The sequence below is a fragment of the Aotus nancymaae genome, unplaced genomic scaffold (assembly GCF_030222135.1).
Source record: "Aotus nancymaae isolate 86718 unplaced genomic scaffold, 86718_ANA_hifiasm-v0.15.2.pri h1tg000073l, whole genome shotgun sequence".
Taxonomy (NCBI): domain Eukaryota; kingdom Metazoa; phylum Chordata; class Mammalia; order Primates; family Aotidae; genus Aotus; species Aotus nancymaae.
Genome location: NW_026988488.1, coordinates 4,609,259 through 4,681,347, shown reverse-complemented (window position 1 = coordinate 4,681,347; position 72,089 = coordinate 4,609,259).

The window sequence follows — 72,089 nt, the reverse complement described above, 5'->3', positions numbered from 1 at the left end:
CACAATGTTGGCCCACCTCTGTAATCACGGACTTTCTCTGTAATGGCGCATTGCCGCAGCAATGGCAGGTTGCCTCAGTAATGGTGGACGCCCCTCCCCCACAGAGCTGGACCATACTGGGTTCAGCTGTGTTTGCTGTGAAACTCTCAAAAGAGAGCATTTCCAATTGCTGTTTTTTTGTCCTGGCTCCCTGTTTCAGCTCCCCTTGCTGGCTAAGTGGGAACACAATCCCGTTTACTCTGCACCGGGAGTGGCTGTGCTGGCTGAAACCACGGCTTTGAGATTCGTGGTGCTTTTTTTGCCCGGGAATCTCCTGGTCTGGCTCGCTGTTTCAGCTCCCCTTGCTGGCTAAGTGGGAACACAGTCCTGTTTACACTGCACCCAGAGCTGCTGCGCTGCTGGCCACACCAGCCATGCTGGCGACCCATGGGGCTCCTCTGCCTGCGAATCTCCTGGTCTGTGGGCAATAAAAATCCGTCTGGAAATGCGGCGTCCACTCACCCTCTGCACTTTCATTTGGAGCTGCAATCCTGAGCTGGATCTAACTGGCCTTATTGGAACTCCTCCTCAGTAGCATTTCTGTATGCTAACAGTGAACAATGTGAAGAAGAAATTAAAAATGTAATTCCACAATAGCCACAGATTAACTTACCCAAAAAAGTAAACTCTCTCTATAATAAAAACTATAAATTACAGATAAAATAAATTAAAAACAACATAATTGAAATTATTTTACAATTTCCAAAATAATGGAAAAAGCATTCTACCTTCATGAATTAAAAAATATTAATATTGGTATAATGTCTCTAACCACACAAAGCAATCTATGCATTCAATGCAATCCCTGTCAAAGTACCAATGACATTCATCACAGTAATAAAAATATCTTAAAATGTAAATGAATCCAAAGAAAACTCAGAATAGCCAAAGCCATCCTAAGGGGTTTGGGGAAGAAAACAAAACAAGACACATCAGGAAGAATCAGATTACCTGACTGCAAATTATACTACAGTGTTATAGTAACAAAAACAGGGTGGTACTGGCATATAAACTAATATATAGACCAGTGGAACAGAATAGAAAACCCAGAAACACACACCTGTAATCCCAGCACTTTGGGAGGCTGAGGTGGGTGGATCATGAGGTCAAGAGATCGAGACCATCCTGGTCAACATGGTGAAACCCCATCTCTACTAAAAATACAAAAAATTAGCTGGGCATAGTGGCACATGCCACATGCCTCCGCCCAGGAGGTGGAGGTTGCGGTGAGCCGAGATCATGCCATTGCACTCCAGCCTGGGTAACAAGAGCGAAACTCGGTCTTGGAAAAAAAAAAAGAAAAAGAAAACCCAGAAACAAATCCACAAACCTACAGTGAACTCATTTTTGACAAAGGTGTGAAGAACATACACTGGAAGAAAGAGTCTCTTCAAAAAATTATATTGGAAAAACTAGATATCTATATGCAGAAAAATGAAACTGGACTCCTATCTCTCACCAAGTCAAAATGGATTAAACACAAGTATGAGACCTCAAACTATAAAACTACTACAAGAAAATATTTGAGAAACTCTTCAAGACATTAGACTGGGCGAGGATTTCTCAAGTAATACTCTACAAGCACAGGCAACCAAAACACAAATGGACAAATGTGATCATATCCAGTTGAAAAATGTCAGCACAGAAAAGGATAAAATTTAAAAAGTGAAGGGATAACCCATGGAATGGGAGAAAATGTTTCTAGACTACCCATCTGACAAAGATTTAATAGCCAGAATGTATAAGGAGTTCAAACAACTCTACAGAAATAAAAATCATTATTCAATCAAAAGATGGGCACGAGATTTGAATAGATATTTCTCAAAAGAAGACATACAAAAGGCAAATGTACCTATGAAAAGGTGCTCAACATCCTTGATCATCTTGATCATCAGAGAAATGCAAATTGAAACTGCAATATAATATTATGTCACCCAAGTTAAATGGTTTATATTCAAAGGACAACTAATAACAAATGTTCGGCAAGGATGTGGAGAAAAGGGAACCCTTATACACTTTTAGTGCAAATGTAAATTTGTACAGCCACTATAGAGAATAGTTTCGAGGTTCCTTAAGAAAATAAAATAGAGCTACTATATGATCTATCAATCCCACTGCAGAGTATATACCCAAAAGAAAGAAAATTAGTAAATTGAAGATATATCTGTGCTTTTATGTTTGTTGCAGCACTGTTTACAGTAGCTAAGATTTGGAAGAAACCTAAGTGTTCATCAATAGATGAGTGGATAAAGAATATGTGGTACACATACATAATGGAGTACTATTAAGTCATAAGAATGAATGAGATCCAGTCATTTGCAACAACCTGAATAGAACTAGAGATTATTATGTTATGTGAAGTAAGCCAGACACAGAAAGACAAACATCACATATTCTATCTTATTTGGGAAACCTAAAAATCAAAACAATTGAACTCATGGACATAAAGAGTAGAAGAATGGTTAGAAGAGGTTGTTAAAGATAGTGTGTGGCTTGGGGGGAGGCAGTGAGAATGGTTAATGGGTACAAAAATTAGAAAATAATATGACTTAGTATTTGATAGTGCAACAGGGTGACTATATTCAATAATAACTGAATTGTACATTTTAAAATAACTTGAAAAGTGTGACTGCTTTTTTGTAACACAAAGGATAAATGCTTGAGGGGATGGATAACACATTCTTCATGATGTGCTTCGTTTGTATTGCATACCTGTATCAAAACATCAGGTACTTTATAAGAATATACACCTAGTATGTACCAACAAAAATATTAAAAAATTCAAAAGACACAACAGATCTACAAATAGTAAAAAACAAGGAATCAAAATGTACCATCTGAAAATATCACCTTCACCAAATGAAAGACAGGAAAAATGGAAAAAAGGAAAAGAAGACCACAAAAGAACATGAAAACAAACAACAACAACCAAAAAATGGCAGGAGGAAATCCTTTCTTATGAATAATAACATTGAATGTAAGAGGATATAACTCTCCAATTAGAAGATATAGAGTGGGTGAATTAAAAATAATAAAAATAATCCAATGACCTGCTGCCTACAAGAAACACACTTTACCTATAAAGACACACATAGACTGGAAATAAATGGATAGAGAAACATATTCTATGCAAATGAAAAGCAAAAGAGAGGGGGAAGTAGCTATAGACATATTAAATTTCAAAATAAAAATTATAAAATAGATTTTAAAAGTTTTTAAATATTGTAGAGGAATCAAATCAGCAAATAAATATAACAATTTGAAAAATGTATGCACCCAACACTGGAGAACTCAGATATGTAAAGTAGATATTATTAGAGTCAAAGAAAGAAATAGATCCCAATACAACAAAAGATAAATACTTGAACATGGCAGTGTCAGTATTGGACAGATTATCTAGACAAAAAAAAAATCAGCAAAAACACATTGCATTTAATCTGCACTATAGACCAAGTGGACCTAATAGATATTTACAGAATATTGTATCCAATATCTGCAGAACACACATAGATCATTCTCATGGATAGATAGTATGTTAGGTTGCAAAGCAAGTCTCCAAAAATATAAACAATTGAGGAGAGAAGATCCAAGATGGCTGATTAGGAGCAGCTCAGGACTGCAGCTCCCAGTTAAAGCACAGAGGGTGAGTGGATGCCGCATTTCCAGATGGATTTTTATTGTCCACAGACCAGGAGATTCCCAGGAGGAGGAGCTCCATGGGTCACCAGCACAGCTGTTTTTGCTGGCGTGGCTGTTTTGCTGGTGCCCTGGCGTGGCAGTTCTCTGTACAAAATACTCTGGTCTGGGTGCCATTTTAGCTGGCCAGAGGAGCTCTGGGAAGGCACAGTCACCCATTCAGCTGATTAAAAAAGGGGACTGAAACAGGGAGCTAGGCAAGGAGATTCCTGGGCAAAAAAGTGCCATGAATCTCAGCATCGCTGTTTCAGCCGGTTCAGTGGGTCACCGCACGGGAAATCACACAGATACTGCTGCCTTTTCAACAAGTGACTGGAACACATAAGAGAGTGTCAACCATTCAACTAAAAAAAAAAAAAAAAGAAGGCTCTGAGGCCGGGAGCCAGGTGATCAGGCCTGGCTGGTCCCATCCCCCCACACACAACAAAACAGCAATTGGAAACACTCTGGGTTGAGAGTTTCAGCGAACACAGCTGAACCCAGGATGATCCAGCTCTGTGGGGGAGGGGCGTCCGCCATTACCGAGGCACTCCACCACTACGGAGGTAGTCCACCATTGCTGAGGCAGCTTGCCGTTAGCAAGGCAACGTGCTGTTGCCGAGGCAACCCACCATTACAGAGAGAGTCCACCATTACAGAGGTGGGCCACCACTGCTGAGGCAGTTCTAACTACACCCATATAAACAAGACTGCAGGGAAATTCACATGGCAGCTGGGTGGAGCCCACAGCAGCTCAGCAAAGCCTCTGCAGGCAGACAGTGACTAGGCTGCCTCCTTGCTGGGCAGGGCAAGCCCTGAAAAAAAAGGCAGCAGCACAATGGAAACTCATAAATAAAGACCTAACTCCCTGGGAAGTTAGGGACAGAACACCTCGGAAAAAAAAGGGGTTTATGAGTTCTGCTGTAGCAGACTTAAACGTACCTGCCCAGCAGCTCTGAATGAACAACAGAGCTCACAGCTCAGCACTTGAGCTCTTATAAAGGACAGACTATCTCCTCAAGAAGCTCCCTGACCCCCGTATATCCAAAGAGTCACCTCATAAAGGAGAGATCAGACTCACATCTGGAGGGTATCCTTCTGGGACAAAGATAGCAGAAGAAACTGGTAGCAACCCTTTACTGTTCTGCAGCTGCTGTGGGTGATCCCCAGGCAAGCAGGGCCTGGAGTGGACCTCAGCAGTCCTACAGCAGAGGGGCCAGACTGTTAGAAGGAAAACTAAGAAACAGAAAGAAATTCATCATCAACAAACCAGACGTCCACTCAGAGACCCAATCTGAAAGTCAGCAACTACAAAGACGACAGGTGGATAAATCCACAAAGATGGGAAGAAATCAGCGCAAAAAGGATGAAAACACCCGAAACCAGAATGCCTCTCCTCCTACAAGGGATCACAACTCCTCACCAGCAAGGGAACAAGGCTGGATGGAGAATGAATGTGATGAAATGACAGAATCAGGCTTCAGAAGGTGGGTAATAAAAAACAATTGAAATTGTAACACGTATCTTCTATGACCACAATGGGATGAAACTAGAAATCAATAATGAAGAATTTAGGAACTTAAGAAACACATGGAAATTAAACAATGCACTCCTGAATAACCAATAGGCCAATGTGGAAATCAAGAAGGAAATTGAAAAATGTCTTGAAACAAATAAAAATAGAAATACAACATACCAAAGCCAGTGGGATACAGTGAAAGTAGTACTCACAAGAATTTTTATAGCAATAACTGTTTAAATCAATAAAGCAGAAAAACTTCAAATAAAAAAACCTGATGATGCATGCTAAAAAAGTATAATATATTGATGCAAGAAATTTAAGAGGACACAAAAAATGGAAAGATATTTCATGTTCATGGAATGGAAGAATCAATGTAGTTAAAATGTCTATACTACACAAAGTAATCTACAGATTCAATGCATTCTCTATCAAAATACCAGTGACTTTTTTTTACCAAAATAGAAATAAAATTCTAAAATATATACAGTACCACAAAAGACCCAGAATAGCCAAAGCTATCCCAAGCAAAAAGAACAAAACTTGTGAAATCACATTACCTGACTTCAAATTATACTACAGAGCTACAATAACCAAAATAACATGGTACTGGCATAAAAAAAGACACAAATATCACTGAAATATATTAGAGGACCCCAAAACAAATCCTTCCATGTACAGTGAACTCATTTTTGATAAAGATTTTAAAAACATACATTAGGGAATAGACCATTTTTTCAAAAAGTGGTGCTGAGAAAGCTGAATATGAATATGCAAAAGAATAAAACTAGATCCCTATGTCACATCATATACAAAAATCAAATAAAAATCAATGAAAGACTTAAATCTAAGACCTTATTCTATTAAGCTACTGGAAGAATATGGGGAAACTCTTCAGAACATTAAACTGGGCAAGGATTTCTTGAGCAATACTACAGGAGCACAGGAAACCAAAGCAGAAATGGACAAATGGGATCACAAACAGTTAAGAAAAAAAAAAAAAAGTCTGCATGGTAAAGACATAATCAAAAGGTAAAGGAAAAACCTAAAGAATGGGACAAAATGTTTGCAACCTATTCATATGACAAGAGATTAATAAAAAAAAAATAAAAGAAACTCAACTCCATAGGAAATAATCTAATAATTTGATTAAAAAATGGGCAAAATATTTGAATATACATTTCTCAAAGGGAGACATACAAATAGCAAACAGATATATAAAAAGATGCTCAACATTGTTGAGCATCAGAGAAATGAAAATCTAAACTAAATGAGATATTATCTTACTTCAGTTGAAATGGTTGTTATTCAAAAGACAGGCAATAATGAATGCTGGCAAGGATGTGGAGAAAAGGGAATTCTTATATACTGTTGGTGGAAAGGTAAATTAGTACAACCACTGTGAAGAACAGTTTGGAGGTTCCTCAAAAAGCTAGAAGTAGATCTACCATTAGATCCAGCAGTTTTATTGCTCAGTATTTAACCAAAAGAATGGAAATCAGTATATCAAAGCGACTTTCTGCTCTCCCATGTTTGTTGAAGCACTGTTCACAATAGTCATTATTTGGAATAACCTAAGTGTACTTCAACATATGAATAGATAAAGCAAACGTGGTCCATATACATGATGTAGTACTATTAATTCACAAAAAAGAATAAAGTTCAGTCATTTGTAACAATGTAGATGGAACTGAGGGTCATTATGTTAAGTGAAATAAGCCAGGCACAGAAGTTGGCATGTTTTTATTTTGTCAGTTGAGCTCATGGAGATAGACAGTAGAATATTGGTTACCAGAGTCTGAGAAGGGTATTGGTAGCAAGGAGTACAGATAAATAATAAATACAAAAATATAACTGGAATAAATAAGCCCTAATCTTTTATACCACAATAGGGTGAGTATGATCAATGATAATTTACTGAAAATTTTAAGGAATCTGTTAGAGTATAATTGGATTCTTTGTAAAACTAGGAAAGAATAAATGCTGAAGAGATGTATACCCCCATTTACTCCAATATGTTTATAATGCATTGTATGATTGTATCAGAATAGCTCATGTACCCTGTAACAGCATACACTTAACTATGTACCCACAGAAAAGAAAAATAGTAAAATTTAAATAAATCTCATATCTTGAACAACAATTTCTCAGTGGAGTTTCCTTCTCCCCCAAGGTACATGAAAAGCTTCTGTGTGTTTCAGTTTCATTCATAGTTTCTTCTCATGAACTTTTTTCTCCCAGATTTTTTCATCTTTGAAACTCATGAACACATGTACATCATAGCTAGGTGGCCTTTAAAGAATACCTATTTAAACTTTCATTTTAATAGATGAAAAGAGAGGCCAAGGAATTTGACCTCTTGTCAAATGATGTTCAGTTTCCAACCATCAGTTTCCAACCATCTTTAATAATGAAAAGTATTTTCTGTTTACCTGTGGTACTTTATTAAAGTTAGATCTTACCAATGAATTTAGGTTCCAAAGATCTAAGAGTAAAATCGGAAATTATTTGAGCCAGCAGAACAAACCCAAATCACATAAGTAGATAAGTTTATCTAACTTGTTCTTTAACATTTTCAAAGATAACACTTTTTTTAAAATTTTATTTTAATTTCTGGGGTACATGTGAAGATCTTGCAGGTTTGTTCCATATGTATACACATGCCATGATGGTTTGTTGCATCTGCCACCCTGTCACCTACATTAGGTATTTCTCCTAATGTAATCCCTCCCCAATCATTCCACCCCCTGCTATCCCTCCCCAGCCTCCCACCCCCTAACAGACCCCAGTGTGTGATGTTCCCCCAAGTGTCCATGTGTTCTCATTGTTCAACACACACTTATGAGTGAGAACATGCAATGTTTGGTTTTCTGTTCTTGTGTCAGTTTGCTGAGAATGATAGTTTCCAGCTTCATCCATGCCCCTGCAAAGGACATGAACTCATCCTATTTATGCTGCATATTATTCCATGGTGTATATGTGTCACATTTTCTTTATCTGGTCTATCATTGATGGGCATTTGGGTTGGTTCCAAGTCTTTGCTATTGTAAACAGTGCCGCAATGAACATACGTGTGCATGTGTATTTATAATAGAACAATTCATAATCCTTTGGCTACATAACAAGTAAAGAGATTGCTGGGTCAAATGGTATTCCTATTTCTAGATTTTTGAGAAATTGCCACACTGTCTTCCATAACAGTTGAACTAATTTACACTCCCACCAACAGTATAAAAGAGTTCCTATTTCTCCACATCCTCTCCAGCATCTGTTGTCTACCTTCTTTAATGATTGTCATTCTAACTGGTGTGAGATGATATCTCAATGCGGTTTTGATTTACCTTTCTCAACTGACCATTGATGATGGCATTCTTTCACATGTTTATTGGCCACATAAATGTCTTCTTTTGAAAAGTGTCTATTCGTATTCTTCACCCACTTTTTGATGGGGTTGTTTTACTCTTGTAAATTTGTTTTAGTTGTTTTTAGATTCTGGATATTAGTCCTTTGTCAGATGGGTAGCTTGCAAAATTTTTTTTCCATTCTGTTGGTTGCTGATTCCCTCTAATGATTGTTTCCTTTACTGTGCAGAAGCTCTTAAGTTTAATTAGATCTCATTGGTCAATTTTGGCTTTTGTTGCCATTGCTTTTGGTGTTTTAGTCATGAAGTCCCTACCTATGCCTATGTCCTGAATGGTATTGCCTAGGTTTTCTTCTAGGGTTTTTATGGTATTAGATCTTATGTTTAAATTTTTATTCATCTGGAGTTAATTTTAGTGTAAGGTGTCAGAAAAGGGTCCAGTTTTAGCTTTCTGGGCATGGTCAGCCAGTTTTCTGAGTACCATTTATTAAACAGGGAATCCTTTCCCCATTGCTTGTTTTTGTGAGGTTTGTCAAAGATCAGATGGTTGTAGATGTGTGGCATTATTTCCTAGGCCTCTGTTCTGTTCCATAAGTCTATATCTCTGTTTTGGTACCAGTACCATGTTGTTTTGATTACTGTAGCCTTGTAATATAGTTTGAAGTCAGGTAGCATGACATCTCCAACTTTGTTCTTTTTGCTTAGGATTGTCTTGGCTATGAAGGCTCTTTTGGTTCCATATGAAGTTTAAGGTGTTTTTTTCCTTTCCTGTGAAGAAAGTCAGTGGTACTTCGATAGTGATAGCATTGAATCTATAAATTACTTTGGGCATTGTGACCATTTTCACAATACTGATTTTTTCTAACTGTGAGCATGGAATGTTTTTCCATCTGTTTGTGTCATCTCCTATTTTCTTGAGCAGTGGTTTGTAGTTCTCCTTGAAGAAGTTCCTCATGTCTTTTGTTAGTTTTATTCCTAGGTATTTTATTCTCTGTGTAGCAATTGTGAATGGGAGTTCGCTCATGATTTGGCTCTCTGTTTGTCTGTTATTGATGTATAGGAATGCTTGTGATTTTTGCATGTTGACTTTGTATCCTGAAACTTTTCTGAAGTTGCTTATTATCTTAAGAAGATTTTTGGTTGAGACAATAGGGTGTTCTAAATATACAATCATGTCATCTACATATAGAGACAATTTTACTTCTCTTTTCCTGACTGAATATGCTTTACTTCTCTTTCTTGCCTGATTGCTCTGGCTAGAACTTCCAATACTATGTTGGATAGGAGTGGTGAGAGAGGGCATCCTTGTCTAGTGCCAGATTTCAAAGGGAATGCTTCCAGTTTTTGCCCATTCAGTATGATATTGACTGTGGGTTTGTCATAAATAACTTTTATTATTTTGAGATATGTTTCACCTAGTTTATTAAGAGTTTTAACATAAATGGCTGTTGAATTTTGAGAAGGCCTTCCCTGAATCTATTGAGATAATCATGTTTGTTTTATCTTTGGTTCTGTTTATGTGATAGATTATGTTTATGGATTTGCATATATTGAACCAGCCTTGCATTCCAGGATAAAGTGTACTTGCTCATGATGGATAAACTTTTTGAAGTGCTGTTGCATTTAGTTTGCCAGTATTTTATTGAAGGCTTTTGCATTAATGTTCATCATGGATATTGGCCTAAAATTTTCTTCTTTAGTTGTATCTGTGCCATGTTTGGTATCAGGATGATGTTGGTCTCATAAAATGAGTTAGGGAGGATTCCCTCTATTTGTATTGTTTGGAATAATTTCAGAAGGAATGATACCAGTTCTTCTTGGTACATCTGGTAGAATTCGGCTGTGAACCCATCTGAACCTGGAAATTTTTTTTTGTTGGTAGGCTATTAATTGCTTCCTCAACTTCAGACCTTGTTATTGTTCTATTCAGGGATTCAACTTCTTTCTGGTTTAGTCTTGGGAGGGTGTAAGTTTCCAGGAATTTATCAATTTCTTCTGGATTTACTGGATTATGTGCATAGAGTTGTTTGTTGTAATCTCTGATAGTAGTTTGTGTTTCTGTGGAATTGGTGGTGATATCGTCTTTATCATTTTTTACTACGTCTATTTGATTCTTCTCTCTTTTCTTTTTTATTAGTCTGGTTAGTGGTCAAAAAATCAACAAATCTGGGAGATGTTTTTTTGTGATGACCCTTTTTTACTTATCTTGACAGATTATTCTTGCATTTCCTCTTTCTTGTGCTCTGGTGCCTAGTAGTAGAGTTCTTGACTTATCATAGATGGTATTTGTTGAGTACGTTTTTGGAGGGGTACTTATCTCCTTGTCTTTTTTTTTAATTCACAAATTCTGCATGTATTTATCACTAGAATAGTACAAAAACTATTTGAAATTGGATAAAAAGAGAAAAATATGTATATTCACTCAGAGTTTCCCTATTGTAACATTAATGTTGTTGAGATTTTGGTGTATTGTTATCCAGGGTTTTAAAACACATTTATATGTGTACATTATTTAAAATGCAAATAAACTTTTTCATTTATCTTCTTACCCTGTTTTCTCATTTTAACTTACTTTATAGATATTTTTCTATTATTATATACTCTTTCACAACCATTATTTTTATGGCTTTGTCATACTATTAATGTCCTTACTTGTGGGCATTGCTATGAATTCCTCATGTCCTGTATTTTCTTGCATTTTTTTCTTCAATATTACAAACAAGCACTAATTGATACCAGGCCACCTGAACTTTATGATCAGCACAATCGCTCCCTTCCAAACATTTTTCTGACTATATTCATAAGGTATCATACACAGTGAAACCCATTTCTCCTTATTCTTAAAGACTCATATACATAAGCAAAGTGAGTTCTCACTGTTGTTCTACAAAGACTATTATATAGGTTAAATTTCTGTCCTTAGAGTTTAGGTAAAACTAATGGAAACCCTGAAGTAGGAGATACTTAGGTGAATTCAAACATGAATAAAATTCAAAAATAGGAAGGTCTTTAAATCATAAAAAATAAAAGAAGATCTTAAGGGTGGTGGTATATGTGTGTTATGGCAGCACTGTATAACGAGTAGAGGACTGAGAAGAAAAGCTAATTGCAGTTCACTTCCAGGCAACACAAGATGAAGAGAAATGGTCAGGTCTTTTCTGGTCAATTTGGTACTATTTCCTTGAATCATTACCAGTGTCCACCATCATATATTATTTTTGGCTTCAGACATGTGAACATGTGGTTCTCTATGGGACTGAGTAATAGGGTGTGTGTGAGGATGAGTTTTTCTTATATTAGATATGGTTTTGCAATATGATAAGGTAACTGAAAGAAGTCAATGTTATTTCCAGGAGTGTTCTGAGAGACACTGTGTCATGGAACATGACTTTGTTGAAATGGCACCTAGGATGTCTGAGTCAGTGTGGGGCCATCAGAGCATCCAAGTGATGAGGACACAGAGAAACAAGTCAGAGAGCAGCCGTAGACTTGATTGATGAAGTGGGAAGACATAATTGGCAGTGAAATATTAAAGAAGCTATGTTACTCACTTAATGAGGAGGTATAGAGGATAGGACACATATTCCTCTACATATATCTGAAAGATATTAAGACTATTAGAGGAAAATGTTTTTTTCTGGAGTGGAGTAGGATGGGATAGTTAGGATTCATAGATGAGAGTAAAGGAAGATATTTAAAAGGACTGGTTTCCCCTGAGGCTGCTAAAAAGTGATTTTTAAATGTTGGCAACATATATAGCAAGGACAATAATAAACGACAAGGGACACTGCCCCATGGTTCTGGTTCAAGGTTTTTAAGGTTTGCTTCTGTTCCAGGCAATACTTGTTGTTGGGGAAATCTGTGAGTGGTACTGGGAAAGCCACAGCAATGAATGATAAACTTGAGAGGCATGAGGTAGCTAATTACCAACTAGTAAAAAATTGTTTTAATGTTTTAAAACAATTAAACAGAGGCTATACAACAGAGGTTCTCAACTGAGGGTGGTTTTGCTCTCTGGGTTATATTTAGAAATATCTGCAGTTTCCCTAATTTTATTTCTTTAAAATTTTTCTGGGTACATTGTAAGTGAATATATTTGTGGGGTACATAAAATGTTTTTATACAGGCATGCAATGCATAATAATCACATCACGGAGAATGGGTAATCCATTTCCTAAGCATTTATATTCTAAATTTAAAGCAACCCAATTACACTTTTAGTTCTTTTTAAATGTACAATTAAATTATTATTGACTATAGTCACTCTTTTGTGTTATAAAATAGTAATTTTTATTATTTCTATATTTTGTACCTAATAGCCATCCCCACCTCCCCCCAAACCCCCATTACACTTCCCAGCCTCTATTAACTATCCTTTCACTCTCTATCTCCATGAGTTTTTAGATCCCACAAATACATGAGAACATGCAATGTTTGTCATTTTGTGGCTGGCTTATTTTACCTAACAATGATCATTAGTTCTATTCATGTTGTTGAAAATGACAGGATCTCTTTTTATCATGGCTGAACAGTACTCCATTGTGTGCAAGTACCACATTTTCTTTATTCATCCATTTGTTGGAGGTATTGCTGTTATTGGACACTAAGAATGCTGCTAAATTTTAGCTACTGTGAACGGTACTGCAACAAACATAGGAGTTCAGATATGTTTTTAGGATACTGATTTTCTTTCTTTGGGGTATACACCTACCAGTGGGATTCCTGGATCATATGACAGAACAATTTTTAGGTTTTTTTTTTTTTTTGGAAAACCTTTAAACTGTTCTCCATAGCGTTTGTACTAATTTACATAAATTTACATGCACACCAACAGTGTACGAGTGTTCCCTTTATTCGACAGCCTCACAAGCATTTGTTATTGGCCGTAATTTAGACAAAAACCATTTTTAACTGGCATGAGATGATATCTCATTTTAGTTTTGATTTACACTTCTTTGATGATCAGTGATGTTGATCACCTTTTCATATGCCTGTTTACCATCAGTATGTCTTCTCATGAAAAAATATCTCTTAAAATCTTGTACCCATCTTTTGAACAGATTATAAGATGTTTTTCATATACAGTTGTTTGAGCTCCTAATATATTCTAGTTATTAATCGCTTGTCAGATGGGTAGTTTGGAAAACCTTTTCTCCCATTATATAGGCTCTCTTTACTTTGTCGATTGTTACTTTTATTGTGCAAGAGGTTTTTAATTTAATGTAATCCCATTTGTCCATTTTATTGCTTTGGTTGCCTGTGCTTGTGGTTTATTGCTCAAGAAATTTTTGCCCAGAAAAATGCCCTGAAGTTTTTCCCCAATACTTTCATGTAGTAGTTTCATAATTTGAGGTCTTAGATTCAAATATTTTATGTATATATATTTTTTTATATGCTGAGACAGAGGGGTCTATTTTCATTCTTCTACCTATGGATATTTAGGTTCCCCAGCACCATTTTTTTTTTTTTTTTTTTTTGAGGAGACTCTTTTTTTCCAACATGTGTTTTTGGCACCTTTGTCATAAAAGAGTTCACTTTAGGTACGTGGAATTTTTTCTGGGTTCCATATTTTTTCTTTTTAACATGTCATCTCACTCTGTTGCACAGGCTGTAGTGTAGTGGCACCATCTCAGCTCACTGCAACCTCCACCTCCCAGGTTCAAGTGATTCTCCTGTCTCAGCTTCCTGAGTACCTGAGATTACAGGTATGCACCATCATGCCTGGCTAATTTTTGTAATTTTAGTAATGATAATTTCACCTTTTTGGCCAGGTTGGTCTCAAATTCCTGACCTCAAGTAATCTGCCTGGCTTAGTCTCCCAAAGTGCTTGCATGAGCCACCACACTAGCCCTGGGTTTTGTATTATATTCCATTCCTTCAAGTCTCTATTTTTATGCTAGTACTATGCTGTTTTATATACTATACTGTTTTATATTCTGTAGTATAATCTGAAATCAGGTAATGTGATTTCTCCAGTTTTGTTATATCTGCTCAGGTTAGCTTTGGCAACTCTGTTTTTTTTTTTTATTCCATGTTAGTTTTAGTATATCTTTTCTGTTTTTGTGAAAAATGTCATTGTTATTTTGATAGAAAATGCACTGAATTTGTAGATTGCTTTGAGCAAATGGACATTTTAACATTACCGATTCTTCAAATTTATGAACATGGATTTTTTTTTCATTTTGAGGGTCTTCTTCCCTCAAATTCCTTTCATTAGTGTTTTGTATTTTCATTATAGAGATCTTTTGCTTCTTTGATTGAGTTAATTTCTAGATATTTATTTTTATTTATGGCTATTGTAAATGAAATAACCTGTTTGACTTCTTTTTCAGATTGTTCATTGTTGGCATGTAGAAATGTAACTAATTTTTGTATGTGAATATGGTATCCTACAACTTTACTGAGTTTGTTCATCAGTTCTAAAAGTTTCGTGGTGGTGTCTTTAGGTTTTTCCAAATATAAGATTATATCACCTGCAAACAAGAATAATGTGAATTCTTCCATTTCAATTTTGATTCCTTCAATTTTGTTTTCTTGTCTGATGACTGCAGCTAAGATTTCAAGTACTGTGTTGAATAACAATGGTCATAGTAGGCATTTATGTCATGTTCCAGCTCTTACAAAAACGGCTTTCTCTTATTCCCCATTCAATATGATACCAGTAGTGGGTCTGTCATAGAGGGCTTTTATTACATTGTGTTATATTCCTTCTCTTCCTTGTTTTTCTAGGGATTTATCATGAAGAGATGTTGAATGTTATCACAGGCTTTTTCAGGATTAATTAAAATGATAATATGGTTTTTATTTATCATTCTGTTTATATGAGATATCACGTTGATTGCTTTTCATATGCTGAACCACCCTGGCATCCAAGGATAAATCCTGATTGGTCATAATGAATAATTTTCTAAATTAATTTTTATTTAAACTGTTTTGGGGAAACAGGTGGTGGATGGTTGCATAAAACTGTTCTTTAATAGTTATTTGTTAGATTTTGGTGCACTAATCACTTGAGCAGTGTACACTGCAACCAGTGTGTATTTTTTTCATCCCTTACCACCCTCCCAACTTTCCCCTTGAGTCCCCAAAGTCATTGTATTATTCTTATGCCATGGTATCATTATAGCTTAGCTTCCACTTACAAGTGAGAACTTGCAATATTTGGTTTTCCCTTCCTAAATTGCTTCACTTAGAATAATGGTCTACAACTCCATCCAGGTTCCTGCAAATGCCAAACTTTATTTCTTTTTATGGCTGAGTAGTATTCCATGGTCTATTTATCTATCTGTCCTACATTTTCATTACTCACTCATTGGTTGATGGGCATTTAGTCTGATTTCATATTTTTGCAATTGCAAATTATGCTGCTATAAGCATGCATATGCAAGTGTCTTTTTCACATAATGACTTATTTTTCTCTGGGTAGATATCCAGTAGTTGAATTGCAAGATCAAACTGTAGTTCTACTTTCAGTTCTTTAAAGAATCTCCATACTGTTTTTCATAGTGCTTTTACTCATTTATATTCCCAACAGCAGTGTAAAAGTGTTCCCTTTTCACCACATCCATGCAAACAGTTGTTATTTATTTATTTGCAAATTATGGACATTCTTGCAGGAGTAAGGAGGTATCTCATTGTAGCCTTGATTTGCATTTTCCTGATCAGTAGTGATGTTGAGCATTTTCTCATGTGTTGGTTGGCCATTTGTATATCTTCTTTTGAGAATTGTCTATTTATGTTCTTTGCCCAGTTTTTGATGTAATTATTTGTGTTATTGTTTTTATTGATGATTTGTTTAGTTCATTTTAGATTCTGGATATTAGTCCTTTGTCAGATGCATAGTTTGTGAACATTTTCTCCAAGTCCATGGGTTATCTGCTTACTCTGATGATTATTTGTTTTGCTGTGCAGAAGGTTTTTTACTTAATTAGGTCCCATCTATGTATCTTTGTTTTTGTTGCATTTGCTTTGGGTTTTTGGTCATCAAGTCTTTGCCTAAGCCAATGTGTAGGAGAGTTTTTTTGATGTTATCGTCTATAATTTTTATGTTTTCAGGTCTTATACTTAAGTCTTTGATTTATCTTGAGTTGACTTTTGGTTCTGGGGCTTTTAATTTGTTTATTTCATTAGGTTTTTGGGGAACAGGTGGTGTTTGGTTAAATGAATAAGCTCTTTAGTTTTGATTTCTGAGATTTTGATTTTTTTTTTTTATAAGGGAAGACATGGTAATACAGCTTCATTCTTCCACATGTGGCTTGCCAGTCATTCCAACATCATTTATTGAAAAGGGTGTCTTTTCCCTACTTTGTGCTTTTGTTTGCTTTGTTGAAGATCAGTTGGCTATAAGTATTTGGCTTTATTTCTGGGTTCTCTATTCTGTTCCATTGGTCTATATATACCAGTACCATGTTCTACAGGTAACTATAGCTTTGTGTAGTTTGAAATCAGGCAATGTGATGCCTCCAGATTTCTTCTTTTTGTTTAGTCCTGCTATGACTATTTAGGCTCTTTTTTTGATTTCCTCTAAATTTCAGAATTTTTCTAGTTCCATGAAGAATGATAATGGTATGCTTATGGGAATTTCATTGAAATTTTTTATTGCTTCTGGTGGTATGGTCATTATTACAATATTGATTCTACCCACACATGAGCATGGGATGTGTTTCCATTTGTTTCCGTCATCTATGATTTCTTTCAGCAGTGTTTTGTAATTGTCCTTGTAGAGATCTTTTACCTCTTTAATTAGGTGTATTAAATATTTTACTTTATTTTATTTTTTTTGCAGCTGTTATAAAATTGGTTGAGTTTTTTATTTGATTCTCAGCTTGGTCGTGGTTGGTGTGTAGAAGTTCTACTGATCTGTGTACATTGATATTACATTCTGAAAATTTACTTAATGAATTCATCAGACCTATGAGCTTTTTGGATGTGTCTTGTGGATTTTCCAGGTATACAATCATATCATCAGTGAACAGCAATATTTTGACTTCCTCTTTACTGACTTGGATGACATTTATTTCTTTCTCTTGCATGATTGCTCTGGCTAAGATTTCCAGTATTGTGTTGAACAGTAGTAGTAAAAGTGGGCATTGTTGCATTGTTCGACTTCTCAGGGGGAATGTTTTAATTTTTCCCTGTTCAGTATAATGTTGGCTGTGGGTTTGTTATTGATGGCTTCTATTAACTTGAGGAATGTCCCATCTTTGCTGAGTTTTCTAAGGGTTTTAATCATAAAGGAATGCTGGATTTTGTCAAATGCTTTTTCAGCATCTGCTGAGATAACCATATAATTTTTGTTTTTAATTCTGTTTATCTGATGTATCATTTTTATTGAGTTGCATATGTTAAACCACCCCTGCATCCCTGGTATGAAACCCACCTGATTGTGGTGTATTATCTTTTTAATATGCTGTTAGATTTGTTTAGCTATCGTTTTGTTGAGGATTTTTGCATCTATGTTCATCAAGGATATTGATCTGCAGGGTTTTTTCGTTGTTTTTCTAATGTCCTTTCCTGCTTTTTGCATTAGAATGATACTGACTTCATGGAGTGATTTAGGGAAGATTGCTTCTTTCTGTATATTTTAGAGTACTTTCAGTAAGATTGGCACCAATTTTTCCTTGAATGTCTGATAGAATTCAGCTGTAAATCCATCTGGTTCTAAATATTTTTGGCAATTATTTATTACTGTTTTAATCTCACTACTTTTTATTGATCTGTTCAGTGTTCTGATTTATTTTTGATTTAATCTAGGTGGGTTGTATATTTCCAGGAATTTATCCATCTCCTCTAGATTTTCTAGTTTGTTTGCATAAAGGTGTTCATAGTAGCCTTGAATAATCTTTTGTATTTCTGTAGTAGCAGTTGTAGTATCTCCCATTTTGTTTCTAATTGAGCTTATTTGGGTCTTCTCTCTTCTTTTTGTGGTTAATATTGCTAGTGGTCTATCAATGGTGTTTATATTTTCTAAGAACCAGCTTTTTACAATCTTTGGTAGATTTTTGCTTTCATTTTTCTTAGTTCTGCTCTGATCTTTCTCCTCCTCCTCCTCCTCCTTCTTCTTCTTTTTCTTCTGTTGAGTGTGAGTTTGGTTTGTTGGTTCTTTTTGCTCTAGTTCCTTGATGTGTGATCTTATATTATTTGTTTTTCCTCCTTCAGACTTTTTGATGTAGGCAGTTAGTGCTATAAACTTTCCTCTTAGCAATGTTTTTGCTTTGTCCCAGAGGTTTTGATACTTTGTGTCATTACTATTGTTCAGTTCATAGAATATTTTAATTTCCATTGTGCTTTCACTGTTGACACAAAGATAATTCAGGAGCAGATTAATTAAATTCCATTTACTTCTATAGTTTTGAGGATTTCTTATAGAGTTAATTTCCAATTTTTTTCTGCTGTGATCTGAGAGGTACTTTATATAATTTTGATTTTCTTCAATTTATTGAGACTTGCTTTCTGGCTTATAAAATGATCTATCTTGAAGAGTATTGTATGTACTGATGAAAAAAATGTATACTCAGCAGTTGTTGAGTAGAATATTCTGAGTATCTGTTAAGTTTCTTTGTTCTAGGTTATAGATTAAGGCTATTGTTTCATTTTGATTTCTGTTCTGATAACCTGTCAAGTGCTGCCGGTGGAGTAATGATTTCCACACTATATCGTATTGTCATCGATCTCACTTCTTACATCTAGTAATAATTTTTTCTATTATACTTTAAGTTCTGGAATACATGTGCAGAACTTACAGGTTTGTTACATAGATATACACGTGCCGTGGTGGTTTGTTGCACCCATCAAACCGTCATTTATATTAGATGTTTCTTCTAATGATATCCCTCCCTAGATCCCCTCCCCAAACAGACCCCAGTATGTGATGTTTTCCTCCCTGTGTCCATGGGTTCTTATTGTTCAACTCCCACTTATGAATTAGAATATGAGGTATTTGGTATTCTGTTCCTGTGTCACTTTGCTGAGAATGATGGTTTCTAGCTTCATCCATGTCCCTGCAAAGGACATAAACTCATCCTTTTTTATGTCTGCATAGTATTCCATGGTGTATATGTGTCACATTTTCTTTATCTAGTCTATTATGGAGGGGCATTTAGATTTATTTCAAGTCTTGCTACTGTGAACAGTGCTGCAATAAACATACATATGCATGTGTCTTTGTAATAGAATGACTTATAATTTTGGGGGTATATACCTAGTAATGAGATTGCTGTGTCAAATGGTATTTCTGGTTATAGACCCTTGAGAAATCATCAAACCATTTCTCACAATGGTTGAACTAATTTACACTCCCACCAACAGTGTCAAAGTGTTCCTATTTCTCCACATTCTCTCCAGCATGTGTTGTTTCCCGACTTTTGAATGATTGCCATTCTAACTGGTGTGACATTGTATCTCATTGTGGTTTTGATTTGCATTTCTCTAATGACCAATGATGATGAGCTCTTTTTCACATGCTTGTTGGCTGCATAAATGTCGTCTTTTGAGAAGTGTTTATTCATATCCTTTGCCCATTTATTGATGGGGTTGTTTGTTTTTTCTTGTAAGCTTGTCTTAGTTCTTTGTAGATTCTGGATATTAGCCCTTGTCAGATGAATGAATTGCAAAATTTTCTCCCATTCTGTAGGTTGCCTGCTAACTCTGATGATAATTTCTTTTGCTGTGCAGAAGCTCTTTAGTTTAAATAGATCCCATTTGACAATTTTAGCTTTTGTCATCATTGCTTTTGGTGTTTTAGTCATGAAGTCTTTGCCGATGGCTATGTCCTGAATGGTATTGCCTAGGTTTTCTTTTTTCTTTTTTCTTTTTTTAGGGTTTTAAGTCTTAGGTTTAAATCTGTAAGCCATCTTGCACATTGATTTTGTATCCTGAGACTTTACAGAAGTTGCTTATTAGCTTAAGGAGATTTTGGGCTGAGATGATGGGGTTTTGAAAAATATACAATCATGTCATCTGCAAACAGAGACAATTTCACTTCCTCTCTTTCTATTTGAATAAACTTTATTTCTTTCTGTTGTCTGATTACCCTGGCCAGAAAGTCCAATACTATGTTGAATAGGAATTATGAGAGAGGACATCCTTGTCTTCTGCTGGGTTTCAAAGGGAATGCTTTCAGCTTTTGCCCATTCAGTATGATACTGACTATGGGCTTGTCATAAATAGCTCTTATTATTTTGATATATGTTCTATCAATACCTAATTTATTGAGAGGTTTTAGCATGAAGGGGAGTTAAATTTTATCAAAGGACTTTTCTGCATCTATTGAGATAATCATGTGGTTTTTGTCATTGGTTCTGTTTATGTGATGAATTACATTTATTGATTTCTGTATGTTGAAACAGCCTTGCATCCCAGGGATAAAGCCGACTTAATTATGGGGGATACTCTTTTTGATTTGCTACAGGATTCGGTTTGCCAATATTTTCTTGAGAATTTTTGCATTGATGTTCATCAGGGATATTGGCCTGAAATTTTCTTTTTTTGTTGTATCGCTGCCAAGATAGTATCAGGATGGTGCTGGCATCATAAAATGAGTTACGGAGAGGTTCCTCTTTTTCTGTTGTTTGGAATAGTTTCAGAAGAAATGGTACCAGCTCCTCATTGTACCTGTGATAGAACTCAGCTGTAAATCCGTCTGGTCCTAGACTTTTTTTTTTTTTTTTGGTTGGTAGGCTATTAATTACTGCCTTAATTTCTTTTTTCTTTTCACTTATCTGCAGTTTAATGCTTATGATGCAATTTTTTAAAGAGAAAGATATTTGTTAGATATCTTTGTTTAGATATCTAAATATTTAGAAATATCATATTTCTAACAAATATCTAAGATATTTGTTAGGTATTTTTTAGAAATATGACTCTTTCAATGGAAAGAGTCATATTTGCAAGTAGCACAGAAAAATTTTTGGTAGAATGAAGATGATACAATAAAATTATGTAGACCATGACATCAAATCATTCAAACAAATGAACAAACTTCATTACACATGAACACAAGATTACATACTCCAAATGTTCCAGAGTAATTCCATGCATGACTAAAAATTTTATTCTGTCATAGTTAAGATAATCTCTGAGTCTAAGCCCAGATGAAGTCAACTGATGCATGTAAATTTGTCTGTTTAGACAACACTTGGAATATGGAATTCATAAGCAATTTTTGTCTTTTGTTTTAAATACTATTACACTTTAACTTCTGGGGTACATGTGTAGATCGTACAGGATTGTTTCATAGGTATACACATGCCAAGATAGTTTGCTGCCTCTATCTCCCCATCAGTTACGTTAGGTATTTCTCCTAATGCTATCCCTCCCCAATCTTTTACCCCCTGCTATCCTCCCCAGCCCCCCACCCCCAAAAGACCCCAGTGTGTGATGTTCCCCCATGTGTCCATGTGTTCTCATTGTTCAACACACACTTATGAGTGAGAACATGCAATGTTTGGTTTTCTGCTCTTGTGTCAGTTTGCTGAGAATGATGGTTTCCAGCTTCATCCACGTCCCTGCAAAGGACATGAACTCATTCTTTTTTATGACTGCATAGTATTCCATGGTGTGTACGTGCCACATTTTCTTTATCCAGTCTATCATTGATGGGCGTTTGGGTTGGTTCCAAGTCTTTGCTATTGTAAACAGTGCCACAATGAACATACATGTGCATGTGTCTTTATAATAGAACAATTTATAATCCTTTGGCTATGTAACTAGTAAATGGATTGCTGGGTCAAATGGTATTTCTATTTCTAGATCCTTGAGGAATTGCCACACTGTCTTCCACAATGGTTGAACTAATTTACACTCCCACCAACAGTATAAAAGAGTTCCTATTTCTCCACATTCTCTCCAACATCTGTCTCCACATTTTTTAATGGTTGCCATTCTAACAAGTGTGAGATGATGTATCAATGTGGTTTTGATTTGCATTTCTCAAATGACCAGTGATGGTAAACATTTTTTCAAATGTTTCTTGGCTGCATAAATGTCTTCTTTTGAAAAGTGTCTGTTCATATCCTTCATTCCCTTTTTGATAAGGTTTTTTTTTTTTTTTTCTTGTAAATTTGTTTTAGTTGTTTGTAGATTCTGGATATTAGCCCTTTGTTAGATGGGTAGCTTGCAAAAATTTTTTTTCCATTCTATTGGTTGCTGGTTCACTCTAATGATTGTTTCTTTTGCTATGCAGAAGCTCTGGAGTTTAACTATATCTCTTTTGTCAATTTTGCCTTTTGTCGCCAATGTTTTTGGTGTTTTAGTCATGAAGTCATTGCCAATGCCTATGTCCTGAAATGTATTGCCTACATATTTTCTCGAATTTTTATGCTGTTAGGTCTTACATTTAAATCTTAAATCCATCTGGAGTTAATTTTTGTTTATAGTGTAAGGAAGGGGTCCAATTTCAGCTTTTTGCACATGGCTAGCCGGTTTTCCCAACACCATTTATTAAACAGGGAATCATTTCCCCGTTACTTGTTTTTGTGAGGTTTGTTAAATATCAGATTGTTGTAGAAGTGTGGCATTACTTCCAAGGCCTCTGTTCTCTTCCATTGATCTGTATCTCTGCTTTGGTACCAGTACTATGCTGTTTTGATTACTGTAGCCTTGTAGTATAGTTTGAAGTCATGTAGTATGATGCCTCCAGCTTTGTTCTTTTTACTTAGGATTGTCTTAGCTATGTGGGATCTTTTCTGGTTCCATATAAAGTTTAAGGTGTTTTTTTCCAGTTCTGTGAATAAGGTCAATGGTAGCTTGATGGAGATAGTATGACCATTTTCATGATATTGATTATTCCTAACTATGAGCATGGAATGTTCTTACGTCTGTTTGTGTCTTCCTCTTATTTCCTTGAGCAGTGGTTTGTAGTTTTCCTTGAAGAGGTCCTTTACATCCTTTTTTTAGTTGTATTCCTAGATATTTTATTCTCTTTGTAGCAATTGTGCATGGAAGTCCGCTCATGATTTGGCTCTCTGTTTGCTTGTTTTTGGTGTTTAGAAATCCTTGTGATTTTTGGACATTGATTTTGTACCCTAGAGTTTGCTGAAGTTGCTTATCATCTTAAGGAGATTTTTGATTGAGATGATGGGGTCTTCCAAATATACAAACACGTCTGCAAATAGAGACAATTTGGCTTCTTCTTTTCCTAATTGAATACGCTTTATTTCTTTTTCTTGCCTGATTGCTCTGGCTAGAACTTCCAATACCATCATGAATAGGAATGGTAAGAGGGGTCATCCTTGTCTAGTGCCAGTTTTCATAAGGATTGCTTCCATTTTTCCTCATTCAGCATGATATTGGTTGTGGGTTTGTCATAATAGCTTTTATTATTTTACTTCTTGTCTTCTGCTAGCTTTTGAATTTATTTGATCTTGCTCCTCTAGCTCTTTTAATTTTGACAATATGGTGTTGATTTCAGATCTTTCCTCACTTCTTATCTGGACATTTAGTGCTATAAATTTGTCTCTAGACATTGCTTTAAATGTGTCTCAGTGATTTTGGTACATTGTGTCTTCATTCTCATTGGTTTTGAAGAACATCTTTATTTTTGCCTTGATTTTACTATTGATCCAATAATCATTCAGGAACAGGTTGTTCAGTTTCCATGTAGTTGTACAGTTTTGATTGAGTTTCTTAATCTTGTGTTTTAATTTGATTAAACGGTGGTCTGAGAGACTGTTATGATTTCTGTTCTTTGCCTTTTCTGAGGAGTGATTTACTTCCAATTATGTGGTCAATCTTTTGTTATGATTTCTGTTCTTTTGCATTGGCTGAGGAGTGATTTACGTCCAATTATGTGGCCAGTTTTAGAGGAAGTGTTATGTGGTGCTGAGAAGCATGTATATTCTGTGGATTTGGGGTGGAGAGTTCTGTAGATGTCTATTAGGTCTGCTTGGTTCCAATCTGAGTTCAAATCCTTTGTATCCTGGTTAATTTTCTGTCTCATTGATCTGTCTAATATTTACAGTGGGGTGTTAAAATCTCCCACTATTATTGTGTAGAAGTCTACATCTCTTTGTAGGTCATTTAGAAACTTACTTTTTGTATCTGGGTGCTCCTGTATTGGGTGCATATATATTTAAAATAGTTAGCTCTTCTTGTTGCATTGATACCTTTACCATTATGTAATGTCCTTCTTTGTCTCTTTTGATGTTTGTTGGTTAAAGTCCATTTTATCAGAGACTAGGATTGCAACACCTGCTTTTTTTAGCTCTCTGTTTGCTTCAGAAATCTTCCCCCATTTCTTTATATTGAGTCTACCTGTGTCTTTGCACATGAGATGGGTCTCCTGAATGCAGCACACCAATGGGTCTTGACTTTTATCCAATTTGTCAGTCTGTGTCTTTTGATTGGGGAATTTAGCCTGATTATGTTTAAGGTTAATATTGTTATGTGTGAAATTGATTCTTCCATTTTGATACCAGGTGGTTATTTTGTCCACTAGTTAATGCAGTTTCTTCATTGTGTCCATGGTCTTTATCATTTGGTACATTTTTGCAGTGGCTAGTACTGGTTGTTCCTTTCCATGTTTAGTGCTTTCTTCAGGAGCTCTCATAGGGTAGGCCTGGTGATGATGAAATCTCTGAGTACTTGATTGTTCACAAAGGATTTTATTTTTCCTTCACTTATGAAGCTTAGTTTGGCTGGATATGAAATTCTGGGCTGAAATTTCTTTTCTTTAAGAATATTAAACATTGCCCTCCATTCCCTTCTTGCTTGTAGGTTTTCTGCCAAGACATCTGCAGTGAGTCTGATGGGCTTCCCTTTGGGGTAACCCTATCTTTCTCTCTGGCTGCCCTCAGCATTTTTCTTTCATTTCAACTCTGGTGAATCTGACAATTTTGTGCCTTGGGGTTGTCCTTCTTGAGGAATATCTCTGTGGTGTTCTCTGTATTTCCTGGATTTGAATGTTGGCCTGCCTTGCTGGGTTGGGGAAGTTTTCCTGGATAGTATCCTGAAGAGTGTTTTCCAGCTTGGATTCATTCTCCCCATCACATTCAGGTACACCTATCAGATGTAGATTAGGTCTTTTCACATAATCCCATATTTCTTGGAGGCTTTGTTCATTTCTTTTTACTCTTTTTTCTCTAATTTTGCCTTCTCATTTTATTTCATTGAGTTGATCTTCAATCTCTGATATCCTTTCTTCTGCTTAATCAATTTGGCTGTTGACTCTTTCGTAAGCTTCACGAAGTTCTCGTACTGTGTTTTTCAGCTCCATCAAATCGTTGATGTTCTTCTCTAAATTTGGTATTCTAGTTAGCATTTTGTCTGACTTTGTTTCAAGGTTCTTAGTTTCTTTGCATTGGTTTAGAACATACTTCTTTAGCTCAGAGAAGTTTGAAGTTTGTTATTACCCATCTTCTGAAGCCTGGTTCTGTCAATTCATCAAACTCCTTCTCCACCCAGTTTTGTTCCCTTGCTGGTAAGTAGTTGTGATACTTTGGAGGAGACAACTCATTCTGGTTTTGAGAATATTCAGCCATTTTTGCACTATTTTTTTCTCATCTTCATGGATTTATCTACCTTTGGCCTTTTATGTTGGTGACGTTTGAATGGGGTTTCTGTGTGGACCTCCTTTTAGGTAATGTTGATGCTCTTTTTTTCTGTTAGTTTTCCTTCTAACAATCAGGCCCCTTTGCTGCAGGTCAGCTGGAGTTTGCTGGAGGTGCACTCCAGACCCTGTTTGTCTGGATATCATCAGCAGAGGCAGCAGAACAGCAAAGTATGCTGCCTGCTTCTGTCTCTGGAAGCTTCATTTCAGAGGGACACCCACAAGATGTCAGCCAGAGCTCTTCTGTATGAGGTGTCTATTGACACCTGTTGGGAGGTGTCCCCCAGTCAGGGGGCATGGGGGCAGGGACCCACTTGAGGAGGCAATATGTCCCTTAGCAGAGCTCCAGCACTGTTCTGGGAGATCCACTGCTCTCTTCAGAGCTAACAGGTGGAAATGTTTCAGTCTGTGAAAGCTGCACCCATGGCCACCCCAGGTGCTCTATCCTAGAGATATGGGAGTTTTATCTATAAGCCCCTTACTGGGACTTTTTTCTTTCTTTCAGAGATGCCCTGCCCAGATAGGAGGAATCTAGAGTCAGTCAGACTACATCAGCTTTGCTGCACTGGGATGGGCTCAGGCCAGTTCAGACTTCTCAGAAGATTTGTTTATACTGTAAGGAAAAAATGCTGGTCGACTTCAGAGTGCAGTGCTGGCAGCGATAATTTTAAGCCAGTGGATCTGAGCTTGCCGGGCTCAGTGAGAGTGGGATCTGCTGGCTGAACTAGACCACTTGGCTCCCTGAATTCATCCTCCTTTCCAGGGGAGTGAACAGCTCTCTCATTGGCATTCCAGGTGCCACTGAGGTGTAAAAAATACTCCTGTAGCAAGCTTGGTGTCTGCCCAATTGGCTGCCTAGTTTTGTGCTTGAAACCCAGGGCCCTGGTGGCATAGGCACCTAAGGGAATCTCCTGGTCTGTGGGATGCAAAGAGGATGTGAAGAGCATAGTATCTGGGATAGAGTGCACTGTTTCTCATGGCACAGTCCCTCAGGGCTTCCCTTAGGTAGGGGAGGGAGTTCCCCCACCCACTACACTTCCCAGGTGTGGAGACACCCCATCCTGTTTGGCTCACCCTCCATAGGCTGCTCCCACTGCCTAACTAGTCCCAATGAGATGAACAGGGTACCTCAGTTGAAAATGCAGAAATCACCCATCTTCTGCATTGATCTCACTTGGAGATGCAGACCAGAGCTGTTCCTATTAGGTCACCTTGACAGCTACTGATTATAATAATTGTTTTATATATTTGGGAGCTTCTGTGATAGGTGCATATATATTTAGAATCATGATATTTTTATCCTGGACTGATTATTCTATTTTTTAAATATATATTTTATTGTGTTTTAGGTTTTGGGGTACATGTGAAGAACATGCAAGATTGTTGCATAGGTACATACATGGCAATGTGGTTTGCTGCCTTCCTCCCCATCACCTATATCTGACATTTCTCCCCATGTTATCCCTCCCAAACTCCCCACTCCCTGTTGTCCCTCCCCTAGTTCTCCCCCACAGACCCCAGTGTGTGATGTTCCCCTCCCTGTGTCCGTGTGTTCTCACTGTTCAACACCTGTCTATGAGTGAGAATACGCAGTGTTTGATTTTCTGTTCTTGTGTCATTTTGCTGAGAATGATGGTTTCCAGGTTCATCCATGTCCCTACAAAGGACACGAACTCATCGTTTTTGATGGCTGCATAATATTCCATGGTGTATATGTGCCACATTTTTCCTGTACAATCTATCATTGATGGGCATTTGAGTTGGTTCCAAGTCTTTGCTATAGTAAACAGTGCTGCAATGAACATTCGTGTGCATGTGTCCTTATAATAGATTGATTTATAATTCTCTGGATATATACCCAGTAATGGGATTGCTGGGTCAATTGGAAGTTCTATTTCTGGTCCTTGAGGAATTGCCACACTGTCTTCCACAATGGTTGAACTAATTTACACTCCCACCAACAGTGTAAAAATGATCCTATTTCTCCACATCCTCTCCAGCATCTGTCTCCAGATTTTTTAATGATCAGCATTCTAACTGTTGTGAGATTGTATCTCAATGTAGTTTTGATTTGCATTTCTCTAATGACCAGTGACGATGAGCATTTTTTCATATGTTTGTTGACCTCATGTATGTCTTCTTTTGTAAAGTGTCTGTTCATATCCTTTGCCCACTTTTGAATGGGCTTGTTTGTTTTTTTCTCATAAATCTATTTTAGTTCTTTGTAGATTCTGGATATTAGCCCTTTGTCAGATGGGTAGATTGCAAAAATTTTTTTCCATTCTGTTGGTTGCAGATTCACTCTAATGACTGTTTCTTTTGATGTGCAGAAGCTCTGGTGTTTAATTAGATTCCATTTGTCTATTTTGGCTTTTTGTTGCCAATGTTTTTGGTGTTTTAGTCATGAAGTCCTTGCATATGCCTATGTCTTGGATGGTTTTGCCTAGGTTTTCTTCTAGGGTTTTTATGGTGTTAGGTCTTATGTTTAAGTCTTTAATCCATCTGGAGTTAATTTTAGTGTAAGGTGTCAGGAAGGGGTTCAGTTTCTGCTTTCTGTACATGGCTAGTCAGTTTCCCCAACACCATTTATTAAACAGGGAATCCTTTCCCCATTGCTTGTTTTTGTGAGGTTTGTCAAAGATTAGATGGTTGTAGATGTGTGGTGTTTCCTCTGAGGCCTCTGTTCTGTTACATTGTTCTATATCTCTGTTTTGGTACCAGTACCATGCTGTTTTGATTACTGTAGCCTTGTAGTATAGTTTGAAGTCAGGTAGTCTGATGCCTCTCGCTTTATTCTTTTTGCTTAGAATTGACTTGGCTATGTGGGCTCTCTTTTGGTTCCATATGAAGTTTAAGGTGTTTTTTTCCAGTCCTGTGAAGAAGGTCATTGGTAGCTTGATGGGGATAACATTGAATATATAAATTACTTTGGGCAGTATGACCATTTTCAGGATATTGATTCTTCCTAACAATGAGCATGAAATGTTCCTCCATCTGTTTGTGTCCTCTCTTATTTCGTTGGACAGTTGGTTGTAGTTCTCCTTGAAAAGATCCTTTACATTTTTTGTTAGCTGTATTCCTAGGCATTTTATTCTCTTTGTAGCAATTGCAAATGACAGTTCATTCTTGATTTGGCTCTCTTTAAGTCTGTTACTGGTGTATGGGAATGCTTGTGATTTTTGCATGTTGATTTTGTATCCTGAGACTTTGCTGAAGTTGCTTATCAGTTTCAGGAAATTTTGGGCTGAGACGATGGAGTCTTATAAACATACTATCATGTCATCTGCAAATAGAGACAATTTGACTTCCTCCTTTCCTAATTGAATACCCTTTATTTCTTTTTCTTGCCTGATTGCTCTGGCTAGAACTTCCAATACTACATCGAATGGGCGTGGTGATTCTTTTTTCATTGTATAATGGCTCACTTTGTCTTTTCAAACTGTTTTTCCTTTAATGTCTATTTTGTCTAATATAAGAATAGCTATTCCTGATTGCTTTTGTTTTTTATTTGCATGTAATGTGTTTTCCCACCCCTTTGCCTCAAGTTTATGTGAGCCCTTATGTATTAGTTGAGTCCCTTAAAGAAAGCAAGATACTTGTTTGGTGGATTTTTATTCATTGAACCATTTTGTATCTCTTAAGAGGAGCATTTGGGCCATTTGCATTCAACGTTATTATTGAGATGCGAGGTACCATTTTATCCTTCGTGCTACTTATTGTTTGAGTATCATGTGAGTGTGTGTTTTTGTGTGTGTGTTTGTGTGCATGTGTGTGTGTTTCATTTGGTTATGGTTAAAAAGGTCCCATAAGATTCATGCTTTAAGGAACCTCTATTTTGGTGTAAATTGAAGTTTTGTTTCAAGATTTAGAAGTCTTTGGGCATTTTTTTTTTTTTTTTTTGGTAGTGCTGTCATGGTAGTGGTGAATTCTCTCAGCATTTGTTTTTCTGAAAAAGACTTTATCACTCCTTCATTTACAAATCTTAGTTTTGCTGGATACAAAATTCTTGGTTGGCAATTATTTTGCTTAAGGAGGCTAAAGATAGAACCCCAGTCCCTTTTGGGTTGTAAGATTTCTCCTGAGAAATCTGCTGTTAATATGATAGGTTTTTCTTTATAGGGTACCTGATATTTTTTGCCTCACAGCTGTTAGAATTTATACCTTTTCTTTTACTTTAGATAATCCAATGACTGTGTGCTTAGGTGATGATGTTTTTGTGAAGAATTTCTCAGGTATTCCTTGAGCTTCTTGTATTTGAATGTTTAGATCTGTAGTGAGGTCTGAGATGTTTTCCTCAAGTTTTACCTCAAATGTGGTTTCCAAACTTTTAGATTACTCTTCCTCCTCAGGAATGTCATTTATTCTTAGGTTTTTCTGATTAACATAATTTCAGATTTTTTTGATGCTTTGTTCAATTTGTGTGATACTTTCTTGTTTGTTTTTGCTTGATTGGGTTAATTTGAAAGCCTTGTTTTTGAGCTCTGAAGTTCTTTTTTCCACTTGTTTAATTTTATTGTTGAAACTCTCCAGTGCATTTTATATTTCTCTAAGTGTGTCCCTCATTTATGGAAGTTGCGATTGTGTTTTCTTTATGATATCTAATTCTCTGGAGCATTTTTCATACATATCCTGTTTTTTTATTTTTCAAATTTCTTAAAGTTGATTTTCACCTCTCTCTGATATCTCCTTTAGTAACATTATAATCAACCTTCTGAATTCTTTATCTGGAAATTCAGATTTCTCCTTGTTTTGAGTCCATTGCTGTATAACTAGTGTGGTTTTTGAGGTGTGTTATACAATCTTGTTCTGTCATATTATCAGAATTACTTTTCTGATTTTTGCTTATTTGGGTAGACTATTTTAGTTGAAAAATCTGGAACTCAAGACCTGCTGTTTAGATATTTTTGTTCCAAAGCGTGATCACTTGATGTGGTGCACTCCACCTTCCCCTAGGGATGGGATTTCCTGATAGCCAGAATGCAGTGATTGTTATTGTTCTTCTAGGTCTATTCACCCAGTAGGGCTACCAGGCTCTGGGCTTGTGCTGGGGAATGTCTGCAAATAGTCTTGTGACTTGATCTATCTTCAGGTCTCCCAGGTGTGCATACCAGCTCCTGCTCTGGTGGAGGTGGCAGGGCAGTGAAGTAGATTCTGTGAGAGTCTTTGGTTGTAGATATGTTTAGTGTGCTGACTTTCTCGAATGCTGGTTATGCTAGCAGTGAATTGTCATGTGGACAGATTCAGGACCATTGGTTAGCCAAGACATTTCAAGCAGTAAAATTAGCTGTTGTTTTATCCTTCTTGGGAGCAAGGTTATTTTGTCACGAGTTGCTGTAGTATCTTGAACTGGTTAGCCTTCAGCCAGAGGTAGCACTTTCAAGAGAGCAGAAGGTGTGATAATAGAAGATGGATATGAGTTTGCCCTACATTGGTCAGGATAAGTATTTAGGTTTCTCAGGCAATGGGTGGGGTCATAAAGCACCTAAGAGTTTATGCCTTTTGTGATTGGCTTCTGGAGCAGGTAAATAAATATCATCAGGTGGTGGCAGTATTAGGTGGGTCTAAGCTCAGACTCTTCTTGGATGGGACTTACTACAGCCACTGTGGGGGATGGTGGGTGGTTCTCAGGTCAATGGCATTATGTTCCAGAGGGAATCATAGCTGCCTATGTCTCCAAGGAATTGGGTAAAAGCTGGTAGCAATAGGTCTCACCCAGCTCCTACCCAGTTTACCTGGCAAATCTCACTCTTGCTGTGCCCTGCCAACAGCACCAAGTTTATCTCCAGTCGCCCTGTGAGTGGGACCTAGACCTAACTTCAGGCTATAAGTTTTCCTACTGAGAAAGTAAGCACTGTTTCAGGCCATGCCCCTCTCCATCTGATCACACTGTCAACTGTGACTCCTGCTTTCCTTTCTGCAGCAGTTCCCATGTGCCTCCGCATTCTACTCAACAGAGATTTTGCCCAGTCAAAATTGTTACAAAGTTGAGTTGGAAACATATTTCACCCTGTGACTCCCTCCTCAATTCTGCCACTTGCTTTCCCCGAGGGCCCCTGTGAGATATAGTCAGGGGTGGCTTCTCTGTGCTTGAGCTGGAGAATGGGAGTGCCTACAAGGCTCTATCCATTGCTTCTTCTTTATGTTTCATGCTAAATCTGTTTCAGCACTATGTAATATTAAATCTTTCCCCCATAATCTGTATCTTCAGGTCTCCCAGTGGGGACATGTATTCAGAAGCATGTTTTTACCCCTCACTCTATGGAAACTCACATTTTTTCTCCCATCTTATGGAATTTGCAGTGGCCTGCTGCTTCTTTAAAAGAACTTGTGATTTTACTTTTTCTAGTATATTCCTGGCATGGTTCCTGAAGCAAAAGTCCATGATGCAAGTCTCCACACATTGTTCATCCAAGTGAGAGTGACAGTTCAGCTTTGTCTCCTTTCCTCATCTTCCCTCAGTCATGATGAATAATTTTTTTTTTTTTTTAGACGGAGTTTTGCTCTTGTTACCCAGGCTGGAGTGCAATGGCATGATCTCAGCTCACTGCAACCTCCACCTCCTGGGTTCAGGCAATTCTCCTGCCTCAGTCTCCTGAGTAGCTGGGATTACAGGCATGCACCACCATGCCCAGCTAATTTTTTGTATTTTTAGTAGAGACGGGGTTTCACCATGTTGACCAGGATGGTCTCGATCTCTTGACCTCGTGATCCGCCCAGCATGGCCTCCCAAAGTGCTGGGATTATAGGCTTGAGCCACTGCACTGGGCCATGATGAATAATTTTTATAACGTATTGTTGAATTCAGCTTGCTAGAATTTTGTTGAAAAATTTTGCCTAAGTATTAATCAGAGATACTGGCCTGTGTTTTTATTTTATTGATGTGTCCTTTTCTGGTTTAATATCAGGGTAATAGTGGCCTTGCAGAATGGATTTGGAAGTGTTTCCTTCTTTTCTACTTTTTGGAATAGTTTCAGTAATATTGATATTAGTTCTTTTAATGTTTCACAGAATTTAGCAGTGAAGCCATCAGGTCTTGGGCTTTTCTTCACTGGGAGGATTTCTGTTAAGGTTTCAATCTCATTACTGGCTCTTGGAATTGAGGTTTTGAATTTCTTTCTGTTTTAATCTTGGGAGGTTTTAAGTGTCTAGGAATGTGTCTATTTCATCTATATTTTTAAATTTATTGGTGTATAGCTGCTCACAGTATCCTTCAATGGGCCTTTGAACATATGTAGTATTGATTGTAATGTCTCCTTTTTTTATTTCTGATATTATTTATTTGTGTCTCTCCTCTTGTCTTACTCAGACAAAAAATTTGTCAATTTTGTTTAACTATTCAGAAAATCAAGTTATCATTTTATTGATCTTTGGTATTGTTTTGTTTATTTCAATTCCATTGATTTCTGCAATGGGCACTTATTATTTCTTTTCTTCTACTAATTTTGAGTTGTATTTGCACTTCCTTTTCTATTTCTTTAAGATGCATCATTAAGTTGTTTATTTAAAGCTTTCTCCCCTTTTGATGTAGGCATTTATAGCTATAAAATTCCCTCCTAGTACTGTTTTTGTTATATTTCATAGGTTTTGGTGTGTTACCTTTCTTTTATCATTTGTTTCAAAAAATTTTCAACTTCTTTCTTGATTTCCTCATTTATCCAGTAGTCATTCAGGACCACATCATTTAATTTTCGTGTGTTTCTATAATTTCTACTTTTTGTGTGTTTAATTTTTACTTTTACTTCATTTTGATCAAATAAGATGCATTATACTATTTCAATTTTTTGAATGTTTTGAGACTTGTTTCAGACCCAACATATGGTCTATCTTTGAGAATAATTTATGTGCTGGAAAAAATAATAATGTGCATTCTGCAGCTATTGCATAAAATGTACTCGTAAATATTTATTAGATCCATTTGGTCTATAGTGTACATTATTATTATTATTTTGAGATAGAGTCTCACTCTGTCACCTTGGCTAGAGTGCAGAGGTGTGATCTCGGCTCACTGTAACCTCCACCTCCCGGGTTTAAGCAATTCTTTTGCTTAAACCTGATTAGCTCCTGATTAGCTGGTACTACAGGTGTGTGCCACCTTGCATGGCTAATTTTTTGTATTTTAGTAAAGATGATGTCTCACCATGTTGCCCAGACTGATCTCAAACTCCTAAGCTCAGGCAATCCACCCTCCTCATCCTCCCAAAATACTAAGATTACAATCATCAGCCACTGTACTTAGTTAAGTGCAGATTAATATTAATGTTTCTTTGTTAACTTTCTGCTATAGATTCTGTCCAATTTTTAATATAAGGGTTTGAAACCTCCAGCTATTTTTGTATTGGAACCTATCACACTTTTTAGTTCTAATAATAATTGCTTTATATATCTGGGTGCTGCAATGTTGGGTTAATGTATATTTAAAACTGTTATATCTTCTTGCTGAATTGACCCATTTATCATTATATAATGACTTTTTAGTTAGTCTTACAATTTTTATCTTGAAATCTATTATGTCAGAAATAAGTGTAGATACTCTGGCACTTCCTTAGCTTCTGGTAATATGGAATATTTTTTCTATTCCTTTATTGTTAGTGTATGTGTCTCTTTATAAGTAAAGCGTGTTTCTTGTAGGCAACAGATCAATAGATCTTGTTGTTTTCATTCAGTCAGCCAATCTATGTATTAGATTGGAGAGTTTAACCTATTTACATTCCATATTATTACTGCAAGTGAAGATTTACTACTGTCATCCTGTGATTAGTTTTTTTCTAGTTATTTTGTGATCTTCTCATTTTTCTTTTCATCCTGTTATCTTTTAATGAAGGTGACTTTTCTCTGGTGATATGATTTAATTTCTTGCTTTTTATTTCTTTCATTTTTGTATTTTTATTGTACTTTAGGTCCTGGGATACATGTGCAGATCATGCAGGATTGTTGCATAGGTACATACAAGGCAAGGTGGTTTGCTGCCTCCATCCCCCCATCAGCTGTATCTGGCATTTCTCCCCATGTTATCTCTCCCCAATCTCCCCACCTCCCACTGTCTCTCCACTAGACCCCTAAACAGACTCCAGTGTGTTATGCTTTCCTCCCTGTGTCCATGTGTTCTCATTATTCAACACCCACCTATGAGTGAGAACATACAGTATTTGATGTTCTGTTCTTGTGTCAGTTTGCTGAGAATGGTGGTTTCCAGATTCATCCATGTCCCGACAAAGGACACAAACTCATCATTTCTTAAGTATTCCATGGTGCATATGTGCCACATTTCCCTTGTCCAGTCTAACATCAATGGGCATTTGGGTTGGTTCCAGGTCTATACTATTATGAACAGTGCCTCAATGAACATACATGTACATGTGTCTTTATAATAGAATGATCTGTAATCCTTTGTGTATATATCCAGTAATGGGATTGCTGGGTCAAATGGAATTTCTATTTCTAGAATTTTGAGGAGTTGCCACTATGTTTTCCACAATGCTTGAATTAATTTACACTCCAAACAACAGTGTAAAAGTGTTCCTATTTCTCCACATCCTCTCTAGAATCTAATGTCTCCAGATTTTTTAATGATTGCCAATCTAACTGGAATGAGATGGTATCTCAATGTGGTTTTAATCTGCATTTCTCTAATGATCAGTGATGATGAGCATTTTTTTATGTGGTTGTTAGCCTCATATGTCTTCTTTTGAATAGTGTCTGTTCATAGAACAGAGGCCTTGGAGACAACACCACACATCTACAACTATCTGATCTCTGACAAACTTGACAAAGACAGGCAATGGGGAAAGTACTCCCTGTTTAATACATGGTGTTGGGAAAACTGGCTAACAGTGTGCAGAAAGCAGAAACTGGACCCCTTCCTGAAACCTTACACTAATATTAACTCCAGATGGATTAAAGACTTAAACATAAGACCTAACACCATAAAAACCCTAGAAGAAAACCTAGGCAAAACCATTCAGGACATAGACATAGGCAAGGACTTCATGCCTAAAACACCAAAAGCAATGGCAACAAAAGCCAAAATAGACAAATGGAACCTGATTAAACTCCAGAGCTTCTGTACAGCAAAAGAAACAACAATCATTAGAGTTAACTGGCAACCAACAGAAAGGAAAAAATATTTTGCAATCTACCCATCTGACAAAGGGCTAATATCCAGAATCTACAAAGAACCGAAACAAATTCACAAGAAAAAAACAAACAAACCCATTCAAAAATAGGCAAAGGATATGAACAGATGCTTTTCAACAGATGACATATATGAGGCCAATGAACATATGAAACAATGCTCATCATCATTGATTATTAGAGAAATGCAAATCAAAACCACATTGAAATACCACCTCATGCCAGTTAGACATGATCATTAAAAAATCTGGAGACAACAGATGCTGGAGAGGATGTGGAGAAATAGGATCACTATTACACTGTTGGTGAGAGTGTAAACTAGTTTATTCATAGTAGAAGAGAGTGTGGTGCTTCCTCAAGGACCTAGAAATAGAAATTCCATTTGACTCAGCAATCCCATTACTGGATATATACCTAAAAGATTATAAATCATTCTATTATAAAGATGCATGCACACTTATGTTCATAGCGACACTGTTTACAATAGCAAAGACCTGCAACCAACCCAAATACCCATCAACAATAGACTGGACAAGGAAAATGTGGCACATATACACCATGGAATACTATGCAGCCATAAAAAATGATGAGTTTGTATCCTTTGTAGGAACATGGTTGAATCTGGAAACCATCATTCTCAGCAAACTGACACAAGAACAGAAAATCAAACACTGCATCTTCTCACTCATAGGTAGGTGTTGAACAGTGAGAACACAGGGACACAGGGAGGGAAGAATCACACACTGGGTTCTGTTGGTGGTGGCCAAGGGACAGACAGCAGGGATATGGGGAGGTCAAGGAGGGAGAACATGGGGAGAAATGCCATATGTAGGTGATGGGGGATGGAGGCAGCAAACCACATTGCCATGTGTGTACCTATGCAAAAATCCTGCATGATCTGCACATGTACTCCAAAACCTAAAGTACAATTTTTCTAATAAAAGAAAAGTGTCTGTTCATAGTCCTCACCCACTTTTGAATGGATTTGTTTGTTTTTTTCTTGTAAATCTGTTGTAATTCTTTGTAGATTCTGGACATTAGCCCTTTGTCAGATGGATAGATTGCAAAAAATTTTACCCATTCTGTTGGTTGCTGGTTCACTCTAATGATTGTTTCTTTTGCTGTGCAGAAGCTCTGGAGTTTAATTAGATCCCATTTGTCTATTTTGACTTTCGTTGCCAATGTTTTTGGTGTTTCAGTAACGAAGTCCTTACCTATGCCTATGTCCTGAATGGTTCTGCCTAGGTTTTCTTCTAGGGTTTTTATGGTGTTAGGTCTTATGTTTAAGTCTTTAATCTATCTGGAGTTAATTTTATTATAAGGTTTCAGGAAGGGGCCCAGTTTCTGCTTTCTGCACATGACTAGCCAGTTTTCCCAACACCATGTATTAAACAGGGAATACTTTCCCCATTGCTTGTTTTTGTCAGGTTTGTCAAAGATCAGATGTCTGTAGATGTGTGGCATTGCCTCCGAGGTCTCTTTTCTATTCCATTGGTCTATATCTCTGTTTTGGTACCAGAACCATGCTGTTTTGATTACCGCATCCTTGTAATATTGTTTGAAGTCAGGTAGTATGATGCTTCCAGCTTTTTTGTTTTTGTTTAGGTTTATCTTGGCTATGCAGGCTGTCTTTTGGTTTCATATGAATTTAAGGTTTTTTTTTTTTTTGCCAGTTCTGTGAAGAAGGTCATTGGTAGCTTGATGTGGATAGCATTGAATCTATCAATTACTTTGGGCAGTATTGCCATTATCACAATATTGATTCTTCCTAACCATGAGCATGGAACGTTTTTCCAACTGTTTGTATCCTCTCTTATTTTGTTGAGCAGTGATTTTCAGTTCGTTTTGAAGAGGTCCTTTACATCCTTTGTTAGCTGTATTCCTAGGTATTTCATTCTCTTTGTAGCAATTGTGAATGGGAGTTAGCTCTTGGTTTGGCTCTCTGTATCTTGCTTTTTATTTTTGTGTATTTATTGTATGTGTGTATATATATATACACACACACACACATATATATAGGTTTTAGGTTATCACAAGGCTTGTAAATACTATTTTATAAATCATTATGTTATGAAGGACTGACATTTTTATGTAAACAAGCAAACAACTAAATAAAATTAATAAAAACTCTATGCATTAATATTGTCCTCCTGTTTTTTATTTTTCTTTTGTTTCTATTTATATCTTTTTGTACTATCTGTATCTCAAAAAGCTCATACTTGCTATTTTTGAGTGGTTTCTTGTTTGCACTTTTTATATAAGATATGAATAGTTTACCCACCACAGTTATAGTAATATAGTATTCTGTGTTTTTATGTGTACTTACTATTACTAGTGGTTATTTTGCCTTCAGGTGATTACTTATTGCTTATTAATGCCCTTTTATTTCTGACTGAAATACTTCCTTTAGCATTTCTTGTCAAATAGGTTAATGTTTATGAAAGTCCTCAGCTATTTGTATGAAAAATTATTTGTTTTTTTTTCATGTTTGATAGATATTTTGCCAGATACACTATTCTAGGATAAACATTTTTTTTTCCTTCAACACTTTAAATATGTCATGTCACTCTCTTCTTGCCTGTAACGTTTCCATTTAACAGTTTGCTGCCAGCAATTAATAGCCTACCAACTAAAAAAAGTCCAGGTCCAGATGGGTTTACAGATGAATTCTACCAGACGTACAAAGAGGAGCGGGTACCATTCCTCCTGAAACTTTTTCAAACAGTACAAAAGAGGGAATCCTCTTCAACTCATTTTAGGAGACCAGAATCATGCTAATACCAAAACAGGGCAGACAAACAACTAAAAAAGAAAACCTGAAACCAATATCCATGATGAACATTGATATAAAAATCTTCAATAAAATGCTGGCAAACAGAATGCAACAGCAAATCAAAAAGCTTATTCATCATGGTCAAGTAGGCTTCATCCCTGGGGTGCAAAGCTGGTTCAGCATACACAAGTCTATAAATGTAATCAATCACATACACAGAACCAAAGACAAAAACCACATGATTATCTCAATAAATGCAGAAAAGGCCTTTGACAAAATTCAACAGCCCTTTATGCTAAAAAGGGCTCAATAAACTAGCTATCAATGGTATGTATCACAAAATAATAAAAACTATTTATGGCAAACCCACACCCAATATCATACTGAATGGGCAAAAACTGGAAGCATTCCCTTTGAAATCCAGCACAAAACAAAGATACCCTCTCTCACTACTCCTATTCAATATAGTATTGGAAGTTCTAGTCAGGGCAATCAGGCAAGAAAAAGAAATAAAGAATATTCAATTAGGAAAAGAGGAAGTCAAATTGTCTCTATTTGCAGATGACCTGATTGTATGTTTAGAAGACCACATCATCTCAGCCCAAAATATCCTGAAACTGATAAGCAACTTCAGCAATTCTTAGGATAAAAAATCAATGTGCAGAAATCACAAGCATTTCTATACATGAACAACAGACATCAGAGAACCAAATCAAAAGTGAACTCTCATTCAGAATTGCTACAAAGAGAATAAAATACCTAGGAATACAACTAATAAATCATGTAAAGACATCTTCAAGGAGGACTACAAACCACTGCTCAATGAAATAAGAGAGGACACAAACAGATGGAAAAACATCCCATGCTCATGGTTGGGAAGAATCAATATCATGAAAATGACCATACTGCCCAAAGTGATTTATGGATTTAACATTATCACCATCAAACTACCAGTGACCTTCTTCACAGAACTGGAAAAAAACACTTCAAACTTCATATGGAACCAAAAGAAAGCCCAAACTATCCTAAGCCAGAACAATCCTAAGCAAAAGGAACAAAGCTGGAGTTATCACACTGCCTGCCTTCAAACTATACTACAAGGCCACAGGAATCAAAACAGCATGGTACTGGTACCAAAACAGAGACATATACCAATGGAACAGAACAGAGGCCTCAAAAGCAACAACGCACATCTACAGTCATCTGATCGTTGACAAACCTGAGAAAAACAAACAATGGGGAAAGGATTTTCTGTTTAATAAATGGTGTTTGGAAAACTGGCTAGTCATGTGCAGAAAACAGAAATGGGACCTCTTCCTGACAGCTTACACTAAAATTAACTCCAGATAGATTAAAGATCTAAACATAAGACCTAATACCATAAAAGCCCTAGAAGAAAACCTAGGCAAAACCATTCAGGACATAGTCATAGGCAAGGCCTTCATGGCTAAAACACCAAAAGCAATGGCAACAAAAGCCAAAATAGACAAATGGGATCTAATCAAACTCCAGAGCTTCTGCACAAAAAATGAACAATCATTAGAGTGACTGGCAACCAACAGAATGGGAAAAAAATTTTGCAATCTACCCAACTGACAAAGGGCTAATATCCAGAATCTACAAATAACTAAAACAGATTTACAAGAAAAAAGACAAATCCATTCAAAAGTGGGTGAAAGACATGAACAGACACTTTACAAAAGAAGACATCGATGAGACCAACAAAAACATGAAAAAACCCTCATCATCACTGATTATTAGAGAAATGCAAATGAAAACCACATTGAGATACCATCTCACACCAGTTAGAATGGTGATCATTGCAAAATCTGGAGACAACGGATGCTGTAGAGGATGTGGAGAAATAGGAACACTTTTACACTGTTAGGAGTGTAAATTAGTTCAACCATTGTGGAAGACAGTGTGGCAATTCCTCAGGGATCTGGAAATGGAAATTCCATTTCACCCAGCAATCCCATTACTGGGTATATACCCAAAGAATTATAAATTGTTCTATAATAAAGACACATACACACATATTTTCATAGTGTCACTGTTTACAATAACAAAGACCTGGAATCAACCAAAATGCCCATTGACGATTGACTGGATAAAGAAAATGTGTCACATGTACACCATGGAATACTATACAACTGCAAAAAACTATGAGTTCATGTCCTTCATAGGGACATGGATGAATCTGGAAACCATCATTCTTAGCAAACTGACACAAGAACGGAAAACCAAACACCATATATTATAACTCATAGACAGGTGTTAAACAATTAGAACATGTGGACACAGGAGGGGAGCATCACATACTGCAGTCAGTTGGGAGGGGCTAGGGGAGGGACGTTGGGGGTGGGGATGATGGGGAGGGATAATGAGAGGAGAAATACCAGATATAGGTGATGGGGAACTGAAGGCAGCAAACCACCTTGTCATGTATGTACTTATGTAACAATCCTGTATGATCTGCACATGTACCCCAGAACTTAAAGTACAATTTTAAAAAAAGAAAGTTTGCTGCCAGATGTACTGGAGCTCAACTGCATGGCTCTTTCTTTTATCTTACTGATTTTAGAATCCTTTCTTTGTCTTTCACCTTTGGGAGTTTGATCATTAAATGCCTGAGGGAGTCTTGTGTGTTATATTTATCTGTTTTATAATCTTATTGTATTTGGATATTGATGTCTTTTTCTAGGTTTGAGACATTCTCTATTATTATTTATTTGTATAAACTATCTAGCACTGTCTCTACCTCCTCTTTAGGCCAATTGCTCTTAGATTTGCCCTTTTGAGGCTACTTTTCTAGACCATGTAAGCATGCATCATTTTTGTTTATTCCTTTTTGTTGTTGTTGTATCCTCTTGCTGTGTATTTTCTTTTTTTTTTTTTTAATTGCATTTTAGGTTTTGGGGTACATGTGAAGAACATGCAAGATTGTTGCATAGGTACACACATGGCAGTGTCATTTGCTGCCTTCCTCCCCATCATCTATATCTGGCATTTCTCCCCATGCTATCTCTCCCCAACTCCCCACCCATAATTGTCCCTCCCCTATTTCCCCCCAACGGACCCCAGTGTGTGATGCTCCCCTCCCTGTGTCCATGTGTTCTCTTTGCTCAACACCCACCTATGAGTGAGAACATGCGGTGTTTGATTTTCTGTTCTTGTGTCAGTTTGCTGAGAATGATGGTTTCTGGGTACATCCATGTCCCTACAAAGGACACAAACTCATCGTTTTAGATGGCTGCATAATACTCCATGGTGTATATGTGCCATATTTTCCCTGTCCAGTCTATCATTGATAGACATTTGGGTTGGTTCCAGGTCTTTGCTATTGTAAACTGTGCTGCAATGAACATTCTTGTGCATGTCTCCATATAGTAGAACGATTTATAATCCTTTGGATATATACCCAGTAATGAGATTGCTGGGGCAAATGGAATTTCTATTTCTACATCCTTGAGGAATCGCCACACTGGCTTCCACAATGGTTGAAGCAATTTACACTCCCACTAATAGTGTAAAAGTGTTCCTATTTATGATCACCATTTTAACTGGCGTGAGGTGGTATCTCAATGTAGTTTTGATTTGCATTTCTCTGATGACCAGTGATGATAAGCATTTTTTCATATGTTTGTTGGCCTCATGTATGTCTTCTTTTGTAAAGTGTCTGTTCATATCCTTCACCCACTTTTGAATGGATTCGTTTTTTTTTTCTTGTAAATCTGTTTTAGTTCTTTGCAGATTCTGGATATCAGTCCTTTGTCAGACGGGTAGACTGCAAAAATTTTTTCCCATTCTGTTGGTTGCCGATTCACTCTAATGACTGTTTTTTATTTTATTTTATTTTATTTTATTTTATTTTATTTTATTTTATTTTATCTTTTTTATTGCATTTTAGGTTTTGGGGTACATGTGAAAAACATGCAAGGTTGTTGCACAGATGCATACGTGGCAGTATGATTTGCTGCCTCCCTCCCCTTCACCTATATCTGGCATTTCTCCCCATGCTATCCCTCCCCAACTCCCCACCCCCTGCTTTCCCCCCTCCCCCCAACAGACCCCCGTGTATAGTGCTCCCCTCCCTGTGTCCATGTGTTCTCCTTGTTCAACACCCGCCTATGAGTGAGAACATGTGGTGTTTGATTTTGTGTTCTTGTGTCAGTTTGCTGAGAATGATGTTTTCCAGGTTCATCCATGTCCCTACGAAGGATGTGAACTCCTCGTTTTTAATGGCTGCATAATATTCCATGGTGTATATGTGCCACATTTTTCCTGTCCAGTCTATCATCGATGGGCATTTGGGTTGGTTCCAGGTCTTTGCTATTGTAAACTGTGCTGCTATGAACATTCGTGTGCATGTGTCCTTCTAGTAGAACGATTTATAATCCTTTGGATATATGCCCAGTAATGGGATTGCTGGGTCAAATGGAATTTCTATTTCTAGGTCCTTGAGGAATCGCCACACTGTTTTCCACAGTGGTTGAACTAATTTACACTCCCACCAACAGTGTAAAAGTGTTCCTATTTCTCCACATCCTTCCAGCATCTGTTTTCTCCAGATTTTGTAATAATCACCATTCTAACTGGCATGAGATGGTATCTCAATGTAGTTTTGATTTGCATTTCTCTAATGACCAGTGATGATGAGCATTTTTTCATATGCTTGTTGGCCTCATGTATGTCTTCTTTTGTAAAGTATCTGTTCATATCCTTCGCCCATTTTTGAATGGGCTTGTTTGTTTTTTTCTTGTAAATCTTTTTTAGTTCATTGTAAATTCTGGATATCAGCCCTTTGTCAGACGGGTAGGCTGCAAAGATTTTTTCCCATTGTGTTGGTTGCCGATTCACTCTATTGACTGTTTCTTTTGCCGTGCAAAAGCTGTGGAGTTTGATTAGGTCCCATTTGTCTATTTTGGCTTTTGTTGCCAATGCTTTTGGTGTTTTGGTCATAAAGTCCTTGACTACGCCTATGTCCTGAATGGTTTTGCCTAGGTTTCCTTCTAGTGTTTTTATGGTGTTACATCTTATGTTTAAGTCTTTAATCCATCTGGAGTCAATTTTAGTGTAAGGTGTCAGGAAGGGGTCCAGTTTCTGCTTTCTGCATATGGCTAGCCAGTTTTCCCAACACCACTTATTGAACGGGGAATCCTTTCCCCATTGCTTGTTTTTTTCAGGTTTGTCAAAGATCAGGTGGGTGTAGATATGTTGTGTCGCCTCCGATGCCTCTGTTCTGTTCCATTGGTCTATATCTCTGTTTTGGTACCAGTACCATGCTGTTTTGATTACCGAAGCCTTGTAGTAGAGTTTGATGTCCGGTAGTGTGATGCCTCCCGCTTTGTTCTTTTTGCTTAGAATTGACTTGGCTATGCGGGCTTCCTTTTGGCTCCATATGAAGTTTAAGGTGGTTTTTTCCAGTTCTGTGAGGAAGGTCATTGGTAGCTTGATGGGGATAGCGTTGAATCTGTAAATTACTTTGGGCAGTATGGCCATTTTCACGATATTAATTCTTCCTAACCATGAACATGGAATGTTTCTCCATCTGTTTGTATCCTCTCTTATTTTGTTGAGCAGTGATTTGTAGTTCTCCTTGAAGAGGTCCTTTACGTTCCTTGTTAGTTGTATTCCTAGGTATTTTATTCTCTTTGTAGCAATTGTGAATGGCAGTTCGATCTTGATTTGGCTCTCTTTAGGTCTGTTATTGGTGTATAGGAATGCTTGTGATTTTTGCACATTGATTTTGTATCCTGAGACTTTGCTGAAGTTGCTTATCAGTTTCAGGAGATTTTGGGCTGAGGTGATAGGGTCTTCTAGATATACAATCATGTCGTCTGCAAATAGAGACAATTTGACTTCCTCCTTTTCTAATTGAATACCCTTTATTTCTTTTTCTTGCCTGATTGCTCTGGCTAGAACTTCCAGTACTATATTGAATAGGAGTGGTGAGAGAGGGCATCCTTGTCTAGTGGCAGATTTCAAAGGGAATGCTTCCAGTTTTTGCCCATTCAGTATGATATTGGCTGTCGGTTTGTTATAAATAGCTTTTATTATTTTGAGATACGTCCCGTCGATACCTAGTTTATTGAGAGTTTTTAGCATAAAGGGCTGCTGAATTTTGTCAAAGACCTTCTCTGCATCAATCGAGATAATCATGTGGTTTTTGTCTTTGGTTCTGTTTACGTAGTGAATTACATTTATAGACTTGCGTATATTGAACCAGCCTTGCATGCCTGGGATGAATCCTACTTGATCATGGTGGATAAGCTTTTTGATGTGTTGTTGTAATCGGCTTGCCAGTATTTTATTGAAGATTTTTGCATCTATGTTCATCATGGACATTGGCCTGTAGTTTTCTTTTCTTGTTGAGTCTCTGCTGGGTTTTGGTATTAGGATGATGTTGGTCTCATAAAATGATTTGGGAAGGATTCCCTCTTTTTGGATTATTTGGAATAGTTTCAGTAGGAATGGTACCAGTTCTTCTTTGTATGTCTGGTAGAATTCGGCTGTGAAACCATCTGGGCCTGGGCTTTTTTTGGGTGGTAGGCTCTTAATTGCTGCCTCGACTTCAGACCTTGTTATTGGTCTATTCAGGGTTTCAACTTCTTCCTGGTTTAGGCTTGGGAGGAGGCAACTGTCCAGGAATTTATCCATTTCTTCCAGGTTTTCTAATTTATGTGCATAAAGTTGTTTGTAATAATCTCTGATGATGGTTTGAATTTCTGTGGCATCTGTGGTGATATCCCCTTTATCATTTTTTATTGCATCTATTTGGTTATTCTCTCTTTTCTTTTTTATTAGTTTGGCTAGTGGTATGTCTATTTTGTTGATCTTTTCAAAAAACAGCTCCTGGATTTATTGATTTTTTGTAGGGCTTTTCGTGTCTCTATCTCCTTCAATTCTGCTTTGATCTTAGTTATTTCTTGTCTTCTGCTAGGTTTTGAGTTTTTTTGATCTTGCTCCTCTAGCTCTTTCAATTTTGATGATAGGGTGTCAATTTTAGATCTCTCCTTTCTTCTCATTTGGGCACTTATTGCTATATATTTTCCTCTAGAGACTGCTTTAAATGTGTCCCAGAGATTCTGGTATGTGGTGTCTTCGTTCTCGTTGGTTTCAAAGAGCATCTTTATTTCTGCCTTCATTTCGTTGTTTATCCAGTCAACATTCAGGAGAAAGTTGTTCAATTTCCATGAGGCTGTGCGGTTCTGGGTTGGCTTCTGAATTCTGAGTTCTAACTTGATTGCACTGTGGTCTGAGAGACTGTTTGTTATGGTTTCCATCCTTTTGCATTTGCTGAGGAGTGATTTACTTCCAATTATGTGGTCAATTTTAGAGTAGGTGTGATGTGGTGCTGAGAAGAATGTATATTCTGTGGATTTGGGGTAGAGAGTTCTGTAAATGTCTATTAGGTGTGCTTGTTCTAGGTCCGAGTTCAAGTCCTGGATATCCTTATTAATTTTCTGTGTCATTGATCTGTCTAATATTGACAATGGTGTGTTGAAGTCTCCCACTATTAATGTGTGGGAGTCTAAGTCTCTTTTCAAGTCTTTAAGAACTTGCCTTATGTATCTGGGTGCTCCTGTATTAGGTGCATAGATATTTAGGATCGTAAGCTCTTCTTGTTGCATTGATCCTTTTACCATTATGTAATGTCCTTCTTTGTCTCTTTTGATCTTTGTTGCTTTGAAGTCTATTTTATCAGACATGAGAATTGCAACTCCTCCTATTTTTTGCTCTCCATTTGCTTGGTAAATCTTCCTCCATCCCTTTATTTTGAGCCTTTGTGTATCCTTGCATGTGAGGTGGGTTTCCTGGATACAGCACACTGATGGGTTTTGGCTTTTTATCCAATTTGCCAGTCTGTGTCTTTTGATTGGGGCATTTAGTCCATTTACATTTAGGGTTAATATTGTTATGTGTGAGTTTGATCCTGTCATTTTGATGCTAGCTGGCTGTTTTGCCCATTGGTTGATGCAGATTCTTCATTGTGTTGCTGCTCTTTACCATTTCGTGTGTTTTTGGAGTGGCTGGTGCTGGTTGTTTTTTTCTATGTGTAGTGTGTCCTTCAGGAGCTCTTGTAAAGCTGGTCTGGTGGTGATGAAATCTGTGAGTACTTGCTTGTTCACAAAGGATTTTATTTTTCCTTCACTTATGAAGCTTAGTTTGGCTGGATATGAAATTCTGGGTTGAAAGTTCTTTTCTTTAAGGATGTTGAATATCGGCCCCCTCTCTCTTCTGGCCTGTAGGGTTTCTACTGAGAGATCTGCTGTGAGTCTGATGGATTTCCCTTTGTGGGTAACCCGACCTTTCTCTCTGGCTGCCCTTAGTTTTTTCTCCTTCATTTCAACCCTGGTGAATCTGATGATTATGTGCCTCGGTGTTGCTCTTCTAGAGGAATATCTTTGTGGTGTTCTCTGTATTTCCTGGACTTGAATATTGGCCTGCCTTCCTAGGTTGGGGAAGTTTTCCTGGATAATATCCTGAAGAGTATTTTCCAGCTTGGATGCATTCTCTTCATCACATTCAGGTACACCTATCAAACATAGATTAGGTCTTTTCACGTAGTCCCATATTTCTTGTTGACTCTGTTCATTCCTTTTTACCTTGTTTTCTCTAATCTTCCCTTCTCGTTTTATTTCATTGAGTTGATCTTCGACTTCTGATATCTTTTCTTCTGCTTGGTCAATTCTGCTGTTGAAACTTGTGCATGCTTCACGAACTTCTCGTGTTGTGTTTTTCAGCTCCATCAATTCACTCATATTCCTCTCTAAGTTGTCCATTCTCATTAGCATTTCATCAAGTCTTTTTTCAAGGTTCTTAGTTTCTTTGCATTGGGTTAGAACATGTTCTTTTAGCTCACAGAAGTTTCTTATTATCCATTTTCTGAAAGCTGATTCTGTCATTTCATCACACTCATTCTCCGTCCAGTCTTGTTCCCGTGCTGGTGAGGAGTTATGCTGCCTTGTAGGGGGAGAGGTGTTCTGGTTTCGGCTGTTTTCATCCTTTTTGCGCTGGTTTCTTCCCATCTTTGTGGATTTATCCGCCTATTGACTTTGTAGTTGCTGTCTTTCTGATTTTGGTAATTTTAAGTCTGCAGCAGCTGAACTAATAAACCCCTTTTCTTCTCCCCAGGTGTTCTGGCCCAGGGGGTTAGCGCTTTATGCTTTTCAGCTGTGTTGCTACCGTTTTCCCTGCCCACAAGGTGGCAGTCTAGTCACACCCAGCCTGCAGAGGCTTCGCTGAGCTGTTCTGGGCTCCGCCCAGCTTCCGTGTGAGCTTCCCTGCAGTCCTGTGGGTGTAGTTAGAACTGTTTCTGCTATGCTGGCCCGCCCCTGTAGTGAAGGAGTCTCTGTAGTGGTGGGTTGTTTTGGTTATGGAAAATTGCCCCGGGAACTGCAGGGTGTTTCCCAATGGAGGACGCCCCTCCCCCACAGAGCTGGACCGTCCCGGGTTCAGCCTTGTTTCCAGAGGGGCCCTCTTTGCCCGGTAATCTCTTGGCTTGCCTCCTTGCCACAGCTCCCCTTGCTGGCCCAGAGGGGACACAGTCTCATTCACTTTGCTCAAGGAGCCGCTGCTCCCCGCCCCTGGTGCAGGCCGAGCGGCTGCTCTGGTCCAACCAGCAGAGCTGGGAACCCTTGGAGCTTCTCCGCCTGTGAATCTCCTGGTCTGTGGGCAGTTTAAAATCCGCTGCCCTGTGTGCCGCTGCCTCAGCCGAAGCAGCGGCTCTGAGATTCGTGGCGCTCCCTTGCCCGGGGTCTCCTGGCTTGGCTCCCTGCTTCAGCTCCCCTTGCTGGCTCAGAGGGAACTCTGTCTCTCTCGCTCTGCATAAGAAGCCACTGCCCCCCACCCCAGGGCGTAGGCTGAGCGGCCACGCCACTCAAACCAGTGGTGCTGGCGACCCGTGGGGCTTCTCCTGCTGTGAATCTCCTGGTCCGTGGGCAGTAAAAATCCCTTTGGAAATGTGGCATCCACTCACCCTCTGCGTCTTCTCTCGGAGCTGCAATCCTGACTTCCTCCTAAGCGGCCATCTTGGATCTCAGTTCTCTCTCTAATGACTGTTTCTTTTGCTGTGCAGAAGCTATGGAGTTTGATTAGGTCCCATTTGTCTATTTTGGCTTTTGTTGCCAATGCTTTTGGTGTTTTGGTCATGAAGTCCTTGCCTACGCCTATGACCTGAATGATTTCGACTAGATTTTCTTCTCGGGTTTTTATGGTGTTAGGTCTTATGTTTAAGTCTTTGATCCATCTGGAGTTAATTTTAGTGTAAGGTGTCAGGAAGGGGTCCAGTTTCTGCTTTCTGCACATGGATAGCCAGTTTTCCCGAAACCAGGGGATCCCTTCCCTGTTGCTTGTTTTGGTCAAGTTTGTTAATGATCAGATGGTTGTAGATGTATTGAGTTGCCTCTGAGGCCTATGTTCTGTTCCATTGGTCTATATCTCTGTTTTGGTACCAGTACCATGCTGTTTTGATTACTGTAGCCTTGAAGTGTAGTTTGAAGTCAGGTAGTGTGATGCCTCCCGCTTTGTTCTTTTTGCTTAGAATTGACTTGGCTATGCAGGCTCTCTTTTGGTTCCATATAAAGTTTAAGGTGGTTTTTTTCCAGGTCTGTGAAGAAGGTCATTGGTAGCTTGATGGGGGTAGTGTTGAATCTGTAAATCACTTTGGGCAGTATGGCCATTTTCACTATATTGATTCCTCCTAACCATGAACATGGAATGTTTCTCCATCTGTTTGTGTCCTCTCTTATTTTGTTGAGCAGTGGTTTGTAGTTGTCCTTGAAGACATCCTTTATGTTCCTTGTTGGTTGTATTCCTAGATATCTTATTGTCTTTGTAGCAATTGTGAACGGCAGTTCATTCTCGATTTGGCTCTCTTTAAGTCTGTTATTGGTGTATAGGAATGCTTGTGATTTTTGCACATTGATTTTGTATCCTGAGACATTGCTAAAGTTGCTTATCAGTTTCAGGAGTCTTTTGGGCTGAGACGATAGGGTCTTCTAGACATACAATCATGTCGTCTGCAAATAGAGGAAATTTGACTTCCTCCTTTCCTATTTGAATACACTTTATTTCTTTTTCTTGCCTGATTGCACTGGTTAGAACTTCCAATACTGTATTGAATAGGAGTGGTGAGAGAGGGCATCCTTGTCTAGTACCAGATATGAAAGAGAATGCTTCTAGTTTTTGCTCATTCAGTATGATATTGGCTGTTGGTTTGTCATAAAAAGCTTTTATTATTTTGAGATATGTTCTGTCAATACCTATTTTATTGAGTTTTTTAGCATAAAGTGTTGTTAAATTTTGTCAAAGGCCTTCTCTGCATCAATTGAGATAATTATGTGGTTTTTGTCTTTGGTTCTGTTCATGTGGTGAATTATGTTGATGGACTTGCATACGTTGAACCAGGCTTGCATCCCTGGGATGAGGCCTACTTGATCATGGTGGATAAGCTTTTTAATGTGCTGTTGCAATAAACCTGCCAGTATTTTATTGAAGATTTTTACATCTATGTTCATCATGGATATTGGTCTAAAGTTTTCTTTTCTTGCTGAGTCTCTGCCAGGTTGTGGTGTCAGGATGATGTTGGTCTCATAAAATGACTTGGGAAGGATTCCCTCTTTTTGGATTGTTTGGAATAGTTTCAGAAGGAATGGTACCAGCTCCTCTTTGTATGTCTGGTAGAATTCGGCTGTAAACCCATCTGGACCTGGGCTTTTTTTGGGTGGTAGGCCCTTAATTGCTGCCTCGACTTCAGACCTTATTATTGGTCTATTCAGGGTTTCGACTTCTTCCTGGTTTAGGCTTGGGAGGAGACACGTGACCAGGAATTTATCCATTTCTTCCAGGTTTCCTAGTTTATGTGCATAGCGTTGTTCGTAATAATCTCTGATGATGGTTTGTATTTCTGTGGAATCTGTGGTGATATCCCCTTTATCATTTTTTATTGCATCATTTGATTATTCTCTCTTTTCTTTTTTATTAATCTGGCTAGTGGTCTATTTTGTTGATCATTTCAAAAAACCAGCTCCTGGTTTTATTGATTTTTTGAAGGGTTTTTTGTGTCTCTATCTCCTTCAATTCTGCTCTTACCTTAGTTATTTCTTGTCTTCTGCTAGGTTTTGAGTTTTTTTGATCTTGCTCCTCTAGCTCTTTAGTTTTGATGATAGGGTGTCGATTTTAGATCTTTCCTTGCTTCTCATGTGGGCATTTATTGCTATATATTTTCCTCTAGAGACTGCTTTAAATTTGTCCCAGAGATTCTGGTATGTAGTGTCTTCTTTCTTGTTGGTTTCAAAGAGCATCTTTATTTCTGCCTTCATTTCGTTGTTTATCCAGTCAACATTCAAGAGAAAGTTGTTCAGTTTCCATGAAGCTGTGCGGTTCTGGGTTAGTTTCTGAATTCTGAGTTCTAACTTGATTGCACTGTGGTCTGAGAGACTGTTTGTTATGATGTCCCTTCTTTTGCATTTGCTGAGGAGTAATTTGCTTCCAATTATGTGGTTAATTTTAGAGTAGGTGCGATGTGGTGCTGAGAAGAATATATGTTCTGTGGATTTTGGGTGGAGAGTTCTGTAAATGTCTATTAGATTTCCTTGGTCCAGGTCTGAGTTCAAGTCCTAGATATCCTTGTTAATTTTCTGTCTCATTGATCTGTCTAATATTGACAATGGGGTGTTAAGTTCTCCCACTGTTATTGTGTGGGAGTCTAAGTCTCTTTTTAAGTCATTAAGTACTTGCCTTATGTATCTGGGTGCTCCTGTATTGGGTGCGTATATATTTAGGATCATTAGCTCTTCTTGTTGCATTGATTATTTTACCATTATGTAATGTCCTTCTTTGTCTCTTTTGATCTTTGTTGCTTTAAAGTCTATTTTATCAGAGACGAGAATTGCAACTGTTTTTTTTTTTGCTCTCTATTTGCTTGGTATATCTTCCTCTATCCCTTTATTTTGAGCCTTTGTGTATCCTTGCATGTGAGATGGGTTTCCTGGATACAGCACACTGATGGGTTTTGGCTTTGTACCCAATTTGCCAGTCTGTGTCTTTTGATTGGGGCATTTAGCCCATTTACACTTAGGGTTAATATTGTTATGTGTGAATTTGATCCTGCTTTTTGTTGCTGGCTGGCTTTTCTGCTCGTTAGTTGATGCAGTTTTTTCATTGTGTTGATGTTCTTTACCATTTGGTGTTTTTGGAGTGGCTGGTACTTGTTGTTCCTTTCTATGTTTAGTGACTCTTTCAGGAGCTCTTGTAAAGCAGGCCTGATGGTGATGAAATCTCTGAGTACTTGCTTGTTTGCAAAGGATTTTATTTTTCCTTCAGCTATGAAGGATATGAAATTCTGGGTTGAAAGTTCTTTTCTTTAAGGATGTGGAATGTTGGCACCCACTCTCTTCTGGCTTCTGTGGTTTCTGCTTAGAGATCTGCTGTGAGTCTGATGGTCTGATGGGCTTCCCTTTGTGGGTAACCTGACCATTCCCTCTGGCTGCCCTTAGCAGTTTTTCCTTCATTTCAACCCTGGTGAATCTGAATGATTATGTGGCTTAGTGTTGCTCTTCTTGAGGAATATCTTTGTGGTGTTCTCTGTATTTCCTGGACTTGAATATCAGCCTGCCTTGCTAGGTTGGGGAAGTTTTTCTGGATAATATCCTGAAGAGTATTTTCCAGCTTGGATTCATTCTTTTCATCATATTCAGGTACACCTATCAAATATAGATTAGGTCTTTTGACATAGTCCCATATTTCTTGGAGACTTTGGTCATTCCTATTTACTATTTTTTCTCTAACCTTGCCTTCTCGTTTTATTTCATTGAGTTGATCTTCGACCTCTGATATCTCTTCTTCTGCTTGGTCAATTCGGCTGTTGATACTTGAGTATGCTTCATGAAGTTCTCGTGTTGTGTTTTTCAGCTCCATCAATTCATTTATATTCCTCTCTAAGTTGTTTATTCTCATTAGCATTTCATCAAATCTTTTTAGAACATGTTCTTTTAGCTCACAGATGTTTCTTATTACCCACCTTCTGAAGTCTGATTCTGTTAATTCATCACACTCATTCTCCACCCAGCCTTGTTCCCTTGCTGGTGAGGAGTTGTGATCCCTTGCAGGAGGAGAGGTGTTCTGGTTTTGGTGTTTTCATCCTTTTTGCACTGGTTTCTTCCCATCTTTGTGGATTTATCCACCTGTCGTCTTTGTAGTTGTTGACTTTCAGATGGGGTCTCTGAGTGGACATCCAGTTTGTTGATGATGAAGTTATTTCTTTCTTAGTTTTTCTTCTAACAGTCTGGCCCCTCTCCTGTAGGACTTCTGAGGTCCACTCCAGGCCCTGCTTCACTGAGGATCACCTGGAGTGGCTGCAGAACAGTAAGGGTTGCTGCCAGTTTCTTCTTCTGATATCTTTGTCCCAGAGAGATACCTGCCTGATGTCAATCTGAGCTCTCCTTTATGAGGTGACTCTTTGGATATACATGGGTCAGGGAGCTGCTTGAGGAGACAGTCTGTCCTTTATAGGAGCTCAAGTACTGAGCTGTGAGCTCTGTTGTCCATTCAGAGCTGCTGGGCAGGTACATTTAAGTCTGCTGCAGCAGAACTCACAAATCCCACCCTTTTTTTCCCCAGTTGCTCTGTCCCGGGTATTTAGGGCTTTATTTATGAGTTTCTATTTTGCTGCTGCCTTTTTTCAGGACTGCCCTGCCCAGTGAGGGGGCATCCTAGTCACTGTCTGCCTGCAGAGGCTTTGGTGAGCTGCTGTGGGCTCTGCCCAGCTGCAGGGTGAACTTCCCTGCAGTCCTGTTTATGCGGGTGTAGTTACAACTGCCTAGGCAATGGCGGCCCATCTCTGTAATGGCAGACTCTCTCTGTAATGGCGGGATGGCTTGGCAATGGCGGTCTGCCTCAGCAATGGCAAACTAATTCTATAGTGGTGGACTGCCTTGGTAATGGTGGACACCCATCCCCCACAGAGCTGGACCATCCCGGGTTCAGTTGTGCTTTCTGTGAAACTCTGAAACCAGAGCATTTCTGACTGCTGTTTTTTTGTGGAGGTGGGACCAGCTGAGCCTGATCACCTGGCTCCTGGCCTCAGAGCCTTTTTTTTTTTTTTTTAGTTGAACGGTCGACTGTATCCCAGGTGTTCAAGTCACCTATTGAAAAGTTGCTCGGGTCTGGGTGATTTCCCATGCAGTGACCCACTGTGCCAGCTGAAACAGTGGTGCTGAGATTCTTGGCACTTTTTTGCCCGGGAATCTCCTGGCCTGGCTGCCTGTTTCAGTCCCCTTTTTAATCAGATGAATGGGTGACTCTGCCTTCCCAGAGCTCCAATTGCCAGCTAAAATGGTGCCCTGACCCGTGTATTTTGTATGGATAACCGCCGTGCTGGCAAAACAGCCGTGCCGGCAAAAACAGCCACGCTGACCAAAACAGCCACACCAGGCAAACTAGCCACGCTGGCAACCCATGGGGCTCCTTCACCTGGGAATCTCCTGGTCTGTGGGCAGTAAAAATCCGTCTGGAAATGCAGTGTCCACTCACCCTCCGTGCTTTTGCTGGGAGCTGCAATCCTGAGCTGCTCCTAATTGGCCATCTTGGATCCCTCCCTTGCTGTGTAATTTCAAATAGTCTGTTTCCATGCTCACTAATACTTCTGCTTGATCAATACCGCTATTAAAATTTGTATTAGTTTGTTTTCACACTGCTGATAAAGACATACCTGAGACTTGGCAATTTGTAAAGAAAAAGAGGTTTAATGAACTCACAGTTTCATGTGGCTAGGGAGGCCTCATAATCATGGTGGAAGGCACAAGGAGGACATCTCACATGACAGCAGACAAGAGAGAATGAGAGATACAAGTGAAAAGTGAAACCACTTACAAAATTATTAGGTCTCATGAGACTTATTTACTACCATGAGAACAGTATGGGGAAAACTGCTCCATGATTCTACTGTCTCCCACCAGGTTTCTCCTACAATACGTGAGAATTATGGGTGCTACAACTGAAGATGCAATTTGGGTGGGCACACACCCAAACTATCCCACCCTGGCCCCCCCAAATCTCATGTTCTCACACTTCAAACCAATCATAACTTCCCAACAGATCCCCAATGTCTTAACTCATTTCAGCTTAACTGAAAAGTCCACAGTCAAAAGTTTAATCAGACAAAAGTTTTATCCTCTTAGTGCCTTCTGCTTATGAGCCTTATAGTTGCAAAACGATCTCCTTTGACTCTAGGTCTCACATCAGGTCATGCTGATGCAAGTGGTGAGTCCCCATGGTCTTGGGAAGCTCCACCCCTGTGGCTTTGCATTGTACAGCCTCCCTCTCAGCTTCTTTCACAGGCTGGTATTGAGTGTCTACTGTTTGTCCAGGTGCATGGTACAAGCTATTGGTGGATCTACCATTCTGGAGTCAGAGGATGGTGGTCTTTTTTATAAGCTCTGCCAGGCAGTGCCCCAGTGGGGACTCTGTGTGGGGGGTCCAACCCCAGATTTCCCTTCTGCATTGCCCTAGCTGAGGTTCTCCATGAGGGCATTGACCCTGAAGCAAAATTCTGCCTGGACATCCAGGTATTTTCATACACCTTTTGAAATCTAGGCAGAGGTTCCCAAACCTCAATTCTTACTTCTATGCACCCACAGGCTGAATACTACATGGAAGCTGCCAAAGCTTGGGGCTTGCACCCTCTGAAGCTATGGCCTGAGCTGTACCTTGGCCACTTTTAGCCATGACTGGAGTGGCTGTGATGCAGGGCATCAAGTTCCTAGTTTGCAGACAGAAGGGGGACCCTGGGCCAGACTGTAAAACCATTTTTTCCTCCCAGGCCTTTGGACCTGTGATGGGAGGGGCTGCCACAAAGGTCTCTGACATGTCCTGGAAACATTTTCTTGGCAATTGACATTTGGCTCCTTGTTAGTTATACAAATATATGCAGCCTGCTTAAATTTATCCTTATAAAATGAGTTTTTCTTTTCTAGCACATTGTCTGGTTGCAAATTTTCCAAACTTTTATGCTCTATTTCCTTTTAGAACTGAATGCTTTTAACAGCACCCAAGTCACATCTGGAATGCTTTGCTCCTTAGAAGTTTCTTATTCTAGATACTCTAAATCATCTTCCTCAAGTTCAAAGTTCCACAAATCTCTAGGACAGGGGCAAAATGCCACCAGTCTCTGTGCTAAAACATAGCAAGGGTCACCTTTACTCCAGTTCCAAACAAATTCCTCATCTCCACTCGAGACAATCTCAGTCTGCATTTCACTGTCTATATCATTATTAGCATTTTGGTCAAAGCCATTCAACAAATCCCTAATGTTTCCTACTTTTTTTTTTTTTGTCTTCTGATCCCTACGAACTGTTCCAACTTTTGCCTGCTACCCAGTTCTACAGTCACTTCCACATTTTCAGGTATCTCTACAGCTGCACCCCACTTCTGGTACCAATTGGCTGTATTAGTCTGTTTTCACAGTGTTGAAAAAGACGTTCCCAAGACTGAGTAATTTATAAATAAAAAGAGGTTTAATGGACTCACAGTTCCACGTGGCTGAAGAAGCCTCACAATCATGGTGGAAGAAAAAAGGCACATCTTATATGGCAGCAGACTAGACAGCATGAAAGAGCCAAGTAAAAAGGGAAACCCCTTATAAAATTATTAGACCTTTTGAGACTTATTCACTACCATGGGAACAGTATGGGGGAACTGCCCCCATGATTTGTCTCCAACCAGCTTCCTCTCACAACACATGGGAATTATGGGAGCTACAAATGAAAACAAGATTTGCATGGGGACACAACCAAACTATATCAAAAGGTTCTAATGCATTCTTCAGTATACCAGTTGCATTTTTTTTTCAGCTCCAGAATTTCTGCTTAGCTATTTAATTATTTCAATCTCTTTATAAACTCATCTAATGTAATTGTGAATTTCTTATGTGTTCTATCTTGAATTTCTTTGAGTTTTCTCAACACATTTATTTTGAAAAGTCACATATATCTGCTTCTCCAGAATTGTTTCCTTGTACCTTATTTAGCACATTTGCTGAGGTCATGTTATCCTGGAAATTATTGATGTAGATGTTCTTTCGTGTACGGGCATTAAAGAGTTATACAAATATTGTAGTCTTTACTGTCTGGGTTTATTAGTATCTTCATTTTGGGATGGCTTTCTTGATATTTGAAAAGACTTGAGTGTTGTAGTCTAAGCTGTATCTGCTTTAGAGGGCACCCCAAGCCTAGTAACACATTAGTTCCTGGAGACTCATAGAGGTACCACCTTAATTGTCTTAGACAAGATACAGGAGAATTCTCTGGTTTATCAGAGACAGACTCTTGTTCTTTTCTCTTTCTTTCTCCCAAACAAATGGAATCTTTCTCTCTATCTTCTTAGCACCTAAAGCTGGAGGTATAGTGACACAATCATCCCTATGGCCACCATCACTATGACTGCACTGAGTCAGAACTGAAGACAGTACAGCTTAGGGTCTCATCCAAGGCCTGGTGTCACCACTCCCTGGCTACTGTTTATGATTGCTCAAGGCCCTAGGGCTCTATAATCAATAGGTTGCAAAGTTATCTAGTTCTGTGTCCTTCCCTTCAGAGTGATGAGTTCCCCCAGTCTCCAGGTAGGTCCAGAGTTACCATCTGAGAGTCAGGAAGTAGTCAAAAATTTGTGAGTCTACTTGGTATTTTATTGTATTGTGGCTGACTTGGCACTCAAACCACAAGTTGCAGTCCTTCTCACTCTTCCCTCCACTTTCCAAAGTCAAAAGATTCTCACCTCATAGCCCCTGATATCACAGGCCACAGGGAATAATGGTAGACTATCACCTAATTTCCCAGGAGTCTTCAGGCATCTTGTGAATGCTGCCTGGCCTGGGATTCACCCCTCCGTGTCTTGGGTTCCCCTATGGCCCAGAACAGCTCCAGAAATGCTGTCTAATAGTCATGTTTTGAAATTGGGGACCTCAAGTTTCTGCTTGGGGTATTCTATCCTCCTGTGCAAAGCTGCTACCTAAGGAGCAAGAGAAAGTCCCCTCTTTTATTCTTTCTGCTTCTCTCAAGCAGGAGTTTCACCTCATAGCAACCACAGCTGGTGATGTGCTGATTCTCACCTGAAGCCAGAAAGTCTTTGTGGTTCACCCAAGGTCCTTGGCATATTACCTGGATGTTGCTGCTGGTTTTTCAGGGCCCAAGGTCTCTTAAGTTATTAGGTGATACATTCTGCCAGGTCTGGTTCTTCCCTTCAAGGTGGTGAGATCACTTCTAACCTGTGGTTTGTTTAGAAATGTCATTTGGGAGCTAAGGCATGGAATGGGGACCTCATGGCTCTGTCCAGTGCTGCTTCCTGCTGTGGCTTATCTGGTGTTTTAGATGCAAGATAAAGTTCTCCCTGGTTGTCCTTCTCCTCTCCTCAAGTGGAAGGAAGGCATCTCTTTTTGAGTCATGAACTGTGCAGACTTGGGTTAGGGAAGGTGTAATAACAGCACTTTCTTAGCTGTCCTAGTTGGTGTCTCAATAGGTCACATTCTTCACCCCAAATCACTGTCTCTTGACCTGGTTCAGCACTAGGATTTACTGAAGAGTTGCAGTCCTTAGGGCCTAGACTTACTTTCAAGTTTACTTAGAGACCCAGAGAACCATAGCCCATGGTGGTGATGTTTATGGGAATTCAAGTTCTGACTACTGGGATTAGCAATTCCCCTTTTTGCTAGGGTTAGCTTAAATAGTCTTCCCATAGGTGTAAGCTGAGTTTGGTGTGGTTTTCCTTTCTGCTCCAACAGGACATTTCTTAGGTCAATGCCTCACAATTGCCTTTCTCCCTCCCATGACACCCAAAGATGATCTGTGCAATATTCTGCTGCTGCTGCCACTGCCCAAGGTGTTAAGGGTGGTGGAAGGGTGATTTAAGATGTTTATCTTCCTCTTCAGCACCTCTTTCATGGAAATGAATTTAACACTGGGTATTATAAAGGGCTCAGCTGATTTTTACTTTTTTATGAAGTTGTTTTTATTCTGTGTATATACTTTTTAAATTGATGTCCTTTTGAGGGAAACAATCAATGAAGCCTTCTATTCTGCCATCTTACTCCATCTCCTTACAGATATTTTGATTGCTCTGACTAGGAAGTATGACTGGCCTTTAGTGGCTAGAGGTCAATGGTGCAGTTGAACATTTTACAATGCACAGTACAGCCTACCCTACTCCCCTACCACTCTCCTCACACAGAATGAATAATTATCTGAGCTCAAAGGTCAAAAAACCTTTGAGAAATCCTGACCATAGAGGTATAAGACAACTGAATGTTAACCCTGAGATGCCTACATTATTAAGAAGGCTAAATTGGTTTGAGAGTTTCACAATGGAAATAATTGATTCTCTCTCTCTCTCTGTTTCTTTCTCTCTCTCATCATTATCTCTCCAGTATGTTTAAGTAAAACTATTTCATCCTCTTTACTCCTCCTTTTCTCTCCTTCCTCATGTTCAATAGTTCATCAGGTCCTCTGAATTTGACTTCTAACTCTTTCTCTATTCTAGCCCATTGTCTCCTTCCCCAGCTCCATTTTCACTGCTTTAATTCAGGTCTTTACCACTGCCTCTTTTTCTACTCAATATTACTTTCTAGGACTACTTCAATGATCTCTTAATAGGATCTCCAGACTCTGCTATTTCTCTTTTCCAATCTATTTTTATACTGTTTATGTTGCTTAGTATTGTATTGTAGTCCTGTGTCTAGCATACACTGCCATACCTAGAATAGGGACTGAGTAAATATTTATTAAATTAATTAAAAGTAAATGCAATTTGTTACATTCCTACTGCGAGATAACCAGTGGTTCCTGGCTGCTTAAAGAATACAAAATCCCATGCCATCACATACAAGATTGTTCAAAATATTATACCAAGTCATGTTTCTAGTTTAATTTTTCATGAACCTCATTCTCACTCAAATGAGAATGTATACCTTGTACTCTAACTGTATACCTTATACTCTAACACAATAAACACATCCCTATTTTTCCAATTGCCACATTAGCAATCTTTCATCCAAGTTTCTCAAACATATTATTATTAAGTGTTGTTAGTCCTTAGTCATCTTTGACATCTCTCAATGGTTCTCAATGTGGGGTGAGGGTGGAGGGCTCATCAGAAGACTTTTCAAAATAAAAATGTCCAGACCCCACATTACATCTACTGAATCAAATTTTGGAGGAGCAGTCAGGTAGATATATATTTTACCACAATAAAAATAATTTTTTAAAATCAACTGGCCTTATTTATGATGATTTATTTCTGAACTCTACTATTTTCTATTTTATATGTGTCTATTCTTTCATCAGTACCACTGTGCCAATTTTATTAATCTTTTTCAATAACTAGATTTGATTATATTGGTTTCTCGTTCTTCAAGTGAACAGATGTTCCTCTAATCTCCATTCTTCAATTGATCCCATCTAGTATTTTTTTTTCAATTTGATTATTGTGTTGTTAAATTTCCGTTGAGTTTTTCTTTGTATTTTTTGTTTATTTACTGAAACTTTACACCGTTATACATTTCTACTGAGTGTGTTTACACTGACTTCTTGGAGCATTGTTGTGTTAATTGATTTAAAGATTTTTGTCTGATAATTCCAGTATCTGTGCTATCTGAGTTGGAATTTGTTGATTATCTTGTTTTTCCTTATGAGTTTATATTTTCCTATTTATTTTTCTCTGTTTTTGCATGGCAAGTAATTTTAGATTGTATCCTGGACATTTTGAATCCTATGTCATGAGACTATGACTCTTGTTTAAATTCTAAGGAGAAGGTTAATTTTTTTGTAATTTTTCTACTAAACGATTCACTATGTTAAGTGCAGGCCGCAAATTCCTGCCACATTCTGTGTGTCGTGCTTCAAAAATCAGTTCATTTTTCAAATTTTCTGAAATTGCATTTTAAACCATCATCAAGGTCCCCTGATGGGACCTTAGTGATGATGTAATCTGTACTTTAGGTGTCCATAAGTTGTTATGAGTAAATACATATATTCAAAGTTGGGAGCTGAGTCCAGTAATTCAGACACAAATTTATGGGATTGCTCTCTTCACCTCCTTCTTCTCTGTGATTAATCTTTCCTGTTTTTTTGCCCTAACCCCACTTCACATTCTTCCTGGGACTGTTTCACATTCAGAGCTGGGCAACAGTGAGAGAAGGATGAGGAAGAGAAGAAGGAGGAGGATGGAGAGAAAGAGAGAGAGAAAGAAAGAGAGAGAGACAGAGAGAGAGCAAGCTATGATGTCTTTTCCAATGGTCTTGGGACCATAGCTGTCCTGTTCAGAAAATAATAATTCCCCTCCCTTAGAGTCCTAGTCATTTTCCCAGACATTGCCTGTTGTGTGGCTTCATTCAAAGGGGACTAGGGTGAAGAAATGCCAGATATGGGTGAGGGGGAGGGAGGCAGCAAATCACACTGCCATGAATGCACCTTTGCATGTTTTTCACATGTACCCCGAAACCTAAAATGCAATAAAAAATAAAAATAAAAATAAAAAAAAAAAAAAGACCTGGGCATTCCCCTACTGTCTCTAGTCCTTAGCAGTCTCTTTCTTCATCCTGCTCAGAATTGTAAGCAATAATTTTTCTTGGAGCTCTTACTGTCTGTACCTGATAGACACCTCTAGATTTTTTTCACTGTCATTGAATCCAGATCTGGCAAATGTCAGATTAAAAAATAAGTAAATTTACCACTAATTCAGTGTTACTTACAGTGTTTTTATCAAATATGTCTGCTACTATTCATATTATTATGTCCTCAGATTGCTGCTCTATGCATTCTCTTCTGCATTTATACTGGCATTCAGTGAGACAGGCCACATTTCCTGGACCACAGTACCATTTGACTCTTATGGTGTCCATCTCTCTGCTAAAATTCTCCATCTGTTTGCACATGTAGTCTGTATTCTCCACTAGATCTTTTAATATATTAAATGTCTAAAAATGGGCATGTCTGTTCCTTTGTTAGCTTGTTAATGTGAAGTTTTGGATCAGTTAACTCGGGATTTGAGCCAGATTTGGATTTTGTTGTTGATGCCAAGGCTTTCAGGGGAATACAGGTTTCAAATTTTTGCAGAAGTGGGACCTTATTTTCTTTTTCTTAAAGAGAGGACTGAGTGCCACGGGTTTTTCTCAGTTCTGGCTCACACCACATCATTTAGTCATTCCTGTATGTCTGAGCCACAGAGATGTCTCTCTCTATGCTCTTGCCCCTTGCCTAGTGGTAGAATGCTATTGCTTATTACTAGCTACCAGGCTTGCATTGAAGACAGAAAAACATTCTTTTATCCTGGTGCAGTCAGCCTAGATCAGACCAATGTACCTGGGAGGATGGGCTGGGTCGTTATCATTTCTGCCTTTGACTTTGTGATAGTTAAACTATGGTTTGTATCTCTGGTTGTTCTTAGGTGGGAGTTTCTTGCTTCTCTCTCAATAGTAGTAGCCATTTGCTTTGTATTAGTGTAGGATCCTGGGCCCAAGGCAGTTTTCTTTTCTTCTAGTAGTATAAAGCTTCTTCTAACTCCTCCCAACAGAAATGAATCATTTTCTTTGTCCTTTGAGAAAAAATATTTCCTACTCACCCCAAGAGGCAGAAAGGGTATTGCTTCTAGTTCCCCTGAAGTGGCAATAGATCTTTCCCTCTCTCCTGAGAACACCACCATTAACTCTCCCCTAGCGGTTTAAGGCTTTTGGCTTGCAGGACTGAAGGATCTAGGTAAGCAAGTAAAGTGCTGTACTCATTCTCTGAAGAACATACCTTCTGCATGCCCATATCATTGAGGCGGCCTTTCTTTGATCTCCTGACCTTCCCTCAATCTTCTTCCTGATCACCTGGTGGAGATACATGTAAAACAGACTCAAAATTTATCTTGTGTCTTGGCCTACATTTATTCTAGACTGATATGTCCAGACTTATACGCTAACCCACATTTGGCCTTTAATGATTTTTACAGTTTTAGCTGATTTTTTTCTTCCCTGCTTGTATTATGAATACCTCTTTCTCTTATGTATTAAATATTAAGGTTATGTTAGTTTCATAAAATGAGCTGGATAGTGTTTATTCATCACTTGAATGCTTGATAGAAAGATCCTTAAACAATTAGCTCCTGATATTTTAAAATTAACATTTGTTGCTTATTTGGCTGAATTTTTTAACAATTGGTTCAATTATTTTAGTGATTATAGGTTCAATCTGGCTTCATTTCTTCTTGAGTAATTTTTGGAAGTTATAATTTCCTAGTAAATTGGCAATTTTGACAGATATGATAGATATGCCAGACAAATTTCAAGCAAATATAATGAGAGATAAACTGAATGAGAGAGGGTAACACATCTTTGAAGTTGTTTATGGTATTCTCTTATTTTAAAAATCTTCACATCATATGTAGTTATGAACACTTTTTATTTCTTAGTATTGTTTATTTTGTTATTTATTTTTGTTTTTCTTTCTTGATAAACCTGTCAGATATTTGTCATTCAAAGGCTTACTGTTTATTTCTGTTAATCTATTAGATTTTTTCTATTCAACATTTTTATTTTGTATTTATATTTGTTATAATTGTTTATAATTGTTATATTTGTATTTATATTTGTTATAATTGTTAAAATAATATATATAAATATATAATTGTTTCCCTTCCACATTACTTAGGATTATTTTGCTGTTCTTCTAATTTTTCTTTAAGTTAGATAATTAACTCAGTACTTAGGCTTTCTTCTTTTGTAATATAAAAATTTATGGCTGTACACTTTCCTAAATATTTTTGTCTCACTATTTCACAAGTTTTGGTATCTATGTTTACTAAAATTGAATTTGAATTATCTTCCTATTTCCATTATAATTTCTGCTTTGAACAGTGAAATATAAAATGTGCACTTGAATTCCTAAACATACCGTTAATATTTTTTCGTGTTTACTATTCATTTGTAAATTGTATTGTACTCAGATACTATATCATATGTGATGCATATTCTTTGAAAGATTTTGATCCTTGCTTTAGCACCTAACATGTAGTCAATTCTGTAAATGTTCCATATGTAATTAATAAGAGAGCCAACATATGTTCTCAATATGTCTCATATCAAATTTATTATTTGTGATATTCATCTCTCTTATAATCTTACTAATATTTGAATACTTAAACTGTCAGTTTTTAAGAAAGATATGTTACCCTCTCCCATTCGGTTTATCTCTCATTATATTTGCTTGAAATTTGTCTGGCATATCTATTTCCAACTTTTTTATAGTCCAGCTTTCTGTGTCTTATAGGTAAGTTGTGAGTTTTATGAATATCATGAATATCATTTAAAAATCTCATTTAAATAATCTGTCCAACTTATGAGTTTAATCCATTTGATTTTCATGTTTACTGTTACTTTTTGAATTTATTTCTACCATCTAATTTTGTGCTTCCTCTATTCTCCTTTTTTAAAATATTACTCTTTTTTACTCGTTTCCTGCTTTCTTTTGGATTTATAGCATATTTTAATCCAATTTTTCTCTTGCTTCTACTGGTTTGTAAATTGTGTACTTTATTGTTGTCTTTTTAAGCGATCATTGTAAATTAGCACTCTTATTTACCTTAGCAAACTCTAAAGTTAATAAATGGCTCTGTCTTCTTCCCAAGTAATATGGGATGAAGTATAACACATTGCTTATAATTATAGGCTCTGGAGCCAAACTGTTAAGTTTGAAACCATGTGATTTCTGATTTTTCTTTTTAACAAGGTTCTTTTGCCATTCTAAACCTCAGTTTCCTCATTGGTGCATTGAGGATAAGAATGACTCATACCTCATAAGATTATCATGAGGAAAATAAAAAGGAGGTAATGTAGACAAAGTACCTGATATGTAAGTGCTCAGTAAATGTTAAAATTTTTAGGTTGTTTATCTTATTCATTTCTCTTAGAACATAAGAAATTGTTCTAATAGCTTCTTCCGGCTCTTGATTTTTTAAATTGTTTTCAAAATTCTTTCCATTGCTATGATCATTTTAATTCCCTTTATGGACATCTTCTCCAACTGTGTGGTTTTTTTTTTTTTAAACACAGAAGCTAGTTTCATGTTTAATTTTGACACAAAGGTATACAGTCTTGTATGTGGAAAAAATAAATGTTTTTTTATTATTTATTTTGTGTTCAGAGTGCCTCACTGAGCCAATCACTTCAAGGAGTGTTCTGTAGTGATTTTTAAATTCCTTTCTTGAGTTGTAGTTGAAAGCTCAGAACACACACTCTAATAGGCATGAATTGGTTCAAATTTATATGTCAGTGGATTTTACCTGCCATGCCAGAGGCTCTTCTTACACATGTGCCACCCAGATTTAAGTTTGTGTTACATTTATATTTGCTACAACTGATACTATCAGGAGAAATGTTGAAGGGAAGGGGTCTTCTGGTGGCGTCTAGAGTGGAGTTACAACTGGCTGTGAGTAAGCAGCAGAGGCATTATTCCAAGTGGGTGCCAGAGAATGTGGATTTTATTGGAATGGTTAAGAGCTTTGCCTTCCAAATATATTCAGAAGCATAACCACTAGTAATAGTAGCTAACATTTATGGCCTGCTTGCTATGTGCCAGGCATCAATGTTATCAACATATAAATCCTATTATCTATTATTATCCCATATACAGATGAGAACACTGTGCCACTTACAGATTAAGTAACTTGACTTGTAAGGTAGATCTGGAGTTTGAATCTAGACAAAATGAGTCTAGATTTGGTGTACATAATTTTTGCATTGTTGCCAAATAAATGATGAATTAACTGAAGTAGTTTTAACAGCCACTCTAAATCATCTGGCTTAGTAGTGACTGTGGTATAATTTTTGCTGACTTTTAAAAATAAAAGCAAATTTTATTACATCCAGCAAATTCCATAGTTGTGGAAGAAAATTGCACTTCTTTTTAAAACATTTGTTTTATTGTAGTAACCAAACTTAACATGAGAGCTACCCTCTTAACAAATGTTTAGTGTAGAGTACAGTATTATTAATTATAGGCACAATGTTTTAAAGCAGGTATCTAGAACTTACCCATTAAATAACAATTCTCCATTTTCCGCTCCCCAGTTCTTGATAACTGCCATTCTACTCTCTACTTCTATAAGTTTGAGTATTTTAAATGTTTTAGATACCTCACATAAGTGGAATCATGCAGTGCTTGTCTTTACGTGACTCGCTTATTTACTTAGCATAATGTCTACAAGGTTCATCCATGTGATAATACGTGTCAGATTTTCTTTCTTTTTAAGCCTTAATAATATTCCACTGTATATATACCATATTTTATTTATCCATTCATCTCTTGATAGTCATTTAGGTTGCTTCCATATCTTGGTTATTGGGAATAGTGATTCAACAAACATAGAAGTGTTAACATCTCTTTAAGATTCTGATTTAATTCTTCTGGATAAATACCCTGAAGCAAGATTGCTGGATAATATGTTATTTCTATTTAATTTTTATTTTAATTGACAGAGAAAATAATATATATTTATAATACAGCATGATGTTTTGACATATTTATAGACTGTGAAATGGCTAAAGTGAGCTAATTGTTGTATATGTAATCTTTCACATGATTATGTTTGTGTTTGAGAAAACTCAAAATCTACTCTATAAGCAATTTTCAAGTATACAATACATTAGTATTAACTATAGTCACAATGCTGTATAATAGATCTCTTGAACTTACCTCTACTGTGTAAGTGATGTTTGGATCTTTTGACCAATATATCCCCAAACCCCCCACCCCAGCTCCTAGTAGCCACTGTTCTTCTCTCTGCTTTTATAAATTCAACTTTTTAAATATTCTACATATAAGTGAGATTACGTGGCATTTATCTACCCGTGGTTGGCCTATTTCACATAACATAATGTCCTCCAGGTTCATCCATGTTGTTGCAAATGGCAGAATTTTCTTATTTTTGATAGCTGAAGAGTACTCCATTGTGTTTTTACACCACATTTTCTTTATACACTTAACCGGTGATAGATATGTAGGTTGATTTCATATCTTGGCTACTGTGAATAACAGAGCAATGAACATGAGAGTGCAGATACCTTTTCAAGATCCTGATTTCAATTCCTTTGGGTATATACCCAAAAGTTGCTGGATCATATGGTATTTTTATTTGTAATTTTTTGAAAAACTATCATATGATTTTCTACAATTTCTGTACACATTTATATTCCCACCAAGAGTGTACAAGTGTTTTTTTTTCCTCCACACTCACACCAACACTTGTTATCTCTTGTCCTTTTAGTGGCCATTGCAATAGGTGTGCTATCTCATTGTGATTTTGATTTGCATATCTCTGATGATTAGCGATGTTAAACACCTTTCCATATAACTGTTCACTATTTACCTAAATATCTTCTTTGGAAAATTTTCTATCAAATCCTGTGCCGATTTTTAATTGGTTTATTAAGGAATATTTGTTATGGACTTATATGTGTTCCTTAAATAATTTGAATATTAGCCCCTTTTTGGATATATAGTTTGCAAATATTTTCTCCTTTTCTGTAGGTTGTCTCTTCACTGTGTTAAATATTTCCTTTGCTGTGAAGAAGCATTTTAGTTTGATGTAGCACCACTTATTTGTTTTTGCCTTTGTTGCTTCTGCTTTTGATGTCACTGCAAAGACAACTGTCAGAGGTTTTTCTCTGTTGTCTTCTAGGAGTTCTATAATTTCAAGTCTTATATTTAAGCCCTTAATCCGTGCTGAGTTAATTTTTTTATATAGTGTAATATGAAACTTCAGTTTCATTTTCTTCCATGTGAATATTCAGTTTTCCCTACACCATTTGTTTAAGGGAATATCCTTTCCTTATTGTGTATTCTCATCACCCTTGTCAGCAATTAATTGACTGTATACGTGTGTATTCATTTCTGGGATTTCAATTATGTTCCATTGGTATAACTGTTTTTATGCCAGGATCATACTTTTTTGATTGCTATAACTCTTTAATATAGTTTAAGTGTGATGCCTCTAGCTTTGTGCTACATTCTCAAAATTTCTGTGGCTACTTGAGGTATTTTGTGGTTCTATAAGAATTTTGGAGTTGTTTTACTACTTATGTGCAAAATGGCATTGGAATTTTCATAGTGATTTTACTAAATCTGTAGATCACTTTAGGTTGAATGTACATTTTAATGATATTAATACCTCTAATCCACAAATACAGACTGTCTTTCTATTTATCTCTGTCTTCTTTAATTTCTCTTATAGAACTTTTAAAATGTCTAGTCTATAGTTTTTTGTTTTTACTTCTTTGGATAAATTTATGTCTAAGTATTTTACTCTTTAGATTACAAATGGGATGTCTTTCTTAATTTCATTTTGGTATATTTTGCTGTTAATGTATAGAAACTGTACTGCAACTTTACTTAATACACTTGTTCTAACAGTTATTTTGTTGAGATTTTAAGGTTTTGTAAATATATAGTTATATTATCTGCAAACAGATAATTTTACTTTTCCTTTCAAATTTGGATGCCTTTTATTACTTTTCTTTTCTTTTTTTTTTTTCCCCTTTGGCTAATTGATCTGGAAAGAAATTCCAGTCCCATGTTGAATACAAGTGGCAAGAGTCAGCATCCTTGCCTTGTACTTGATCTTAGAGAAAAAGTTTTCAGTTTTTTTTTCCCCATTGATTATGATGTTACTTGTACGCTTTTTGTACATGGATTTTATTTTGTTGAGGTAAGCTTTTTCTCTACGTATTTTGTTGAGAATGATTTCATCATAAATGAATGTTGTTTTTTTTGAAGTGATTGTTCTGCATCTATTGACACAATTATGTGGTTTTTACCTTTCATTCTATGAATGTGGTGGATCACATAGATTGATTTTCGTGTGTTAAACATTCTTGCATCACAGGGATATATCCCACTTGTTCATAGAATGTGATGCTTTTAATGTGCTGTTGAATTCACTTTTTAAATAATCTATTAATGATTTTTGCATTTGTGTTAATCAGGAATATTGACATGAAGTTTCCATTTTGTGTGGTGCCTTTCTGGAATGCTTCCCTCATAATGTCACATTTTTAAATTCTGATTTCATTTAAGCATTTTCTCTTTTCTTCAATGTTTAACTATTGTTTCATTAATTCTCTTTATCTTTTCAAAAACCCAGGTCAGATTTTGTTTATTTTTCTATTATTTCTAGTCTCTATTTTACGTATCACTGCCTTAATTTTTATTTTTAATTTTCTTTTTCTATATGTAGAATTATTTTATTTTATTTTTCAAGTTCCTTGAGGCAAAAGTTATGTTGTTTATTTCACATATTTTTAATTTTTAATGTAGGCTTTTATTACTCCAAACTTCTTAGCACTGCTTTTACTGCATCTTCTAAGTTTTCATATATGTTGTGCTTTGTTTTTCTCAGGATATTTTAAATGTTTTCCTTGATTCATTTTTAGATACATTGGTTATCTCATAGTATGTTGTTTAATTTCCACATTTTTTTTTGTTTTTTTCAGTTTTATTCATCTTCTTTTCTTCTCTTTTTGTTTTTTTAAAATTATACTTTAAGTTCTGGGATATATATGCAGAACGTGCAGGTTTGCTACATACGTATACACGTGCCAAAAATGGCATCTATATAAGGGATTTATCCTAATGCTATCCCTCTCCTAGCCCCTCATACCCCGACACATCTTGGTGTGTGATGTTCCCCTCCCTGTATCCATGTGCTCTCATTGTTCAACTCCCTTTTATGAGTGAGAACATGTGGTGTTTGGTTTTCTGTTCCTCTGTTAGTTTACTGAGAATGGTGTTTTCCAGCTTCATCCACATCCCTGCAAAGGACATGAACTTATCCTTTTTTATGGCTGCATAGTATTTCTTGGTATATATGTGTCATATTTTCTTTATCCAGTCTATCATTGATGGGCATTTGGGTTGGTTGCAAGTCTTTGCTATTGTGAGCAGTGCTACAATAAACATATGTGTGCATGTTTCTTTATAGTAGAATGATTTATAATCCTTTGGGTATATACCCAGTAATGGGGTTGCAGGGTCAAATGGTATTTCTGGTTTTAGATCCTTGAGAAATTGCCACATTGTCTTCTATAATGATTTAACTAATTTACACTCCCACGAACAGTGTAAAAGCATTCCTATTTCTCCACACCCTCTCCAGAATCTATTGTTTTTCCCAACTTTTTAAAGATTGCCATTCTAACTGGCATGAGATGGTATCTCATCGTGGTTTTGATTTGCATTTCTGTAATGACCAGTGATAATGAACTTTTTAAAATATGTTTGTTGGCCGCATAAATGTCTTCTTTTTGGAAGTGTTTGTTCATATCCTTCACCCACTTTTTGATGAGGTTGTTCGTTTTTTTCTTGTAAAATTGTTTAAGTTCCTTGTAGATTCTGGATATTAGCCTTTTGTCAGATGGATAGATCGCAAATTTTTTTTCCCCATTCTGTAGGTTGCTTGTTCACTCTGATAATAGTTTTTTTTTTTTTTTTTTTTTTCTGTGCAGAAGGGCTTCAGTTTAATTAGATCTCATTTGTCAATTTTTGGTTTTGTTTACATTGTTTTTGGTGTTTTAGTCATTGAGTCTTTGCCTATGCCTATGTCCTAAATGACAATGCCTAGTTTTTCTTCTAGGTTTCTGTGGTTTTAGGTCTTACATTTAAGTCTTTAATTTATCTTGTGATAATTTTTGTATAAGTTTAAAGAAAGGGGTCCAGTTTTAGTTTTCTGCATATGGCTAGTCAGTTTTCCCAATACAATTATTAAATAGGAAATCCTTTCCCCATTGCTTGGTTTTCTCAAAGATCAGATGTTTGTAGATGTGTTGTGTTATTTTTAAGGCCTCTGTTCTGTTCTATTGCTCTATATGTCTGTTTTGGTACCAGTACCATGCTCATTTTGTTACTGTAGCCTTGTAGTATAGTTTGAAGTAAGGTAGGATGACGTCTCAACCTTCGTTCTTTTTGCTTAGTATTGTGTTGGTTATATGGGCTCTTTTTTGGTTCCATATGAAATTTAAAGTAGGTTTTTTTTTTCTAATTCTCTGATGAAAGTCAATGGTAGCTTGATGGGATTGGCATTGAATCTATAAATTACTTTTTGCAGTATGACCATCTTCACAATATTAATTCTTTCTATCCATAAGCATAGAATGTTTCTTAATTTGTTTGTGTTCTATCTTATTTCTTTGAGCAGTGGTTTGTAGCTCTCCTTGAAGACTTCCTTCACATTTCTTCTAAGTTGATGCTGACAGGAGAAAGCAGGAAAGATCTAAAATCAAACTCCTAACATCACAATTAAAATAAGTGGAAAAGAATGAGCAAACAAATTCAAAAGCTAGCAGAAGACAAGAGGTAACTAAGATCAGAGCATAACTGAAGGAGATGAAAACAGAAGAAACCCCTTCAAAAATCAATGAATCCAGGAGCTGGTTTTTTAAAAATATTAACAAAATAGATAGACTGCTAGCCAGGCTAACAAAGAGGAAACCAGAGAAGTATCAAACAGATGCAATAAAAAATAATAAAGAGGATGTTACTGCTGATCCTACAGAAATAGAAACTATCATCAAAGAATACTGTATACACCTCGACCAGATGGATTCAGAGCCAGATTTTTCCAGAGGTACAAACAGGAGCTGTACAAATCCTTCTGAAATTATTCCAAGCAATAGAAAAAAAGTCATTTTATGAGGCCAGCATCTTCCTGATACAAAATCATGGAAGAGAAAAAAAAAAGAAAATTTCAGGTCAATATCCCTGATGAACATTGATGTACAAATTTTCAATAAAATATTGGCAAACTGAATCCAGCAGCACATGGAAAAGCTTAGACATCATGATCAAGTCGGCTTCCTCCCTGGGATGCAAGGCTGGTTCAACATACACAAATCATTAAAAATAATCCATCACATAAGCAGAACCAATGACAAAAACCACATGATTAGCTCGATAGATGCAGAAGAGGCCTTTGATAAAATGCAACACTCCTTCATGCTAAAAACTCACAATAAACCAGTTAT